Source organism: Mesocricetus auratus, unplaced genomic scaffold (assembly GCF_017639785.1).
Source record: "Mesocricetus auratus isolate SY011 unplaced genomic scaffold, BCM_Maur_2.0 Super-Scaffold_100003, whole genome shotgun sequence".
NCBI lineage: Eukaryota > Metazoa > Chordata > Mammalia > Rodentia > Cricetidae > Mesocricetus > Mesocricetus auratus.
In genome coordinates, this window is record NW_024429188.1 from 34,977,436 (window position 1) to 35,047,858 (window position 70,423).

The 70,423-nt window shown below is 43.5% G+C and overlaps 1 protein-coding gene and 1 pseudogene across 1 annotated transcript; one reads left to right on the top strand and one right to left on the bottom strand.

Annotated features, from left to right (window-relative positions):
- The first annotated feature begins 14,442 nt into the window (after positions 1-14,442).
- Positions 14,443-15,558, top strand: LOC101830803 (annotated as a pseudogene).
- A 2,565-nt stretch (positions 15,559-18,123) lies between these two features.
- LOC101831070 lies at positions 18,124-41,989 on the bottom strand. Its single transcript, XM_040743954.1, has 5 exons — positions 41,029-41,989; positions 22,932-23,059; positions 20,034-20,102; positions 19,834-19,894; positions 18,124-19,611 (listed from the first exon to the last, which is right to left on the bottom strand). The coding sequence occupies exons 1-5, from the start codon at positions 41,987-41,989 to the stop codon at positions 18,572-18,574; spliced, it is 2,259 nt and encodes a 752-aa protein (XP_040599888.1). The 3' UTR covers positions 18,124-18,571.
- Between the last annotated feature and the right edge of the window lie 28,434 nt (positions 41,990-70,423).

Consider the following 70,423-nt stretch of genomic DNA (forward strand, 5'->3'; position numbering starts at 1 on the left):
TCCTCTGTCCAATTTATGGAAGCAAAGGGGTGCTCATAGTCAGATGGAGTGAGCTTGCAGACAGGCAACTGTCCTGCCTCCTTTAGAAGCTGCATCAGCCATTAGGAAGTGTCTCCCCAAGGGAGGTACCAGAAGGGACTTGTTGGAACCATGGACTCTCCTACCCCATCACTGGTAGGGTGTTTTCCTCTGTGCTGGGGGTGGCCTCTCAGTAGTCCTGAAACTTGTCACCCTGTCCCCGGATGAGTGCGCAAAGCTTGTAGGACTGAAGAGTTGGCTGACCTCTGAATGGATACTTGCCTGTCCCATCCCTTACTGTCCTGGCTGTCCCACAGGTCCCCAGCCCCTCTGTGTCCAGCATCAGAAGAGGACAACTTAGGAGAGCCTGTCTTTGAATTGAGTTCCTAAATTATAATCCCATCTCACCAGAGTGCAATTTTAATTTTAAAAATTCAAAAGTTTTCTAACTTAAAAAGAAAAAAAATGGTCCAGGTAAAGTGCTTGCCTAGCATGCAGGAAGCCCCAAGTTTAACCCCCAACTGCGTAAAAACTGGGGGCAGTGGTGAGGCCTACCTCCCAGGACTAGGGAGTTAGAAGCAGGAAAAATGGAAGGTCAAGAACAGTTCCAGGACGGCCTGGAATATCAGGAAACACTGTCTCAAAAAAGGGAAAGAAAGAGATGCCATTCCATTGTTTATTTCTTCAAATCAAAACTGACTTCTAAATGCTGTATTATAAGGATAGTGATATCTTTAAGATAAACCATTCTTCACTCATCTCCTCTACCAACTGGGGCCTGAATGTCTTTATCTAAAAGTGACTTACGAGAGCACAGTTAGGATCATGAAGCTCCTCTTCACTCCACCTTTACTATGCTTGAAATAGAAATCTCTGGCAAGACTGGAAACTGCATATCTCCAGTTCAGCTTTTCCTAACTGCTTTCCAAATCCCTGGGAAACTTCTGCCAAATAATGTGTTGTTTCTTGTCTATAACTCTACAGCGCTCTGTTTTCCTTATAATTTCAGCTTCTGTGAGCCCTATCTTTTTTCCACTCTGCTGTAGGCTACCCAGCACTGCCTCTTTAACGCAGTGAACTGTTTCTAAACTGAGACAAAATAATAAGGTAGGCTCCTTACAGTCTTGGAAAATATAAATTCAAGAAGAAATTCTTGATTGAGCTCTCCTTATCAAAATCTCCTGATTAAGTGAAGTCCTACATCCCCTCTATTAGGTACTTGGACTGATTCCCAGCATAAATTGAACATGCCTGTCTAGAAGGCATATCTGGAATGCTCTGCCTTTCTTGGTACAAATTATTTGAGTTATATGTTTACCAACAATCTACTGCACTGAATAGCAAATCTATTTCACTCTATTTTTGCTATTGTAACTTTAAATATTGTGTGTTTGAAATAATTATTAATAGAAAGTGTTGTTTCTGTTAACATTAAATATTTTGAAAATGAGCCAATGAGTTGCTAAAATATAAACTGCTGTTAAAATATGTGAGAATTGTGAACATTCAAAACATCATTAATTTAGAGAGACGTAAGACACCCAGTTAATGTCTTATTTACTTCATGTTGGTCAGTCTTTAATACTTGTGCTGAAACTGAAAATCCAAGTAAAGACAATTTTAATGTAAAAACAATCATAAAATGTAGATATTCTTTAATTGCTCTCCAGATAATTGTAATTTATCACTCCTTCATGCATACAATACTAAATATTGTAAATTAAGCATGACAAATGTGAATTTTTTGTTTGGATTTTTGTATGTGTAGCCTTAGCTGTCCTGGAACTCACTCTGTAAACCAGGCTGGCCTTGAACTCACAGAGATCTGCCTGCCTCTGCCTCCTGATTGCTGGGATTAAATGTTTGCACCACCACAGCCTGGTGCAAATGTGAGTTTTTACCAGAAAAAAAAATAATAGAGAAATTCAGACAGTATACCTGAACCAGGAAAACTTTACTAGACAATGATTTGGGACCGAATCAAGACATGTCATACCCTAGAAGGATTTAACTATTGCTATAGATCAGTGATTGCTATGTGTTTTCCATTCTCCTCTGTTGCAAATAAATGCTTTTAAAGCATCCATCTTGTCCCTGAGTTATTTATGCAAATCCTACCAATACCTTACTCTATAGAGAAGAGTACAAATCAACTAATGACTGTGGATGTTCAGCTGGATGCAGTGACATAGTGGATTTAAGTCGTTTTGCCTAAGTAAAGAGTGAAGGTGACATAGTGGATTTAAGTCATTTTGCCTAAGTAAAGAGGGAAGGTGTTTCCTTTGTGGAGAAAAGCACAAAACTAACATTTAGTGGCAAAAGGGCTAACTCTAGAAGAGTTAGGTTATCTACTCACATATTAAGGTCTTAGGCAAATAAGTCTGATATATGGATCATAACTTATTGGTTTGTAGTTGGGTGGACAAAAATGAAGTTCTAAACATGGAGATGAACACAAGTGATGTATTTTTTCTCACTTTGATACATAAAATGTTGTATGGAAGCCAATTTTTAAAGATTTAATTTTATTTATTTTTATACATTGTGTGTCTTTGTTTGTGCCATCTGTGTGCAAGCTCCCTCAGAGGCCAGAAGAGAACACTGGATTCATTGTGTCTAGAGTTACAGAAAGCTGTGAAATGTTTGACTTGGATTCTTGGAAATGAGGTTGGGTCCTCTAGAAGAGCAGCATGTCTCTTAACCATCTTTCCAGATTAAATTTATTCAATTCTTCATGCAGTTTTGTTGTGAGCTTCAGTTTCACTGCTTCCCAGTCATTTGTGACACATAAAATGAGCATGGCATCTCTTGTCCATTTGATCCGGAACGTCAGAGACACTCAAAAAACATTTTCCTGAGTATTATTACCTCCGTGGATGGGAACCACTAAATTGGTCCTTGCTTACAACGGGATCTTTAACTTCTAGATTTTTAAACAACCTCAGTACCAAATCATTTGGTCTTTGTGATACTTGCTCTCTAACGAGAGTGGCAGTTTGGGAGACAGTAGAAACAGACTTACATGACGAAGATAAATGATCTTACAACTCACTATGGCATTTTTTTCTCAGTGAGTCCCTAGATCAGATCTCAGCCTGGAAAATGTTCCTAGTACTCAGAAGAATATATACTACTGTTTTATTAATAGTTTTTAAAGCATCCTGTGATGATGCATGTTGAGGGAGAGTATCCAGGCTTTTACATGTCTAAATTATCAGGATACATATTATACTTATCTTTTTCATGTGATGATCATAAAATTAAACAATTATATGCATTGTTTATTTAAGGAACCTGTTATTTTGTATTAGCATTTTTATTAATTAATGAGTAACTATTTAACAACTGTAGACTGTAGAAACTAAAAAAAATCTACCTAATAGTGGAGTAGAATATCCACCCTGTATTAGACCTAATAGAGATGGTTTAATTGACGAAGTACACCTTTATAGAGAACTTAAAAGTTCTGTAGTATATAGGAGGAAAGGATAAAATAACAGAATATCTGCAATCACTTTGAATATGACTTTACTTTGAAATTCTACATGTGATATTTGTAAATTTGAAATTTCAGTCACTAAAAGGAGGACTTTCTGAAGCATGCAGAAGATATCTCTAATCCTTATACATTTAATAACAGTATTTCAGGCTTTTAAAACTTGTAGGAAGAAATGTTTCAAATTTATTCTGCCATTATGCATTCAAGTTTATCAAACACCAGTTACCTTCATCATGCTGCCTAAATTTGACGCCCCACAGTAAAATTGACCAGTGAGGATAAACAGGTCCAAACTAAGGCAGCATCTTTGTTTCTGCCTTGATCATCAAGACCCTCAAAGAATCTCTATTAGAGAGAAATAATGTAGAGAAAACAACCCTTTAAACTCTAGAAAAACCATAGTTTATGACATTATTAAAATTACCGAACAGATGCAGCACGAATCTTATGCCAGAGAACTTGCTAGAAATGTTAAATTTTTAACACAGTCCAGAGTGTAGGTTTCAAGGACAATGGTATCACAGATGTAAACAACAGTAGTGCATTGTGATGCCTCGATAGTCATGAAATAATAAAAAAAATGAAAAACTGGGCATGGTTGCATAAGACTAGTACTTGGGAGTTGGATGCAGGAGGATCAGTAGTTCAAGACCAGCTTAGCTGCATAGCACATGTGAGGCTGCCAGCCTGGTTACTTCAATAAAGGATCACTTGAAATTAAAATCCTTGTTGCTAAAGACACAGGTCCAGGAAGTTCGTGAGCAGGAGGACCTGACCTGATGCTTCCTCCCTAAGGAATAGTACCTTCTGCTACCATGAAAGGGAGGGAAGCGACCAATAATCCTTCTGAGTTCTGATCATTATGTACCATAACACTGACAAACACGGCACAGGAATCTCTAAAGGCGCATTAGTGGCACTCATACCTTGTCAGTAATAAACAGCTCTCTAATTCGACTTAAGACCTGACCAACAAGATGGAAACCATCCCTGGTACTGTAAATCTAGCCAACAACCACCCCAGGATATTTAAGTCATGGTTCTTAGAGGAGAACCTACCACCACCATTTTACTAAACCAACATAGGCTCTGAATGCATTGTAAATATTTATCTTTATACCAAAAGATAAAGATAAGAGCCAAAAGATCTGGCAGAGGCATGACTCAACCAAGTGCCACCCAGTGCCTATGGTGTTGGGCAGTCAGACACCATAAGAGTGAGTGAATACAGGGTGGTGTGATGGAAGACGGAGAGTGGTGGAGATGTTCATGGGCTGGGGAGAGAGGCAGGTCTGAAGAGGTGAGGGTGATAAGAAACATGCTAAGGTGATTGCCCTGCTTGCTACTTGAATCCAAGGTGATGTCCAGGCTTGGGCTATTGCCAAGGGCCAATCTTGGTCTGAGACACTGAGTGGGATCAAGATGCATGATGTGAAATCCCCAAAAAATCAACAAAAGTAGAAGAAATAAAAAGAAAGAAATTAGATCATTCTAATTTTCATGATGTTTCTATTTCTGTGAAAATTATGAATTGGTCTATTTGCATAGAACAGTTTGTCCTCTCCCATGGACTACATACATTGTTTCTGTCCTCTTCATCACCTATCAAAACAGAAAATAATATTCCCAAGAAAAGACCTCTAGCATTTCAAGACATGGCTTGGAATGCCAGTGCTATTCTGGACAGAAAATCTTCAACTGGGTAATTATAATGTTGTATTCTGTGTAGTTTCATGATTTGTCAGAGTATAATAATATTTGTTCTGTGACTTGGAACATGACATAATTCAGATTTGAATAACACATTCTGTATTATAATAATAAATAATTACAAGAGTGAAAAAGAGACAAGCACATGTATGTCTTTAAATATCCCACTATATAGTATATAATCATCATTGCTATGCTATACATCAAAACACCAAATGTCTTCTCTGTATTCTGTATTCAAATGTAATTCAGGACCCATTAACCAAACTCTCCCTGGCCTTTTCTACCTTATTAAAATAAGCTGTTTTGAAGTATAATGAGTCACACTTAAGAAAATACTCTAGTGACACTGTTTTCCTACTAATGACAAGCTCAGGTAAGGTGCTATGCGACAAAGCCCCAGAATAAAACATTATGCATCCTTCACCTTGTATGACAGATATAGATTGAAACTGGAAAGAGTTTCCTAAAATATTCCCCTCTCTAACCTTCAGCCTTTCGTCTATGGGGGCATGAAGCACAACTGGTTCAGAGAGATACAACATTTCCAGATTTAAAGATCTCTTGTCTACGAGACACAGCATCTGTCTAAATAATGGATCTCAGTACAATCTCAGCAGCAAACAGTACGTTATAGTTGGCTCCACTTCATTAGCCAGTTATTTTGTACCTTCCCAGACTGTTAGTGAAATTGCCCTGCTGGTAGCATGTTTCTGATTAATCTGGATTTCACTAATTACCCTGCACTCACATGGATTAGATGAAATTGCTTTTTGTATTCTTCTGCAATAGGTTTCAAATTGGTTTCCAAGGATTCTCTTGCAAAGGCACTGCCATTGTTTCCCAGATCGGTAGTCTTTCTACTGGAAAGAAAACAAGGACCTATGCTTTAATTCTTGCTTATATGACCTTTCTTTGGGGCACTTCTTTTTCCTCCAGGGTATGAGAAGTGTGCTTTAAAAAGAAATAAAACCTTAATTTTAAAAGTAAGGGATCAGGTCTTTGTTGTCTTCTTTTGTGTTGTTGTTCCAGCGACATGACTAGAGAAATCTCCGTAGAATAAAACTAACATGAAAGGTCAAGCCCTATCCCTAACTGTAGGCCCACAAATCTCTGATGACTATTTTTCAAGAAGCAATACTGCCACCTGGCTGTGTAAGACAGAGAAAACGACCATCGCCTTCAATTTCTAACCAAATCCTTCTGATAGTCCACCTACCCCTTGATTTCCATCTATCTACACAGAAGCCTAGAATTCTGGAAGATTCCTTTTGGATCCCAGGAATACAAAATACGAGGGACACAAAATCAGAACAAGAGAATTGGAGAAGACTTCAAGGGCTGTACAGAGCATTGTTTGGAGTTCATCAAGATGAAACCCAAAATGGAATTGCAATGGTAAAACTATAACACAAGCCGGGCGTTGGTGGGGCATGCCTTTCATCCCAACACTTGGGAGGCAGAGGCAGGCAGGTCTCTGTAAGTTCGAAACCAGCATGCTCTACAAGAGTTAGTTCCGGGACAGCCTCCAAAGCCGCAGAAAAGCCCTGCATCGAACCCCCTCCCCCAAAAGACTATAATACAATGCAGATCTGATATCTCAATTCATTTCATTCACAGTGCCCTGAGAATTGCTAGCAGAATCCAAATCTGCATTTGTGATTACAAGTCAAATAGTGTATAAACTTTGAGGAAAAGACAAATGGGAATATGAGTGCACTGATAAATTTTTGAGCTATCAGAACTTGTCATATTCAGAATTGCTGTTAGTTGCTACTGCCTGGATATGCTAAAACCTCCAAAATGCCATTACTCATAAAAATAAACCTGACATTTCCGCACTGGGAATTTTCCTAAGTATCTCTTTATAGTCTAAAATGTTCTGCAGGTCTTTTCTGAGAGGTTTTTATGGTTCCCAACAGAAAAATCTGTAGTGAAAGCAACGGACATTTAAAAACATAGTCCCAGACCCTTTATGGTATTTGGCCAAAGTCTACTGTAGTGTCTTTTTAAGGCACAGCCTACTTGGCAAAGCTGAATTACATTAATGTAAAATTCTAGTCCTTAAATCTTTCAGTCAACATTGGTTACAAAAGTGATTTAATAAATAATTCCTATAATGCCAACTTAAACTACATGTGGATTGTTCAACCCAGTATCTGCCAGTATTTTGGTTGCCATGCAGAAGAGACCTGAAAACTATTAAATGAATACATGTGGTAAAGTCAGTGTACAAATCCCAGGCTATCAAAGCTCATGTTCTTCCACTGTGACACATCACACACATATATGTGCAGTCCTGGCTTGTTAACATTCCTAAAATATGCCCTAAAGTATACTTAGCTCACAGGAAAAGCTTTTCGAGAGATAACACTTTCTTCCAAAAGGTAGTTATGTTCTTTATTATGCAACACAAAAGGCATTCATTTTCCTTTTCTTTGACAGTCTCAATTTAACAGGCCATCTAAAAAGGGATTTTCCAAGACAACAGCTTTTATCTAAGTTATGCAAAGTTTTTATTGACATAAAAATACATAAAATAGCTACACTGTACAACAAAATTATATATGGAAAATAATATTTTCTCAGAGTTTCAGAGTGCAGAGGCTATGTTCTCTAGTTTCTTGCTTTAATTATTTAAACTATTGAAGTATAATAAACTAGCAACTAAATTTCTCATTTTAAAGTCATTATTTTACCAAATGCATATTTGTAAAATTAACTATCTAACATTTTTAGATGGTAGTGACATCTTTATCATGATCAGATGAGATATAAGTTAAGAACTGTAGGGAAAACAAGTGAAGGACCTACGGATGTTGTTTTTCAGAATGGTCATGTCACATCGCTTTCTCTGTAACATGGGTATCTATTGAGCTGTGCTGCCTGAAACCCTGGTTAGAGAACGTTCTTACTGCAGCACATAGTAATTAATGTGGAGCTTTGTAACTGCTCAAAGTGCTGAGAATAAGTGACTAAGCACACAGGTGCCCCCCACAAAGGCTTAGGGAGTATCACAGAAGATGGAGCAGAAATATTGTGAGAGCCCAGAGGATGGGGAGAAGTACTGTGAAATACTGCATTCTGACCACGGCATGCCTGTTACACGCCTCAACTTTCTGTATTTGTGGTTACTTTCAGCAGACCGAAATTAGATCAAGCCAGTTAAAACTTCTAGCACGCATGTGAGAAGGGCTACTGATGTTCCCCCATAACTGAGAAGCTATTGGCAGTTGATGGCTTCCAGTGGAAAGTGGAGGGAGAGTCACTCATTTAGGAGTGGTGGCTACTGGCAGGTTGCACATGCCCCATTGGATGCCCCACAATAATGTGCATGTTGGTGCCATTTATTTAGATAAAGTGGTTTTTAAAAGATAAATAAAGAATGTTAAAGGAGGACATGAAATTGTGGGGAAGATATGCTGGGGCTCCTCATCATCCTCTAAGAGACAACTAAGCAAAGAAGTTAAGTTCCCAAAGCCTCAATGTGAATGGATTTTCATTTATAGAGTAGCTTCTTAAACTGTAGGTCATGACCCCACATGAGGTGGCATAATTGAATGTAGGTGTCTCGAAAAAAATTTACCAAGAGCCAAAGGCTCTTCAACATGCAACAAGCAAAATTAACTAAAACTGGGGCTCTTAATTATTTAAAATCCTAAGTATTTCTGGCAATACTGTTCTATGTCACATTATGCGACTTTACTACTTCCTTGGTTCTGACCACATAAAATGTGTACTTTGCACTGTGTATGACATCATGCTATGCAATGCCAGCTAACACTACTGGAAATACTTCAGTCCAGATTTGAACTTTATGTCCTGAATTGCAATGATTTTTCTGGACATACAAAAATTTCTGCTGCTATAGAAATATAATTTCTTGATTATGGAAAACAAAAGCATTTAATACATTCCTACTATCATTCTTAAGCATGTAAGTATCAAATTATTACATCCAGTGCTGGAGAGATTATTCAGGGGTAAGTGCCAGCAACACAAGCATGAGGACATGAGTTCACACACACACACACACACACACACACAGAGAGAGAGAGAGAGAGAGAGAGAGAGAGAGAGATTTCATTTTTGTATCTTTAGGTTGTCATGTATGAGAATGTTCATTATTAAAATTTTCTATTTGAGTTGCTGAATTTTATATAAGATCATTAACTAGCAGGGTATGATGATACACGACTTTATCTTAGCACTCAGGAAACAGAGAATGGGTGGTTGTTGCAGGTCCAAGTCCAGACCACTCTACATAAGGAGTTCCAGGCCAGCCAGGGCTACACAATGAGACTGTCTCAAGGAACGAACAAAACCCACCAAAAATCATTAAGTGTGTGTGTGTGTGTGTGTGTGTGTGTGTGTATGTGTGTGTGTGTGTGTAATATTTAAGATCCTCTATGTACTGCAGTGTCAAATACTCAGCTAAGGATTAATAAAAATAAGATTTCTTTAATTTTTGCGCATCTTATAGATTCATATTATGTGAGTTCACACCAAGGCACATTTGCGGAGATCAGAGAACAACTTGAGAAATTTAGTTCTCTCTTCTTAACATGTGGTTCTTTTCACCATATGGTTCCTGAGGATCAAACTTGGGTCATCGTGTTTGGTGGAAGATGCCCACCCAAGATGCCCACTGAGCCTTCTTGCAGAACCCATGATTTAGTTCTTTATATAGAAATAAACAAGTATTATATTATTTATTATACTAATTTGCTTTAACCTTTAATACTAAAATATTTTATAACAAAATTATTAAAATAAACTTCCTTTTGCTAAATTATCAGTAAATTTTTGATTTGTACACCTACAATGTATATTATATTCCTGGGGTCATATAGAAATTTCGCATGCAAAAAGAGTCACATGTAGAGAATAAGTAAAGAGCCCTGATTTATACGCTGGTTCTTACAGTACTAGGTGTACTTCTGTGGGAATGTTGAAATTCTTTTAGAAATGCTGAAGCGGGAGATACTAGAATATAGAGAGAAGTCCCAGGTGAGTTTCTTAGTTTTTGTTAGCAAGAATGTGATGATGCATGTGTGGAAATCAGAGAACAGTTTGAGGGAGTTAGTTCTCTCTTTCTACCATGTGGGTCTATGGGGTCAAATTCCACTCACCAGGTTCAGCAACAGGTGTCTCTACCTGCTGAGCCACCTCCTGCCCCTGGAAGATTCATTTATCCTGCCCAAAACAGGGAGTAGGGGATTAATGCTACCACTTTCCATAGCCAGGACTGAACAATTTTATCACTGACCGTTCTTATTGATTTTTCAAATGATGACTAGAAATCTTCATATAGTGTTTTAGGACTGTGCACTGACATAAGGTTATTATCATTTCCAGAACTTAGTTTCTTAATCATCAAAATTCTGTCAGGATCAATATTCTTTCTATACTAAAGTTCAACTAATTACTCTACAAAGATAAAATAGCAAAATGTTTTTATGACTTTTAACCGTTTACTTCATTTGTATGAGTGTTTGCCTGTCTGTGTGTCTGGTACACACAGAGGACAGAAGAGGGTATTGGATTCCCTGCTACTGAATTTATAGTGAGTTGTCATGTGGGTATTGGGAACCAAACTTAGGCCTCTGCAAGAACTGGAAACACTCTTAGCTGTGGATCCATATCTCTAGTCCACAAATGTTTCTAATAAGAGAAAATTAATGTATGCATGATAAAGTATTCATGAAACCTGTTCTGAGGGCCTTCGAGACATTGAGAAGCTAAATAATTTATTTGAGATCCATAACTAATAATAGTAGAGCCTAAATTCAAGCAACAGGTGTCTGGTTCTTTGATCATACGGTTTAAATCCAGCACTTTCTTTTTAAGATGCTGTGAGGTAAGTATTCTCCATGAATTGTATTTTTAACTCATTTTTATTGATCTTTGGGAATTTCACATCATGTCCCCCCACCAATTTCTCTCATTTCCCAGTCCATCCATATCTGGCTCTCACCCCTGTAACATCACCCCCCAAATAAAAAAAAATGCAATAACAAAGCCAGAAAACAAACAAATAAAACCACTTTGCACCTTTCTTTCCTGCCTCTCCAATACCTCTTAGTTCAACATAGTGGCTGTTGGAGTTGTGGTGTGTAGCTCAATATACCCTTTGTCCACTCAGCTTTGTAAATGGTCCTTGTCAGATTCAAGGCCTCTGCCTCCTGGACCCTCACCAAGACTCCTTTCAGATATCCTGCTGTTTTCTCAAATCATGGAGATCCTGCGGCTATGCTACCACAGTGTCAGTCCCTTCATGTACTCCCGCGGGTCATGCCCGTGCTCTGGGGTGCTGTGAAATAACCCTTATGTATACTGTGAAAATGTATTACTCTCATTGGTTAATAAAGAACTGACTGGCCTATAGCTGGGCAGGAAGAGATTGGGTGGGAGAGCCAAACTAGGAGGATTCTAGGAAGAAGGTGGGCAGAGTCTGTACTAGCCAGCAGATTCAGAGAGAAGCAAGATGGGAATGCTGTACTGAGAAAAGGTACCAAGCCACGTAGCAAAGCAGAGATTAAAAAATGGCTGAATTTAAAATGTAAAGGTTAGCTAATAATAAACCTGAGCTATTGGCCGAGCATTTATAATTAATATTAAGCCTCTGTGTATGTACTTGGGAGTGGCTAGCAGGACAGAAATTTCTGCCTACAATAGGAGCCTGCTCTCCCATGCTCACAGTGAGTGGTGGGACCATCTTTCCTGAGTGTGGGACAGCTCTCCTGCTGCAGTGCCCAGTGGGGAACAGGGCCCGCTCTCTCAGGGCCAGCAAAGGAACAGTACCAGCTCAGTGTGGTCCTCAGATCTCAACACATATGGTGCCTGTGGCTCCTTGAGGTAACACAGGTCATGGAGATCAACAGAGATTCCAGTTGCAGCAGGACCACAGACCCATGCATTGCCCTTGGCTGCAGTTCAGGCCCGGACATCATCATGTCCCTGGTTCCAATGGCAGCCACCCAGATCAGTATGGTCCCAGTGGCAGCATGAGGTTCATGGTCCAATCCAGCAGGGGTTCTGCATTGATGTCTGTGCTCCATGTTGACACCAAAGTCCACGCAGATGCCCATGGCATCTGTGGCCATGTTGGTGTCTGAGTGGCCTGCACTGCCATGGTCTCTGGTGGCTGACCAGTCTCCAGGTATCTGCATGTCCCTCAATGGTAACAGGAACTAAGGACATCAACTCAGACCCTGGCTGGTATAGGGCCACGAACCCAGACATGGTCCTCAGGAGCAACCCGGGCCTAATTTCAATTGTTGGCAGTGCAGGCCATACAGATATGCATGTCCTCAGCGTGGACCATAGATACCAACATGGCATTAAGTGATGGCCCAGACCCCCAGCATATGTGCAACCTTTGGTGTAACCAAAGCCATGAACATCAACACACACCCTAGCCTTTGGTTGCAGCTTGTGCCTGGACATCACCACAACCTTGAGTAGCAGCACAGACTTCCCAGAGCAGTACATCCCTAGTAGCAGCATGGCTTTTGGACATCAACATGGTCTCAGGTGGCTGACCAGACCCTTGCATCCACATGACCCTCAGTAGTAATGGGAACCACAACACCAAGTCATACCCTGGATGCTATAGGGTCATAGACCCAGACATGGCCTTGGAAGCAGCCCTGACCAGCTAACACCATGGTCCCTGGTAGCAGCACAAGTCGCTCAGATCAGCATGGCCCCTACAGCAATACAGTTCCCCGATATCAACATGGCCAAAGGTGGGGCCCAAACCCCAGGGATCATGTGACCTTTGGTGGCAACACGGACCCTGGCTGAGGTAGCACCATGGACCCAGACACGTCCCTTGGCAGCTGCCTGGGCCTGGAAGACACTGTGGCCCCAGGGGCAAGCAGGCCTCTCCTATCAGCCCACGCCTCACTGCCTTTGCTTCTTTTGTTCTGCTTCTTTCCACAGCACATGAACTGGACCACTTGTCTTTTTTCCCATTTCTCCACCATATGTCTGCTCATCGTAATGACACCTGCCTATGGGATGCCTTCAGCCAGCCCCGGCCGTGAGTACTCTGGCGGAACTGCGTGTTTATTCCCCCGCCTGGATCTTGAGTACTCAGGTTGGACTGCGGATGCCTTCAGTCAGCTGAACTGCATGCTTTTAAAACTATGAAATATAATGGATTTAGCCTCTACATTTTTTCCTTCTTAATAAGCATCTTGGCCTATTTTCTATTTTCTATTGCTAAGGTATAGTACTACAGACTTTGTTTTGGATTAGGGTTTTGGTTGACAACATAGGGGCTATATGGAGTGTGTGTGTGTGTGTGTGTGTGTGTGTGTGTGTGTGTGTGTGTGTCCTTAAGTCTTTTTCTTTTCTCACAAAGTCGCTAGTAGTCAATCATAGCGTCTTTCCCCTGATGATCTTACCTAATCACAATGTTCCAGAGGCCTCATCTTTAAAATACCATAGTTGGGTCATTGTTCTAGCCTTTTAATACCTCCCAATTGGGTTAAAACTTCAAAGAGAGTTTTGGAAAAGACAAATCAGATCCATACCATACATAACATATGTCATCTTGATACAGAAATGTTGATGGTATATTGATCAACATTGATGAAATGGTTACATATAAATTATATATTATTTTTAAATCGCTGCCAGTTTTTCTCATTTTAATAACTCCCTTAACACCTATAATTGGAAACCTCCACTTCTTTTTCTTTGTTAGTTCATTCGTTTAAGATAGGTCTCATGTAGCCCAGTATGGAGCCTGAACCAGCTATCATCTTAGCCAAGCTAGGCTTCCAATGGTGGGACTGAGAAACCACCCCAGGCACAAAACCTTTGAACCCAAACCTGTCCTGTCTGCGAAACTTGGTGGGGCTACAGTGGTTCAGAGCTTGTGGGAATGGCAAACCAACGACTGGTCTAATTTGAGGCCCAAGCCATGAGTTGGAACCCATGCCCTAGCCTCCTCAGATGGCCAGCAACTGAAAGCTAGATTGCTAAGAGACCCAGAGAAGAACCAAACACAACTGACAATAAATAAGTAAATAAATAAACAAACAAACAAAATATTCAATGAAACTATTCCTAAAAATATTCTGCTGGGGGGAAGCGGCCCGGGAGCCAGCCCTGATGAGCTGCACTGTCTCCACGGTGTAGCAGGCCTTGACTGCTAGCCTCAGCAAGGCCACTACCCAGTCCGGCCCCATTCCCTGCGACCTATGTCCAAGCCACAGGGCCCTGTAGTCGGATGCGACGAGCGGCAGCCCTGGGCCCCAGCTCAGAGGCTCCCGGTGCAGAGGACATGGTTCACTCTCCGGCCCCCCTCCCCTGTGCATGCTCCAGATGGCATGGGGCCTAGGAGCTGCTTAGGCCACACCGAGTCATGCCCGACCGGACACCGGACAGAGACAGTGCAGGGCATTGTTCAAGCACTGACCAACCTCAGCACTACCCCACCCTGCTGCATGACCTCAGGAAACGGAAACTCTGCCTCCAGCATCTGTCCCCCAGAATAGTGGGATGCTCGTCCCTGCTGGTCGGGAATCTCAAGAAGTATGCACAGGAGTTCTTCCCTGAGAAGCTTCCCCAGCAGGATCATACCACCACCACTGACTCAGAGATGGAGGAGCCCTACCTGCAAGAATCCAAAGAGAAGGGTTCCCCCCCAAACTCAAGTGTGAGTTCTGTGGAAGGATGGACTTTGCCTACAAGTTCAAACTTTCCGAGTGCTTCTGTTCCATGACTTGTGTAAAGAGGTATAATGTGGGATGCCCCAAACGAGCGGGGCTCTTGCACTCAGACTGGAGCAAGCTGCAGAACGCAAGGACCCCAACCCACAACCTCCGCCGGGCCAGCTAGGCTAGCATGCCCACACTTGCCAGGAACTCCAAGAAGCAGCCCTCGGGCACTGTAGCCCTTTCAGTTACTGCTACCTTGCAGCTGAAACACAGCCGGGAAGACTCCAGCCCGTGCTCAGATAACTCAAGCTACAAGGAACCCTTGTCACCTATCTCAGACAGTTCATCCACCTCCTCCGGACAGCGACAAGGCCAGAGGAATCTGGAGCTCCCTGAAATGCACATGCGGGACTTGGTGGGCATGGGGCACCACTTCCTACCAAGTGAGGCCACAAAGTGGCATGTAGAAGATGTCTATGAATTCATCCGCTCTCTGCCAGGTTGCCAGGAGATCGCAGAGGCTATCTGTGCCCAGGAGTTTGATGGGCAAGCCCTGCTGCTGCTCAAGAGGACCACCTGATGAATGCTATGAGCTTCAAGCTGGGGCCTGCCCTGAAGATCTATGCCCGCATCAGCATGTTCGAGGACTCCTACTAGAGTCTCTGCTGCCTGCTGCCCCACCAGGCAGCCAGGGTTCCAGCCCCAGGTGGGTGCCGCCTCCTGATGGAGCAGAGCCACACAGACATTCCTGAAGAGCCCTGGATAGGGCCAGTTGGAGGGAAGGGGCTCTCCCTAGGGGTGCAACTGTGAGGAGGTCTCTGTGCCTCTTCAGTGGCTCTCAGGGGCCATTTCTGTGGCAGGGTGGAGGTAGGTGGCGCTTGTAAACACTGACAGACTGCCTTCCTCCAAAGTCCCAATTTTCTAGCCCCCCAATCCTTTCTCTGTCCCCCATTTTCCAGGGGACTTATGGTCAGGGCTTCCCAACATGAGTTGGGTCACTTCCAAGAGCAGCCAGCAGGCCTGGACAGAGGTCTTGAAAGCCCTTGCCTTCTCTCCCCTTCCCCCTTTTCTCCAGGCCCGGCTAACCTTCCGTTATCAGCTTCTCCCCCTTCAGCCTGTTCCCACAGCATCCAGGGGCTCTACCCCTGTACCCTTTGCAGGTGGAGAGGGAGAAGCTGTGCCCGGTTTAGCCGTGCCTGCTGGCACAGACGCCTTAACGCTGTGTGTATGACTGTGTGACTGGGAGCCTGGACTGACAGGCCGTGAGCTGCCCTCTGGCATCTCCGGGTGGTTTGTAGTAAACAGCCTCTTAGTGCTTTGTCCTGGACTCCACTCAGCCTGAGGCTGGGGAATAGAATAAAGGGCAGACCCTGAGAGTTGGAGATTAGAGGTTCCCTCCAGATAGCAAGAGGTTTCTGGGAAGGTCTCCTCAACACCAAACTGCCGATGTGTTTCCTGCTAGCTGGCAGACAACACAAGGAAGCTCCAGGGGCTAGACCATGTGGCCCAAAGCCCGAGCCTCCCATGACTTATCTGCCTGCCCATTCTCACACTGGCTGGAGGCACTGTGGACGCAGCCTTTGGCCTGCCACTCGCACACTTGCTTGTAAAACTTACATAGCAGTAACAGCTACCCAAGGAAGGGCAGGCCACCTCTGACTTGCTGTCCTTACCAACTCTGGGAAGTCACTCTTCCCGGGAGGGGTGGGCACTTTCTCAGCTTACTCTGCCCCCTTTTCCACACCCCCAGACATGGTTGGAAATGAAGAACGTTTTTAACCTTTTGTTTTTAAAAAATAAATCTGTAAAATCTGAAGAAAAAAATATATTCTGCTGTACTTGTAGATCGGTGTTTAATCCAGTTCCTCCAGCAACTGATGAGAGCAGATGCAGAGACCCAGCCAAACCTTAGGAGGAGCTTGGGGAACCCTGCAGAGGGGGAATAGGATTGTAGGCACCAGAAGGGCTGAGAATACCACAACATGGCCCACAGAATCAACTAAGTAGGGCTCATATGGACTTACAGACACTGAAGCAGCAATCGCGAAGCCTGCATTGGCCTGTGCTAGGTCCTCTGCATATATGTTGTGGTTAACTTGGGGTTCGTATGGGACTCCTAACAGTGGGACTGGGGTTGCTTCTGACTCTTTTGCCTGCTCTTGGGACCCTTTCCTCCCAGCCAGTTAGCTTGTCTAGTCACAGTATGGTAGACTCTGCTTAGTCCTACTGCGTCTTGTTATGCTGTGTTAGGCTGATATCCCTGGGAGACCTACTCTTTTTTGAAGGGAAGTGGATCAGGAGTGGATCTGGGAGAGAGGTGAAGTGGGGGTGGGTGGGAGGAGACATGGGAGAATAAACAGAGAAAGTCAGAAAATTAAAACAAAATAACTTGTAAACAAATAACGTGTAATGTTCCAAACCCCAAAGTACCTAGGCTTGGGAATTTCTACTTTAACAGCTCTCATTCAAACCTTCTTTGCCAGCATCCTGACTCTTTTTTATTTGTTCTGTTAGTATACCACATGATTTTATATATCTCCTCTTAGACTCTAATTTCTATGGATAGGCAAAAAGGCCTCTTTTCTTAAAATTGTCACTACTAGTGAAGGGAGCAGGCAAAAGTGCCTTGGTCTGAGTACTGCCGTTTTTACTTCAGACTCCATTTTACCTGCAGAGTGAAATTAAATTCAGTTTCCCAAGCCCTAATGCAGTTGAGAACTTTCCAATTGCTGACCAACGTCCTCCTTAAACCATAGAAATAATCATTATGCATCTGTATTTCTCTAGTAACATTATGGTTGTTCCTAACAATGGAAGGAACAAATGAATCTGATTGATTGGACTAAAAGGCTTGCGTTGTATGCCAGTTAACAATAATGGAATATTCATCAAGGTAGTGCCTAATCACTGAATCCTGATTGGTGAAAATTATGACTATAACCTGGCAACAAATGTTTGCGAATTTTATGCTTATAAACTCCACTTCTGCCCCTGCTCAGGAAAAGAGAAATAAAGGTTCCCAAGTCCTTGTCCTGTAGCCCTGATCAATCAGTTATCTGCCTATGTGGTGAATAAATAAAAATCTTTGGAACACATAAGCATTGTCTCTCTTCTTCCTCGTGGCACATAAATGGTCCAGGTGTAAAACTAGCAGTCTTCCAAAGAGAGGGTAACCAGAACAAATTATCTATTGGGCAAAGAATCAATTTTCTCTTTCTTACATCTTTATTCAGTTAACAACAAATAAGAGCATTTCTTCAAACTACCAAAAAGTGGAATAGAAACAAAAGTGAGTAAGGGAAAATGGTAGTTTTTACATTTTGACTTGTTTTCCTATTCTAAGAAACAGATTTCACACATTTCAAAAAGATCTCCATTACAAAGTCACGGTTGCTTGCTCTTCAACTTGACATTCAAGGGTGTCTAGAATGTAATACAGAATATCAAAATTCTTATGCTTAAATCTTCTAGCAACTAATAGTATGATCTATGTCATTTATAACTATTGATTCTAAATCGAAAAGAGGTCTTCAAGAAAAGGAAAACACTTGAAAAATACTACTGTATAACCAAAGCACAAGAAGATACACATTATGAACCACCAGCCTCTTACTACTTTTAAATTGGGAAACCCTGCTCCAAAGCTAAGGCTACTCTGCCTCTAATTTCCCTAGGAGCAAGAGTCGTCACCAGGTGTGGCTTCAGACTCTGCCTTGTCTTCAGCAGCAGTGTCATGCCCCCCTACAGCTTCAGCTTGGGCTCTCTCTTCCTGATCTCTCAAAGCCTCTTCATAATGAGATGGGAAAGCCTGGGGAACGGTCTCATTGACCTTGGCTAAAAACTCCAGGACTTTCATCTTGGTGGTTTCAGCATTGGCTCGGGGACCCCACAGAAACTCATAGGATGGAGGATCACTACCAACCACCTTACGGTATTCCAGGTATTTTTCCTTAACCAAATCGTTGGTGATAAGCTTTCTGGGCTCCCCAAAGATTATGTGTGCCTTCCCATCATAAATTCCCAAAATATTCAGGAATTCCCAGATATCTGTCTCAGAGGCACGGTTGCCATTCAAGAAGATCACACCCAGCAGAGGCATCAGCAGCCCATTCTGGGGAAAAGGCAAGCTAGTGGTCAGAGTCCCCTCAACACTGGGGTCTAACTTGCTGACAAGGGTGTAGTAGCTACCGTTGGGCTTAATTTGCTTTACTTCAAGACCAAAAACCAGCTGTATGCGCTCAGAGGCTTTCTTGAGGATATCAGGAAACTGCTCCTTGAATCTTTTGTTGATAACTTTCAGCATTTCTCCCTTATACATGGGCTGTTTCAGTTTGTACTTGCAGAGCAGATACTGCATCAGCATCCCCGTCTTCCTTGATAGAAGATTACTCTGGGGGCTCTCAGTGGAGTGTGGGGCCATAGAGAAACTAAGACTTTGCTCCCTTCGGCCTTTGGCACCTTTACCAGATCTGCGGGACACACGTTTCCCAGCAGTGATTGTAGATGCCTTGCCCTGAGGTTTAGACATCAGAGACAGGCTAGCAGCAGAGGTGCTTGCAACAGCATCTCCAGAATCATGAGCAGAGGAGGGTGACTCTTCTTTCTCTGCTGCCTTTGCTTGAGCATCCTGGAGCCCCTGGACCTCATCTTGGATCTGGCGGCGCTTCTCACGAGCACGGGCCTTACTCTTATGTCCCCTGGGCATGGTGGCTGTGGTTAGAAGCAAAGGGAGTGATAATGAGACCCTGTAAGTACTTTCAGGGTGATCAGTAGCAACCTGCCTATACAGGTTTCTGTACAAACATAAAACACTAATCTAGGAACCCTTCTTAGTTAGCCTGAGTGTGTCCAGGCTGCAACCAGCCAGGCTCCCCTGAGGCAGCCTTGGTGCCAGTGAAGTCTAGTGGAGTCTTCTCAGTTCACACACAGTACTTTTGGCAGGTCCTACAGCCTCTTTCCTGTGCTCGCTCAGCAGTGGAAAGCTCAGGTCTCCCTAGTCGTCATGAAATCCTAGTAGTCATGAAAAGAAAATGCAAGAGGATTTTCCTCCCACTGCTCCTAAAAGAAGAATTGCTAACAGCTCTGTGGGAATATCTCATTCATGTCTCTGGGTCCCTTCATTTAAGAATTACCATTTTGCCTCCATACAGGGTCAAGAACACTCCTTTCTCCTGTAACTTCAGCCAGAGGATCTCATCTCTCTTAAACACAATACAAAGAAATGAGAAGTCTCAACTGTGTTCTGAGGCTCCAAAAGGTGAGAGCCAAGACTGCCACAGACTATTGTTTCCATAAACTGGGGCTGAGGGAAATGTACCTTCTGTTCTCACCTATTTAATACACTGAAGCTTGAAGTGAGCTACCCTCTACACTTAAACCTCACTGACACTTAGCAGAGGGTGTGAGAGTGTCTCTATGTAGCTGTATTGACTGTAGTTTCCAGAGGGCCAAAGTCGTGGCAGGGAGGTTAAGGTCCTATCACCCGTTGTCTCACTTCTGGTCCTCACTCAGTCTTTAACTAGAGTCTCAAGAAGGCCTAAATTCCACCCCTTGGTGATTCATCAGACTAAGACCCTCATTTTTCTGCTAGTCTTGCACAGAAACTAAGGGAATTTCTGTAACTGAGGCCTTGTGGGATAACATCAAGAGGGACTCTGTGGGACCACCCCCAATATGGGGTGTCAGTTCCCTAAATTCTTTATGATCACCTGGAAATCTCCTCCACTGACTTGATGCCTTTCAAATAAGAGTAAGAAACCTGGGACGAAAGAAAGCATGAGCTACAACCAGCAATGTGTACCCTCTATGGGACCCTACTGTTTGGAGGTCACGGCTTTCTGTAGTTCTCACTCAGCAAAGGTGGAAGCTCAATACTCAGCCCATGTGATTCCTCCAGCCTTAGAGCAAGGTCTCCATTTTTCTGACTCTCCAGAGCTAGATGAGGAAGGAGAGTATATCCAGTGAGTTCTGCTTGGAGTTTCCCAAAGGGAAGGACTTTGTGGATTGTACTTTCTCATTAAGTATTCCTTTCTCGTAGTCCTCCCCCAGTCTCCTCACTGTCTTAGTGTTTATCGACTCATACTAAGGCCTTCACACGCCTGAGGGACTCTAAGCAAATTCTTAGCTAGCCTGGAATCTCACCAGCTTGCTGTCGTCTCCAAACACTGCCTGCTTAGTCAGGGGAAAACTGTGTACTGTCTTGTTATGTGGTGAGTGCATCCTAAAGTTGTCAGAATACTTTCCTTGACTTCTGGAACTGGGAGTTCTCTACCTGTTAAACTGAGGCTGTCCATTTACCTTCCGTAGATGCTTCAGAGAGAAGATAATGAGACTTGTGCTGCCATATCCATGACTTGTAGGTAGGTACAACGATTTATGTGGGTTACTATATTGGCAGACAGGCCTCTTTATACTTAAATCAAATTAATTCCTGTTAGGAATCAGGTCTCCTACTAATGCCTAATGGATGTTCTCCAAATAAATCGAAGGATTAGTGTCCCTGAGACCCTACATGAATAAAATTAGGCGGGATCTAATCCTGAGAGCTCTAACTCTGGATTCTCAAGGCTGAAACTGTAAACCGCAACACCCTCTGGCTGTCAGCTGAGTCACTATAACTCTCTCCATTAAATACTGGGAAGGGGAGAGGCCGCCCTGTGCGACGGCTCAGTGGGTAAAGGCAAGCCTAATAACTTAAGTTTGATCCCTGAAACCCACATGATGGGAGGAGAAAGGGGACTCCTAAAAGCTGTCCTCTGCTATCACATTCCACACACACATTTTAATACAGACACGTGTCCACACACACTAAATGTAAAATAAACTAATTAACATTGAATATGGGTCAGTGAGCAGCTCATCCTGATAACTTAAGTTTCATTCCCGGAATGTAATTCCAAGTCAAAGTGAGAGTCAGCCTCAAAAAAAAAGCAAAAAAAAAAAAAAAAGCAAGGCAGGGGTGGTGGAGCAGGATGTTAATCCAGCCCTCAGGAGGCAGAGGCAGGCGAATCTCTGGGAGTTCGAGTCCAGCCTGGTCTACAGTGCTAGCTCCAGGACAGCCTCCAAAGACACAGAGAAACCCTTTCTCGGGGGGGGGTAGGGTGGACAACCCCAAGTAAACAGAACAAAGGCCTCCTCAGAGTCAGTCATTAGCCATCCCCGCTTCCCCCCACGCAACCCCGCCCCCTGCGTCCTCCCTCCAAACCCCTCCCCCCAAACCCCGAGACCTGCCTCTCCCGTTTCCCCCGCCCCCTGCTTCCCCTCACACAACCCCGCCCCCTGCGTCCTCACCCCCAATCCTGCCCCCCAACCCCGTGCCCTGCCTCCCCTGCAATCCCGCCCCTGCCTCCCCCCAACATTGCCCCCTGCCCCCCCTCTCCACGCCGCTCTCTGCTAACAGGGTTTTTCTTCTTTAAAAACATTTTTGGTTGTTGTTTTTTCGAGGCAGGGTTTCTCTGTATTGTTTTGGAGGCTGTCCTGGAACTAGCTCTGTAGACCAGGCTGCCCTCGAACTCACAGAGATCCGCCTGCCTCTTAAAATGTATCCTCGTGCGACAGCCTCCAAAACAATACAGAGAAACCCTATCTCGTAAAACCAAAAAAAAAAAAAATGTGTCCCCGTGTACCCTGGCCCACGCATGTGTCGGTCGGAGAACAAACGGTCTACTTGCTACATCTACCGTGCGCGTTCAAGGGATCGAACTCGGACCCTCGGGCCTGCACGGAAAAGAGTGTTCAGCCGCGGAACTAGTCTGCCATTCCCCGTGTTTCTTTTTCTAAGGGAAAAAAATAAACCCAAAACGTCTTTCTCGGAGAGTCTGAGTGGAAATAAGGCTCCACTTCAGTCATAAAAGCCTCCCGAGGGCGATTGCTGTGAGGATGGCTACTGGGTAGATGACCATGATGATGACTCGACGGAACGAGGGACAAAGGAGGCCAGACGAACCCCGGCACGAGGAAACAACATTTGTGGGGTCTGCTCTATCAGGGGTGAGGGGTTTGTCCCCTCAGAACACATTCAGGGACCTTACCTTGATTCCACAGGAGTCAGAGAAATTTGCCCTCAGCAGATCCACGCAGTGGACGGCCCTCAGCAGATCCACGCAGTGGACGGCAGTGGCAGCGAGAGCAGCTTCTCCGTGTGGACGCCACTGAGATTCTGGCTTTTACAGCGGAAGTGAGAAAGAACTATATCCGGTTATGTTTGCGTGGGGTCTCCTGGAGCTAACGGCAGGGGTACGGGGTATGTTTCTCTAACGTCAGGGGTTACTAACGGACGCTGCTATTTCACAATCGGGGTTCTAGAGTGTTACGTAATAAACGAAAGAGCTTGAAATTCTTCACTGGACTGACTTAAGACCCTCTACCTCCAAATCAAGCCCTGATCTTCCATGGGGTCCCCACAAAAGCAATGGAGCCAAACCTCAAATAGCCTCTTCTGTGGTAACCCCTGGGAATAGCAGCAAGGGAAAGACTCCAAACTCCTTTGTTTTGCAAACAGACACTGAGAATGACCTATACAGGTCTCATGTAGTCAGATCTTCTCCAATAAATTTCTTCCTTTGTTGAACTAGGGTCCCCACCTACTAGAAATTACTACTTTGTTTTTGGAGACATTTAGGACAGACAGGATTGCCTGTCTGGTGGTTCCGTATGGAAACTCAGATTTGTATTTGTTAAGTGATCACACACACAAACACACACACACACACACACACACACACACACCACCTTGTTTTTTAGTATAATCTAACACTTAAAGTTATCATAACACATTCTTGGAAGATCCTAGGATTTTCCTTCTAGCAAAAAATTGACGCTGTTCCCGTCAAACGAAAACCCTCACTTCACTGAAATTTTCTAAGAAGAAATCTGTTTGATATATCATGTTACCTTGAACCTCCTAGGGAATAGAGAATTGAGCATTTTGTGGTATCTATCTGTGGAAGCCATTCTGGAGTACACACTACGTGTAACTCCCAGTCAGATGCTGACCTGGACAAATGGCCTGTTTACAGATTTCTCTGACTTTTGCACCCACATCTTTCCTCCACAAGAATTCTAATTTGAAAGTGAGGGTGATTCCCAGTTCTTTTGGTCACTGTAATAATGTATAGCAAGAACACAGCATTGCAGGATTCCACAGTTCTGCATGGGTATTTCTATTTTTGCTCATTTATGCTCATCACATTTATATCCACCCTAGCCTAGTACTGGTTGCCTTCATTAAGGTTCTAAATGATTCCTATATTGTGGTGTGACTGTTTCCCAATACGCATTCATCTTGATTGCTATCTCTCGTTTAAATTCAGGGGAATTAGATAGCCCTGAAAAAAAAGTTGACCATTTTTCTGATTGCAGACCATTAAAAGAAGTCCTTTTCCTAGGACTGTAATGTCAAGAAATTGCAACACAAGGAAGGACTTACAGTGGCTTAATTGTTCCCAAGTAAATTCTTGTTCCTAAGGGATAGCACCAAATGATATTAAAAACACCTTTGGGGGCTAGAGAGATGGTTCGGTGGTTCTAGAGGATCTGAGCTTGATTCTCAGCACCTACATGAAATCTGATGCCCTCCTTTGTCCTTCAGAATCACCAGGCATGCATTTATACATAGAGTAAAACTCTTTAAGAAAAACAAAAACAATTTAGGAAACACCTTTTAAAGCTGATATGATAATCTTAAATATGACAAAGTTGAATTGAAATGGAAGGAAACTAATGCTAAAATGTATTTTTTTTTTTGGTTTTACGAGACAGGGTTTCTCTGTATTGTTTTGGAGGCTGTCAGTCCAGCCTAACCTCGAACGCTCAGAGATCTGCCTGCTTCTGCCTCCCGAATGCTGGGATTAAAGGTGTGTGCCACCACCACCCGGCTGCTAAAATGTATTAATATTATGCTCTCAACTAACTACCAATTAATCTTTGTAATAATACGATAAAATCTTTTAAGAGTATATTCTATTGGTTTTATATTTATTTTGATATTCACTGTTCAGTTTTGCTTCATTTTTTCTTTTTAATTTTTTATTTAAATTAGAAACAAGCTTGCTTCACATATCAATCCCAGCTCCCTTTCCCTCCCCTAACCCCCCCCCACCAGGTCCCCCAGTCTCCCACCCAATGCCTACTCCGTTCCCCAGGGAGTGTGAGGCCCTCCGTGGGGGATCTCTAGAGTCTGTCATTTCATTCAGGGCAGGGCCTAGGCCCTCCTCCAAGAGTCCAGAATGAGAGAGCATCCCTCATTGGGGGATGGGCACCCAAAGTCCATTTGTATGCCAGGGATAAATACTGATCTACTACCCAAGGCCCCATAGATTGCCTAGGCCTCCTCACTGACACCCACATTCAAGGGGTCTGTATCAGTCCCATGCTGGATTCCCAGGCATCACTCTGGGGTCCAAGAGCTCCCCCTTGTTCAGGTCAGCTGTTTCTGTGGATTAAGCCAGCCCAGTCTTGACCCCTTTGCTCATCAGTCCTCCTTCTCTGTCACTGGGTTCCAGGAGTTCAGTTCAGTGTTTTTGCTTCATATTTTTATGTGTACTTGTGCTCTCAATGAAACTTAAAATTTTTTGTTCTAGTTAAAAAATGACAGGGCTATCAAGATAAATCTTGTGTTATCAGAGAACACACTGATCTGTTAGTTTTCTTTGCCAAATATAAAGGCTCTTCTAAAATACTTGCTTTCTTCACAGAAGGATAAAGCCAGATGATTTTCTGAGGCTCAGGTCTTTTGAGTCTATCCAATTTTGCATATGTCACTGTTCATATTGTATTATCCCTCTTTTATCCACCCTTCTCAGTTCTTTTTATATTCTTATTGATGTTATATTCTAATTCAGCATTTTGGTTAGAGTTAATCACCTGAAGTATATTTGGAAATAGTAAATGAAAGCAAATGAAGCAGTTCGTGGTCAGTTCAATCTTGAATAAGTAGAATAGAGTGGGTTTTTGCGACCAAGAATTTAGGCTCAGCTTAGTCATTTACCAGCTGGATGAGCTTTGGTACATTACCAAACTCTATGACCCTCAGGCAGTGCATCTGTGAAATTAATTCATATGATCTGTCTTATAAGATTGCTAATGTGTGGTTAGTGTATGCAAATATCTGGCACCATACCTGGAGTGCACTGACACTTTGAGAGATGTCTACCATTACTACCATTGCTACAGTTGTTTTAACTACAAAGGATAGTATTTCACCCTGAAGCATTTTTTCAACATAGTATTTTTTGATTCATTTGGAATCTCACATCATGCACTCTGATCACACTCACTTCCCAATCCTTCCATGTCTGACACCCCGCTCTTGTGACTTCTCCCCCCCCAAAAATTAAAAATAAATGGAAAAAAATAAGTCAAAATTGTGTCATCTGTATACTCACTGGAGCATGGTCAAACTCTCAATGACTTGCCCCTTAAATAGAACTGAATCCTTCCCCTACCACACCCACAAGCCTTCAAGTGTGGAGAGCTACACTTAATCGTCCTAATCACACTTTTTAAGAGCTCTCTTAGATGGGTTCCTGTTTTAGGTTGCTACTTTGGGGGAAGTGGAGGGTAGGGATTGTCACAGAAGCCTTCATGTTCCTCTTTCTCACATGTTCATTTGAAAGTCATCAATAATCGTTACAAAAGTAACTTCCTTGCTCTTTTCTACAGTAACATGGGGCATTGACATCTCAGGTGCACTAGGACCACAGATGGAACATTGCCCTCTAAGGCAGCACAGACCCATACATTACCATGACCTCAGGTTGCAGCATAGACCACTCACATAAATACGATCTTCAAAAACCGGACCTTCGACATGAGCATGAATTCAGGCAGCAGTACTGACCACGAACAACTTCATAGCCCTTGGTGATAACACACAGCTACAGATATCAACAAAGACCCTAGTTGCTGTAGGACCACAGACCCGATGAGAGACAGGTGGCCTGGCTGACTTCCACAAAAAGTTTGACACCATGGATGTGGAACAACAAATCAGCTCAAAATCACACTTCCAAAAAACTTTAAGAACAAGTTCCCTCATTAAATTATATTTTCAGCAAAGGTGTCTTTCCCAGCTAAATATTCTAGGATTCTATTTAAAGACTAAATTTGACTTTCTGCCCCAGTGGTGTCCAACCTTTTGACATTGCAATACGGTGTTGTGATCTGTAAACATTTGGGGGCATATTCATAGATATTCTTGGATACCATCACCCAAAAATCCATATCTGCTTTGACTGTACACACACAAACACACACACACACACACACACACACACATGCCTGAAATTTAAATATCTTTTTCGTGGAATAGGATTCCCAGTTCACTGTAAAAAAGCACCATCCTGATGACTTCCAAGTTTTTAACCTCAAAGAGCACAGGACATATTCTTTGCATGCCCTAGATGGAGACTCTGTCCAGTGTATTCATGGTCCCATGATATCTGTCTCCAGAGATTTTCTGTTCTGTGCCTAGAATCTCAGCTCTGAGCATCTACAGTCTCATCTAGTCTCCATGCAGTCAATGTATATTTACCTGCCACTGAAGAATATGAAGATGCCCAATGTCTAATATTAGCTTATCTAGGAAAATTTATACTAAGAGTACTCATTGGAATGCCTCATATTTGATCCTCTTCTGTGGCTTCTCTTAGGAAGCATCTGGCCACCTTTGTATTATAGATTCTCCCTGTGTCTGTGTCTGTGACTGTGTCTGTGACTCTCTCTCTCTCTCTCTCTCTCTCTCTCTCTCTCTCTCTCTCTCTCTCTCTCTCTCTCTCTCTCTCTCTCTCTCTCTCTCTCTCTCTCTCTCTCTCTCTCTCTCTCTCTCTCTCTCTCTCTCTCTCTCTCTGTGTGTGTGTGTGTTCAGATGTAAGTCTGTACAAATATATGTAGATGCCAGTGATCAGCTTCAAGTGTCAATATTCATGCACTGTCAACCTGGATTATTTTTTGAGACAGAATCTTTCATTGGTCTGGAGTTCACCCATTAGGTTAATATGACCAGCCAGAATTAGTCTGCAAATGTAGAAGCCTGTTGTTAACCTCAGGCATCATTCCTTAGGAGCGATTCACCTCATTTTTTGTGATAAAAGATTTATTATTAAAACCTGATTGTTTATATAACATGATTGTTAATGATTTGGGGAGAATTTCACATCATGCACCCTAATCCTGCTCACCCCCTCCCAGTTCCTCCATATCAACTCCTCACTGCTACAGTGTCTCCCCCAAAAGATAATCCCCCAAAATTAATTCAAAAGAAAGCAAAACAGTAAAAAAAACCTCACACTTCTTCATTTTCCATCTTTCTATTTTTCCAACACCTCTTCCTTCGTCCTTGTGACATGGGAGCTGCAGTGTGTCACACAGTGTTCCCTTTTGCCCCATCAGCCATTCCCATATATGTACATTGTGTGATGTGCTATTGGTTTTGTTCAAGGCCTCTGGCCTCTGGCACACCATCATCATTGGACCCTTACCAAAAACTCCTCTCAGATATCCTGCTAAAGCCCCAATTAAAAAATATGTAAGAGTATAAAAATACATGAACCCCCTAAAATAATAGGTGATGTTTTGTGTATATATATATATATGTTTGAAATATATATATATATGTTTGAAATCAAGTCCAATATTTTCAGTAAATGCTAGTCTAGTATTTGCAGTTAATATTGTACATACACACATGATGGTCTTTTGACATGTTGTAGGAGTGAACCCCACAAAGCTATCCACCCATGAGTGCGGGGACATGTAAACTGACACACGTAGATATAAAAGGAAGTGAAAGGAAAAGGAACCCCCTTTTTTCTCTTGGAAGCCAGCCACGCTTCTAACTCCTAGCTGGTGCGACTCTCTCTCTGGTAAATAAATATATTGTTTTCCTTATAGCATTGAATATCTATTTAACATGTAATCATTTCTTCTTATTATGTGGTGGCTAATTGACTCAGTCACATACTAGCAAGTGGTCAAACTAAAGGTGGAATCTTGACCCTGTGTATACTAAGTTTTATATATTTTTCTACCCTAGATTAACAATTAATGCATTGTTAATGGAGAGATTATCTGTCTGATATAAATCAAGCATCCCATTAAAAGGGGACAGGGGATGCCAAGTAACCTGAACAATAGACCCCAGGGAAGGAACCTCTTGTCTCTGCATCCTCAATGCTGATATTAGAAGTACATGCCACAATACTAATTTTTAACATGGGTTCTGGAACTCAAACACAGGTCCTCATGCTTGTGTGGCAAGCACTTGACTTACGCTGCAACCCCTCCTCGCGCACACACACGAATCCCATTCTTTTGTTTGTTTGTTTGTTTGTTTGTTTGTTTTTTCCGAGACAGGGTTTCTCTGTATTGTTTTGGAGCCTGTCCTGGAACTCGCTCGGTAGACCAGGCTTGGTCTAGAACTCACAGAGATCCACCTGCCTCTGCCTCCAGAGTGCTGGGATTAAAGGCGTGTGCCACCACCGCCCAGCTAGAATCCCATTCTTAAGAAAGCCCAAGGAGGGGGTAAAGAGGAAGGGAGTTGGTCATGGGGGAACAGGAAGTTGAGGGGGTGGGGGTAAAATAGGGGGAAGAGGGAATCATAGGATCGAAGACAGATCAGGCACCAGAGTGACCTCGAGTGATCTAAAGGTATAACATCAATTGGCAAGCTAAGCAATAGTGGAAGGACCACCTCGAATGCCCATTCCTGATAATGAACTTGATGTCTATAACTATCCGGGAGCCTTCATCCTGGGACTGATGGAAGCAGAGGCAAACACACAACTAAGCACTGAACTGAACCCAAGGAACCCAGTGACAGAGAGAGAGGAGTGATGAGCAAATTGGCAAGGAATGGGCTGGCAAAACCAGCAGAGACGGCTGATCTGAACAGGGGAGTGCTCTTGGACCCCAGACCGACAGTGGGGAGGCCAGAATGGGACTGATCTGGACCCCCCAAATGTGAGTGTCAGTGAGAAGGCCTGGGCAACCTATGGGGCTCTGAGCTGTGGATCAGTGTCTATCCCTGGTATACAATCTGTCTTCATGTGCCTATGGCACAAAGAGAGATGCTCTCTCAGCCTGGACTCTTAGGGGAGTGCCTTGACCCTACCAAGAGTGAAATGATAGACTCTAGACATCCCCTATGTGGAGGGATTTGGCAATAGGGTGGGAGGGAGGGTGGAAGGGGAGTGCGGGAGGAGGGGAGGGAGAGGGAACTGGGATTGACATGTGAAACAAGCTATTTAAAATTAAAATAAAAAATGATTAAAAAAAAAAAAAAAAAAAAAAAAAAAAAAGAAAGCCCAAGCCACTGATCAGACTCTCAACTGGAAAGTCTACCTTAGTCAACAGGTATATAGGAAGGGGTTGATGCCCTTCAATGCAAGGTCCAAGAGTAGTTCCATGTTATCAAATGTTCTTCTATGGATGTCAGAGTAGTTTTCACTCTGAATTGGATGTGTTTGAAAATTATCCACCAAAGGTTCATCTACTGACAACTTGTCCTGAGTATGGCATCATTAAAGTGGTGGATTAAGAAATTGGACCTAGCACAAAATAATTCATTCATGAGTAAATTACCTTCAAAATGGATAAATGCTACTCCTGGCTTGATTTAGCTTTTGTGAAAGTAGATTATATAATGAGGTGTTTCCCCCACCCACACTCTTAGCTTTCTTGTTTTTTACTTTGATGGTTCCTTTTCCATTTCTCATATTGTAATTTAGCCATGGTACCCTTTCCATGATGCTGGCAATATGCTATTTTTACCAACCATCTTTTCTATGTACAATACTTAAATTCAGGTAATTTTTATAATAGAAAAATTCTAACATGGTGCTCTTTGTACCATTTGCTGAAAATCACCATTATTAATGCTTTTATAATCAGCTTTTTCATTTTATATTTGTATGGCAGAAATTGCATGAATACTCTTGCTTTTATTACAAAAAATACCTTTGAGCTCTCAGTGACGGCTGGGGCCTTAGAGGAACTCACACTTTCAGCATGATGGCTTTTGGTACATTCATAATCCTGTATGTTAAACACCTGCAGCAATAATGGTAGTGAGCGGAGTTTTAAGAAGACCCTTGAAGTGCCATCACTAGTTATTTTCAGGAACATCACCGAAAGGGGACAGTGAAGGAAGTGCTACGTGGCAGCTGTGAGTTCTCCAGTGTCTATGTCAGGACCAATCTGTCTATGGTGCAACCTGCATCAACTGGCCGGAAAGTAGAGTGTTTGGGGATTGACATCACCTGGATAAGGTTTAACAGTGAAGGTCATCTCTGAGTCATCAACTCTGAGAATGGCTTATTCAGGGTGGCCCCTGGCACCTCTGCCACCAGCAATTCCAATATTATGACCACAATTCAGAGTAACACTCTTTCACCAGTGTGGCTGAGACCAGTGATGGTGGTGCATACTGGGTGAGCATTGACCAGCCTCTTTCACCTGGTATCACCAAACCTTCTTGGCTAGGAAAGCTCTGGAAACCTGGTGACAAGACCTGTGAATGTGGATCCTGGTCCCCATCATGTATCCTGCCTGGAAAGCCCCTGAGGGTGCCTCCACTGATGCCATCAATTTTGGAGGCTGTACACCCAAAGGGGTGCCCCTTGTCTATGAGGCCTTCAACTAGCATCATGGAGTATCTGTGGATAGCTCCATGTCCTCAGAATCCACTGCAGTCACTGAACGCAAATAAGAAATCAATTTACTATGTGGTCTTTTTCTGGTTAAACTTTGGACACTACCTGGAACACTGACAGAGCATAGAGAGACCCCAAAGAACCTGGCTGCTCCATTGTCACATGAAAAATAAAAGACACAGAGACAGATATTGGGGCTCAAACTTCAAGCTAAAGATCAGAGAAGCATAGAAACCAAGCCAATAGATCTCACCTCTTCCTGAGGCTGAAAGAGCAATCCTGTCTCCACAAATCCTCAAAGGCAAAAGCTCTTAGTTCCTGTCTTCCCCTCCTTATATTCCTTTCTCTGCCCAGCCATATCACTCCTGTCTCCAGCTCTCTAGTGTTGAAATTAAAGGTATGTGACTCCAAATGCTGGGATCAAAAGCATGAACTCCATTACTCTTCATTCTTGTGTAGGCCAGAGTGGCCTTGAACTCAGAGAGATTCATCTGCAAGTCTCCTGAGTCCTGGAACTAGAGATATGTGCTGCCAGTGCCTGACCTCTATAGATTGTGGCTGGCTTTGCTTTCTGAATCCTCAGGCAAGCTTTAATAAATCATAAATAATATATCAGCATACTCCATATCTTTAAAGTCAACTGGTTACTGCAAGATGAAGCAGGTAGATTCCCATAACTAGGCTTCGGGGCAAATGTTCTCAAGCTAGACTTCATCTGTGAACTTTAGAGGGAGAAGACAGTGCCCAAGAGACCAAAAGGAGTCCTGGATCTCAGTGCCCTCAGAGTCATTGAAACCATTCAGATATTCTTCATCCCCAAAGACTTCTAGGGAAAGGAGGTTTTTAATAGTCAAAGCTGCCTGACAGAGCAGGCCAGCCAGGATCTTGCCAAGGAGGTATTGACTGAGCTCAGAAGGATGTGTGCATAGAAAGTGACCTGAGACGCTAGACTAGCAAGAGCACAGCACCTGCATCTGACATTAGGGGACTTCCATGCTCATAGAAAATATGAGGAATTTGACTTGAACTAATATGTGAGTGACAGAAGGCCAGGCCACATATGTCTGATAAGAGATGAATGTTTATTTTATACATCCGTGCTCTTTTCATTTCCTGTTTCTCTTCATAGGCTTCCTTCTAACTTCCTTCTCAACACTTGCTCACATAGTAGGAACTTGTGCAAGAAGACATTAATCTTCTGTGTCTTTAAAAACATAACCTGGTGTGGTAACACATGCCTTTAACCCCAGCACTCTGAGGCAGAGACAGGCAATCTGTTTGAGACCAGCCTGTCTGGTTTACATAGCAACTGTCAGGCCATCGGGGTCATATAGTGAGACCCTATTTTTAAAAGGGGCAGTGCACAGCAAGATGCTCAGTACAGTGTCTATGGTTAGGGCTGTTTATCCCACACAGACATTCAGAATCCCCATTCTCCAGGGAAGACAACTCCAGTGCTGATTCTCATGCTTGTGCTGTTTCCCATCTACCTGACTGGAACCAGAAGTCCGTAAAACATTTGTGAAAGCAAATTAAGTTTTAAGACAGCTGAAATCTCCTTCTTCATCTTCTTCTCCTCTTCCCCTCCTCCTTTTTCTTCTTCTTGGTCTCATGTAACACAGGCCAGCTTCAAACTCACTATGTGGCCAAAAATGTACTTCCGATCCTCATGTCATTACCTCCAGACAAATGTGCCACCAAAGCCAGCTAGACAACTAACACTTGTATAGCATCATCTGTGTTCTAGACACTGTTCTAGGCACATTATGAAAAACGTTTTCAGAAAAGCACCATGTTACAGATCAAGAAATGAAGTTGGATTGGGCACAATGGCACATGTCTTGAAATCCTGGCACTAGGAAGATCAAGGCAAGAAAACTGCATACATAGTGACACACTGTCTCTAAAGAAAGAAAGTCACAAACCAGAGAATTATCCAGTGAATAACTCCACGTCTATCTCTCTCTCTCTCTCTCTATCTCTCTCTCTCTCTCTCTCTCTCTCTCTCTCTCTCTCGTGTGTGAGTGTGTGTGTGTGTGTGTGTGTGTAATAATAATTAAACTCCAGGAGGTAAAGGCGCATGGCTCTTTGTGAGTTTGAGGACATCCTGGTCTACAATGGAATGGAAGTTCTAAGACAGCCACAGCTTCATAAAGAAATGCTGTCTCAAAAAACAGAGAAAAAGAAAAAGAGAGAGGAAAAAAGGAAGGAAGGGAGGAGTTTGGAGTTATGGCCAGGTGGTGGTGGTGCACGGTGTCCCAGCACTCTGGAGGCAGAGGCAGGTGAATCTCTGTGAGTTCAAGGCCAGCCTGGTCTACAAAGTGAGTTCCAGGACAGTGAAGGCTGTTTATACAGAGAAACTCTGTCTCAAAAAACCCAAAATAATAAAATAACAACAACAGCAATGGCACTAATAATAATAATATACTTAATGGGTTATTTAAAAGAAAAACAAAGACTTTTCAGAAGGTAATGTGTTGGGAAGGGTCTGGGGTAAACTTTCGGGGAAAGTAGATTTGATCAAAAGATATTATATGCCCATTTGAAATTCTCAAAGAATAAATAAAAATATGATATATTTAAGGTAGAAAAAAACAAAGAGCAGGTGATGCAGCTACCTTGGTAGAAAACAATAAGGTCACGTGAGCACTTGCATCTGGAAAGTTATAATTTTGTCTTCTCGGAAGCTGCTTCTTTATTTTTCGGGGTAAGCATTGTTCTATGTGTCCAACTGACCTGTTTGTCTTATTCAGTTTGTACACTGATAATGCAGTAGGTCAAGTTATCTTTATGTAATGTACATCCCACTACTGTGTCTATTTTTAACTGGAGAGACAGCAGAACATAGCCTCTGTTCAAGAATGCAGATGTTTCTTTAAGTTTGACTCCAGTATTTTCATGTTAATTCCTGTCAGAACCTGGCTCTCCTTCCATTGCAGCTCTGAGACAGATGTATTATTTTTGTGGGTTGTTTATTTGGTTAAGATGAATTTCATTATGTAGCTTAATTTGACCTCAAATTTGCAAATCTCCCACTTCATCTTACCAAGTGCTGGGATTACAGGTTTCTGCTACTATCCCTGGCTCTGAAGTTCATAATTTAAAGTTCCCTGGAGTGCTGGAAATACAGCTCAGTGGTATATTGTTTTCCTAGCATATGGGGCTCTAGGGTGATTTCTCACTATTGCAAAAAACAAAAAATCCCTATAAGGCTCTCTGACATCAAAATCTTAAAAGATATGTCAGACTCAGAAAGACAAACACCAAATGTTTTCTTTCATAAAAATCTACACTACAAAGAAGACAGGAAAGTAGAAAGGGGAATACTGAGAAGAGGAGAGACCATTAGGATGGTGACTAAGACAAGAACAGGTGAATGTAGGACATATTTGACTGATGCACATTTTACACATGATTGACATACATTTTATGTATGCATAAACTGTTATGATGAACCATTATTATGTACAAAAATATGTGCTAATAATGAGAAGGAAACAAAAGGAATATCGTTCTCACTGTCTCCCTCCCAAAGAAAAGAAGTTCTCTGGGCCCCATACAGGGAAGTGGAAAGGTGAATCATTCAACCATCCTTGCCAAGGAACATGCAGTGATGATAGCTCAGAAGAGCCTGCCTGTCCTGAGCTCCTCAGGCCCTGCGTCCTTACTCGATGTCCTCTCATCTGAACACCTTCACTTGTTCACTGATGACTGCGCATTAAGACTAATGACCTCATTTCCTCTAGACCTGAGGCAAAACATGGTGGGTATCCATAAACCAAGTGATACATTTGCCTTCACAGAATTAAAATATATTCTGTTTCTAGCAAAAGTATCATGAAGAAAATGAGAAAACAACTTATAAACTTGGAGAAATCATTTTCTTAAGACATAGCTAATAAAAGGCTGTTTCAAAATATTCAAGATTATCCAAAGTTCAATGACAAAAATTCATTGTAAAAAGTAGGGGAAAGATCTGAAAAGATGTCCATTCAAAAGATACAGACTATACAAAAGTATGTATGTTTTGATATCACATTCCACTAGGCAACCACAACCTAAAACAAACATGCAATACCACTAAACATCTATTAGAAGGACCCAAATCCAAAACACTGAAAACAGACACCCTTGGTGGTAAGCAGAAGTTTCTGAGGCTACTAGAAAATGCCAATAAGAACTCTGCTCTGGGACTGGAGAGATGGCTCAGCGGTTAAGAGCACTGCCTGCTCTTCCAGACTCAGGTTCAATTCCCAGCACACACATGGCAGCTCACAACCCTAACTCCAGTTGCAGAGGCGCTGATACCCTCACACAGACATATATGCAGGCAAAATACCAATGTACATAGATAAATAAATATTTTTTAAAACTCTGCTCTGGGAATATACCCCAAAACAGGAAAAGTAGGAAGAGGAGGAATTGAGGGTAACTTAGAGACACTGGAATTCAGCTTGGACCTAGTGACGTTTCTGACACGCATGTACATGAATGACCCTTTTTAGTGTGAGACATGATGCCTGGTCAGAGAGATGACAGAAATGTGGGCTGAAGTGCAAGTGATGTAGGCATCAACACTGTACAACATGAACACACGTTTATCACTGGCAAAGATGTAAAATAGTTTAATCACTTTGGAAGACAATTTGGAAGTTTCCTACAAAGCCATTCAGACTTTTATTATAGAGTACAACCATTATACTACTTGATGTTTACCCAAACAAGTTAAAAACTTAACATCCCCAGGTATTGGTGGCACATGCCTTTAATCCCAGCACTCAGGAGTCAGAGGGAGGTGGATCTCTGTGAGTTCAAGACCAGCCTAGTCTACAAGAGCTAGTTCCAGGACAGCCTCTAAAGCCACAAAGAAACCCTGTCTCAAAAGAACAAAAAAACTTAACATCTATGCAATAATCTGCACATAATGATTTATAGAAGTTTTATCTGTAGTTACCCAAATTTGTAGTGGTCAAGATGTTTGTCGGCTTGTAATCAAGAGATAAACTTTGGTGCATTCAGACTATGCTACTAAAACTAAAGTCCTGTCCTGTAGCTGTGACCTTACTACTTCAAATTGGTGTAGCTTGAATTTTGTATGGTAAAGGGTCCATAAACTGAGATTTAAACCATAAAAAGATACAGAACAAACATATAACATACATATATATGCATAGTGAATACTTTATATGACATTCTAAAGCAAGGAAAAAGTGTCAGATAGTAAAATGTTGGCAGTAACTAGCACTCAGAAGGCAGTATGACATGAACATAAGGAGCAAGAGGTATTTTTCAGTGAAATGGTATGATTATTGAATTTTGAATATATATTAAGAATTTGTCAAAAACCACATAATATGCAACACCAAGTGTGAGCTATAACATTAACTATGTACTTTAGGGTGTGATATAATGACATGTAAAGGCATATTTACTAAGTATCACAAATCTATCATTATGGTGTGGGATGTTGATATCAGGGAGGTTGTGAATGTCTAAGAACAGAAGTTATATAGGAACACAGTACATTTTGCTCACTTTTTTATAAACTTAAAACTGCTCTAAAATAAAGTCAGTTTCTAAAAAATCATATGAAAGACTCTGCTCATTCTTTTCTCTTGAATTTAAGGACTGGATGCAAGGGGCCAAGAAACCAGGACATTTGTTTAATTACATTTTTATTTGGGAGTTGTCATCTCAGTTCTCCCTCACTGTATTTTAATGTCTAGCAGGGTCTGGGACTTCCTATTTCTTGACCTAAAGTCTTTTCCCTTGTACGTGTGCGTGCGTGTGTGAGTGCATGTAAAACTCTGCACCTTTCATGTAGCCCTCATTCATGAAAACGAAGGTGACTTGCCTTATCAGTCCACAAACATCCTTGTTTTCTAAGATGTGTTAGACAAGGGCTGAAGAGACATCATATTCAGCAAAGCATTTTCCTTGAAAAGCTGTGAACCTGAAATTTGAGTTTCAGAAGCTGAATGCAGTGGTGTGTCCTCGTAATCCTAGTGCTGGGCTGACAGACACGCAGATCTTAGGCGCTTGTTAGCCAGCCAGCCTAGTGTCCTTTGCAAATTCTAGGCCAGTAAGAGACCCTGAGGACTCGAAAAAACAGAAGTGGCTAGTGCCTGACAACATACAACAACCACTGCTATGATCTCCCCCCACCCTTATCCCCACGCCCCCACACAGACAAACATCAAACATATTTATGTTTTTTGTTGGATTTCTCAATGGGACTCCTAAGTCGGGATCCTAACAGTAGGGCCATTGCTTTGCTAAGCAGGGTGTGTGGGTGGTTTTGTCTCTAACATCGGAGAGAGAATTCTATGGGGTCTCACTGATAGAGGCTTGGGAGTTTTAGCACTATTCACAACTTTATACCTGCCATACCTTAAAAAAAATCCTTTACCTTAAGATCTGAGCCACCCAAGTCTGAGGCTAAGGTCTTCATCTTCCAGAGACCTCCAAAGGAGAAACTAGCCTGAATCAGTTGAGGCTGTCTGGGAACTCTGAGCTGACCACAGGGTCAGGATGCTATAAACTACATTGGTCTGGGTGAGTTCTTCTCTACTTCCTCATAGGGTCTTCACTTTCTCCTAGATTTCAGAGTCTACCCCTACTGATGCAACGCAATTCTACTTTGGATAAGACAGACCCTGAGAACCTTTATTATTGAGGTCACTGATCCTCTGGCTGGCAGCCCTGCCTGGCATGTTCTTTATCTTGTATTATTATAGGGATCTCATAAAATTTATTCGTGTTCCTAGATCACAGAGTCACTGGAAAACATCAAATTCCCAAAACTGATCCATTTCTCTGTACTGTAGGAAAATCATAATGTTTCTTTAGAAAAATACAGGCTCGTTCTTTTTTCTTTTCATTACAAGCTATATTTAGCCTCATATGTATACATTAAAAATGTTGCATTTTTTAAAAAAAAGATATTGTGCAACACAATGGAATATGAGTACATATCTTTTGAATGTATCTGATTTGCATATGTAACCAAGCTTTTACCAATATTTTCTCTTTTTCCTTCATTTCTTTCCTCTGCATTCAGATTATTTTTATTGCTTTAGTTATGTATTTAAATCTAGTGGATTAGACACAAAATCTTTCTTTAGAAAAAATATCAGGATCCTTCACCAGGGTCTATCCTGGTGTAACCACCTTATTCTATCCTCTATGCACCATCCCCAATGCCCAAGTTCTAGCCTGGGTCCTTCTTAGCCTAGTATGGTCACCCCTGCCTAAGCTGTCCCCAAAGTCTACATTTCTGCCAAGAACTGCCTGAAACCTCATCTGACCTCTTGGCCAAACCAGATCTTGAACAGTTTTTTCCAGGATCCAGGACATGTCCTACCTTCTCCCAATCTAGAGGCCCCTTTCGAGCCATGTCAAACCTGTTAACTCAGCCATATCCTGCACGTCCTTCACCAACTGAGTCTGACTCATCCCACATGCCCTCTCCAATCTCCTACATCTATCACCAAACTCCAGACTTGGACCAGGACATATATCTTGCATGGCAGTCCAGCCCATGTGCACCTGATTCTATTCTACCTAAACCATATCCAATGTTTAGGCCCGATCTTCTCAGTACATCTTGTGTCCAGGAGCCAAGTAGATGTTGCTTTCCTAATATCTCCTTTTACTTCAGACCAAAGGCCTTAGTCCAAGCCCTGTCTGTAGCTTACCAGCTATGTGAAATTGAACATTATCAAAATCTGTGAAATTCAGACTTTTCATATGTGAAGTGATTATGATAATCCCTGTCTTGTAGGAATGCTTAAGTGTGTATAAGATATGTAACATCATGTAAATATTCTGTAAAATACCAATTCTTGTTATTATTCATTTTCTTTTGATGTTAAAGTGACCATACTCCTTTTAAAACCAGAAGCCATAGCAGAAATTATATCATATTCCAGGACAAAGAAAACACTATCAGATAAAGTACTACTTAGCAAGGAAAACTAAGTACTATGTTTTCCTATGGGAAAAAAAATCAATTTTAGTGTGACTCTCTTCAGTTGAGACAGCACAATGTTTTTATAATGTAATCCAAAGACTCTAAAACTTCCCTTCCTTTGAGCTTCCATTCCAATTAATCCACTTTAAATTTTATTCCTTTAACCCCTACTAAAAATGTTTGAAAGTTGCCAAATTGCACCCAGTGTAACCCGATTAATGCCCTTTTAAGAACCATGCTCTGGATTCCCCAGCCCTCGGCAGAACACAGCATCATGTCTTCTAGGTGTCCATCCTACCTTCCTTGAGATTATCAGTCATTTCTAAGACTCTGTGTATAGAAAACTCAAGTCGTTCAGCGTTCTTTAACTCCTGGCACAGGGTTACAGGATACTTCCTATCCCTGCCAGCTTTCTTACAACTCCCCCCAATAAAGAATAAAGTCTTTTCCCTTTCCCAGCTCTATTTCTCAATTCTGAGGGTCACTCCTCCATCCTAAACTAGCCCATCTGGTAGTCTCATATAAATTATTTCCCATGGGACGGTCTGAAGTTTCCTAAGACCCAACTTGGCATTAATCAAATAATTCTCATTTCATTACTTTCTTGTAAAAATCCCTTCCTAGTTGGGTAGTGGTGGCACATGCCTTTAATCCAAGCACTTGGGAGGCAAAGTCAGGAGGATCTCTGAATTCAAGGTCAGCAAGTTCCATGACAGCAAAGGCTACAGAGGGAAACCCTGTTTCAAAACAATAAATAAACAAATCCACTAACAACAACAAAAAACACTTTTTTCTTCCACTAATTGTATTGGTAACTTACTACATCTTCTTTATCTTAGCCCTCCAGTACTAGCATGGAGCCTTCTAAGAGTATATGGTCAAATGATGTTTATGGAACAAGTAAGCATATGAGTATTTGGGCCTAACTGTATATTACTTATGTCCACATTTTTAATTAAAAATTTTCCATACAATACATCTTTATTGTATTGCTTCCCCTAATCAACCTCCTCCCAGGTAAATGAAGCAAAGATATTTATTTAACACTTTTATTTTTATCAAATACAGAGAAAAAATTTTAATGCAAATATTAACCACTTTACCATCTTTTCTATTTCTCTATTCATATATTTTACTGTTGAATTATTTTCAAGTAATTAAAAACACTTATCACTATCTTATCTTGGAATAGATTCGCTAATAAAGTTTCTCCAACTTCTTTTATAATGAAACTCTAACTTTTAACATGTGATGAACATGTTTGTTGAGTTAATCATATTGAAAGATACAAAGAACGCTTGAAAAATTAAACAAAATAAAGATAACTTTCCAAATTGGTCACACAGAGCAAGAACACAAAGCTATTCACCATGTTCCCTCTAGTTACAAACAGTCCTTCACCGGCGCCTTCACTCACTGTCCTCTTGAAGTACAAAGTAAAATCAAAATACACTAACTCCACTAGGTGTGGGAGGACCTGTTTGACATGTCTGTGGGACATTCAACCACTGTGGGTTAATGTGTCACTGTGTGTAACTTCGGTTCCAGTTTTTTCTTCCTCGTCTTTCAAAGCTTCATCATACCAGGACTGGAAGGCATTGGGAACTGTATGGTTGATCTTAGCCCAAAACTCCAAGATTTTCATCTTGCTTGTCTCAGCATGAGCTCTTGGGCCCCACAGAAACTCATAGCTTGCAGGATGGCTGTTAGGTACTTGCCGGTACTCCAGGTATTTAAGTTTCACTAAATCTTTAGTGATAAGCTTCCTGGGTTCCCCAAAAATGAAATGCTTCTTTCCATCATATACTTTCATCTTATTCAGGAATTCCCAGATCTTTTCCTCGGCTGCACAGTTTCCTCTCAGGAATATCACACCTAGAAGGTTCATTAGCAGTCCAGTCTTGGGGAATCCCCTGCCTCTACTCACAGTGCCATTGTTAGGGAGATTCATCTTGCTGACAAGGGTGTAAGAGTGCTTTAGAGAATCTACTTCCTTTAAGTCTACACCAAATACCACCTCTATGTTGAAAGAAGCTTTTTGGAGGATCTCAAAGAAGCGTTTTCTATGCTCTTTGGAGATAATCTTCAACAGATCTGCTTTCAGAATGGGCCTTTGCATTTTATACATGTGCATCATATATTTCACTACCATCTGGATTGTACCAACAAGAGAGCTTCTAGGGCGCTTCACCGTAGAGGATGAGGCCTGGGAAGAATGTGGTTTGCTTTTAATTACACTGTTAGCTCCTTCACATGATCTTCTAGTAGAAACACCCTTAGACTCAGTGGTAGAAAAGGCTCTCTGGGGCACCTTTGAAGAGCTTTGTAGCCTATAAGCTAATTTTGTATGGGGGGATCTTTCCTCCTCTCTTGCAGGGGCCTGAACACTCTGGAGATCCTGGGTCTCACCTTCAGTCTGGTGGCATTTTCCTTGGGCTTGGAGCTTACTCTTCTGACCCCGAGGCATGATGATCTTGTTCAGGAACAGCAAGCCGGAGTATAGACTAGCAAGGCAGCGATGCAGTCACCTGGAGAGAGAATGGCATTGCATAAGCACTTCCAGCACAGAAACAGACACAACTCTTTGCTTTAAGGAGCCTACCTTTGCAGAAGTTAGAAGTACTGTCCTAAGAACTCAGTGGGCCCTTGTTCTCATCAGCCTGTCCTCTGACAGCCCTACGGGACTACTTAAAGTGTGCTTTCGACTGCAGCCTGCCACCCATCTGGTGTGCACTGGGAATGGAAGTGGTGGTGACAGGCTTAATTCTGGTGGACCCCTTTCCTCTAGAGATAGAAGATCTCTCAGCTTCAACGGCAGCGCTATTATCATATCAAATTAGTAGCAGTGCCTGGGCCTCTTCCCGTGGTGCAGTAATTTTTGATAACTCCATCTAAGGCCCTCCTCCACTTCTTTGGGCTCCTAAAATGAAATTAAAGAACACCTGAGCCCTCAACACTTTCTGTGGGTCACTCAGTTCTAAGAGCTGACACAAGCTTACTGAGGTTCCTCAGTTCTCATTCAAGGTCCTCGCTGTGTCTTTAGATAGGACCCGATGCTCCGCCCCTCATATTAGAGACTCAGTAGGCTAAGATCATAAAAAAGAAAGTATACACATAACTGATCTCCAAGCCTTGTTTCCTCAGAGCTGTAACCCAGGTATGGGAGAAGGGATTCTGTCGTGGTCTCTTTCTAGTAGGGGAGTTAAGGAGCACAAGTCCTCTTTTAGGATTTTGACCTACAGTCAGGTAATGTTTTGGTTCTCCTATGGAGAACGGGTGTGTACAATAAATTTAACTTACCCTCTCTTGGAGTAAAGAAACTGGTATATACTGACCTTTTTCTGGAGATGACTGTGACTGAGAGGAAGAGTAGAATATCTGAAAATGCATTTTTGTACAATTGTTTCCCTCAGTCATCATTTAAGTTTCTGACCTTGACCACCCAGACATCGTGCCTCAGAACAAGGTCTTGGTCAGGGGAGTCAGAATCCCAAAATAAAAATACCCTTAGCCTGAATCCTCAGAGAAATGAGTGCAGGAATACTGCTCTGCATTTCTGACTTAACTGGATAAAGATCCTCCAGTCAGGATGGAAAACCTCCAACTTGACTGCACTTAATGCCTAGAGGTATTCTGCTCACTGAGTCCACTGGTTGCTCTGTTAGATAACACTTTCCTTTCTGAGGCTCTCTGTGCAAAACTTAGTGTGCCAAGTTTACTGGGGCCACACAAGGCTAAGATGACCCCATAGGGGACAGTTTTAGTGGGATACTATAGATTATGAGACTTGAATTGATCTACTAAATCCAAAAAGTCAGGGTCTTAAATCCAGACGACTCCTAGAAATTCATCTCTAATTGATTAGAAAGATGCTGAGTCTTATTTTCAAGGCCTGGCATCGCAGGGGAAATTAGGATGACCTATATACTGCCACTGTTGCTCAGGGTTTCTCCATACTGACAATAGGGATATATTGCTAAGGAACCTCACTATTATAGAATAAATGCTTTTTAGATCCTCAACATATCAAATGGAGCCAGGGATGCTATACTGTTCTGACCTCAGTAATGTAAACTTGAAATGACCTGGACCTTCCTCGGTCACCATTAAAAGTAATAAGTTTAATAAGTTCAGGCCTCAATGGGCTAACCACTGTAAAGATTCTCGGACGTGACAGGAAATAGAGGACTCTCTGAGACTTCCTACTTTGGCGATGTGTCCTTTGATCATCACTCAGAGCTTCTCTACTGATTTTCCCCAAGACCCCTCCCTTGCAGAACCAGTAGCCTCCCCATTACATCCCATTATGTTGTTTTCTGTGACTATCCAGGCACAGATAAGGGACACTTCAACCATGGAATTCTGTCTACTGAATGATATCTCTGCATTCTAGGATCCTTCCTTCTATCTACACAAGTTCTTTACCCACAAATATATTCCTCTCCTTCCTTCGTCCTTGGAGTGAAAATCTAGACACACTATGAAAAGAGAACAGCTTTCTCTGGGTCCTCACAGGACTGGAAATGGAGTTGGCTCTTTTGACATCTGTCTCCTCTTTTAAGGAGTGTACTGATAGACCCAAAGGATACCTCAGCCTCCAAAGGAAGCCACATACTTCCCAAGAGGAAGCAAAGTAGGCAAAATTCATATGGGGCTCATAGTTGAAGCCTCTCAGGCCAGCTGGGGGCAGAGATTTGTGAGAATTCTTGTTTAGGGAACAATTCCTGTACTCGCATCCTCACAAGGGCCTCTCTGCTTTATTTTGGTTTTCAACAAGAACTCCCTGTACTGGAAATCTGATCCCTACCCATTATATTCTATTAGGTCATTTGTTGCAACCTTCCACGCAGAAAAGAGGAGCACTCCATGGGCTTAATAGAGTGGATTCAGTAGGGCAAGAACCCTCCCTGTAAGGACTCAAGGATTCCACCTGCAAATAAAGCATTCACCTTGCTTAGTTCTCACACCAGAAATCTAGATGTGTATAAACTAATTCGATAACACCTAGACCAATAAGAAACAAAGTAGATTCTTTTGATAGTACCCCACCTTGCACCTCCACTTTTAGTGAAGAGGTCTAGCAGAACTGGAAATTCCTCGTAGTACTGACCTGAATCACAGACCTCCTAGATGTTTTCAACTCCCTCAGTCAGCAGACAAAACCTGCACAAGTGCAGACCTCGCTCTGTCCGCTGACAGGATCTAAGCAAAATCGCGCCTCCCTCAGTCAGCTGACAGGACCTGCGCAAGCGCACATCTCCCTATATCAGTTAACAGGGTCTAGGCAAAATCGCGCCTCTTCAGTCACCTGACAGGACCTGCACGAGTCACTTAACAGGGCCTACGAAAAGCCACGCCTCCCTCAGTCAGCTGACAGGACCTGCGCAAGCGCACACCTCCCTATGTCAGTTGAGAGGCCTAAGCAAAATAGCGCCAACCTCAGTCAGCTGACCGGACCTGCACAAGCGCACACCTCCCTATGTCAGGTAACAGGTCCTAGACAAAATCATGCTTCCCTCAATCAGCTAATGGGATCTGGGAAAGTGCATATCTCCCTTAGCCCCTTGGGAAAATCTCACCTGGCGCCCACTGTTGGTGCTTCTTAGGTCTGACAGCAGAAGCTGAATGGCACTGCCATAGTTTGCTGAAAATTTTCTCTCATCAACACTCAGAGTGTCCCGGAATTACTGTTTTTTCATGGGGAGGGGTTGAGACAGGGTTTCTCTGTATTACTTTGGAGGCTGTCCTGTAGCTCCTGTAGACCAGGCTAGACTCGAACTCACAGAGATCTACCTGCCTCTGCCTCCCAAGTGCTGGGATTAAGGTGTGAGCTAACACGTTGCCTGGCACGATTAACTGGTTTTTTTGAGAGGCTAGATGTTTTTGTTTTTTGTTTATTGGTTTTGGTTTTTTGAGACAGGGTTTCTCTCTATTGCTTAGGATCCTGTCCTGGAACTCACTCTGTAGACCAGGCAGGCCTTGAATTCACAGAGATCCACCTGCCTCTGCCTCCCCAGTGCTGGGATTAAGGTGTGAGCCACCCAATCGCCTGGCATGATTTACTGTTTCATTGGGGTGAGGGAGGTGTTTTTGGTGTTTGGTTTTTCGAGACAGGGTTTCTCTGTAATGCTTTGGAGCCTGGCCTGAAAATCATTCTCTAGACAAGACTGGCCTTGACCTTGCAGAGATCTGCCTGCCTCTGCATCCTGTGTGCTGGGATTAAGGTGTGAGACACCACATCACCTGGAACAATGTACTGTTTTATTGGGGTGGAGGAGGTGTATTTGGTTTTTGAGTTTTTGATTTTCAAGACAGGGTTTCTCTGTATTGTTTTGATGCCTGGCATGGAACTTCCTCTGCACACCATGCTGGTTTATAAGTCACAGAAATCTAACTGCCTCTTCCTCCCAGGTGCTGGGCTTAAGGTGTGAGCCACCAAGTTGCCTGGCAGGATTTACTGTTTTATTGGAGTTGGGGAGGTGTTTTTGTGTTTTGGATTTTTGTTTTTCACGACAGGGTTTCTCTGTATGGCTTTAAACCTAGCCTGGAACTCCATCTGTAGACCATGCAGGCCTCTAAGTCACAGAGATCTGCCTGCCTCTGCCTCGTGTGTTCCAGGATTAAGGTATGATCCACCTGTCAGGCTGGCAGGATTTACTGTTTCTTTTTGGGTGGAGGAGGTGTTTTTGGTTTTTGGTTTTTCGAGACAGGGTTTCTCTGTGTTGCTTTGGAATCTGGCCTGGAATTCTCTCTGTATACCAGGCTGGCCTCAAACTCATATAGATTCCCCTGCCTCTGTCTCCTGAGTACTGGTCTTAAAGTGTGAGCCACCAAGTCACCTGGCACGATTTTCTGGTTTTTGGGGGGGGTGCTGGAGGTTATTTTGGTTTTTGGTTTTTGATTTTTGATTTTTGGTTTGTCGAGACAGGGTTTCTGTGTATTTCTTTGGAGTCTGGCCTGGAACTCCTCTTGACCAGGCTGGCCTGAACTCACAGAAATCTGCCTGCCTCTGCCTCCTCGTGCAAGGATTAAGGTGTGAGCCTCATTGTCGCCTGGCATGATTTACAGTTTTATTGGGGTGGGAGAGGTGTTTTAGTTTTTTGGTGTTTGGTTTGTAGAGACAGGATTTCTCTGTAATGCTTTGGAGCCTATTCTGTAGTTCATATAGACCAGACTGACCTCGAACTCTCAAAGGTCGGCCTGATGCTGCTTCCCAAATGGCGGGCTTAAGCTGTGAGCCACCTCATTGCCTGGCAAAATTTGCTGTTTTTTTTCAGGGGGGGGGGCAGAGTTGTTTTGGGTATTTTTTTTCTTTTCTTTTCTTTTCTTTTTTTTTTTTTGTTTTGTTTTTTCGAGACAGCATTTCTCTGTAATGCTTAAGAGCCTGGCCTGGAACTTGCTCTGTAGATCAGGTTGGCCTGGAACTCACAGAGAACAGCTGTCTCTGCCTCCTGAGAGCTAGGATTAAGGCATGAAACACCCTGTCAACTGGCACATTTTACTGTTTTATTGAGGTTGGGCTGTTTTTGATTTTTGGTTTTTGGAATTTCTACACAGTGTTTCTCTGTATTGCTTTGGAACCTGGCCTGGAATTCGCTGTGTAGACCAGGCTAACCTTGAACACATAGAGATTTGGCTGCCTCTGCCTCTCAAGTACTGGTATTAGGGTGAGAGCCACCAAGTCACTTGGCAGGATTTACTATTTTACTTGGGTGAGGCAGGTGTTTTTGGTTTTTGATTTTTGTTTTTTTTGAGACAGGGTTTCTCTTTATTGCTTTGGAGGCTGTCCTGGAACTCACTCTATAGACCATGCTGGCCTCGACTCACAGAGATCCGCCTTCCTCTACATCTCCTGTACTGGCATTAAGGTGTTAGCCACCCTATCGCCTTGCATGATTTACTGTTTTATTGTTGTGAGGAGGTGTTTTTTTTCTGGGTCTTGGTTTTTCGAGACAGGGTTTTTCTGTATTGCTTTGGAGTCTGTCTTGTAGCTCCTGTAGACCAGGCTGGCCTCCAACTCACAGAGATCTTCCTGACTCTGCCTCTAGAGTGCTGGCATTAAGGTGTAAGCTACCCAATCCCCTGGCACAATTTACTGGGTTTTTGGTGGAGGGGGGTCGGAGGTGTTTTGTGTTTTTTTTATGGTTTTTCGAGACAGGGTTTCTATGTTTTATTCTAGAGGCTGTCGTGGAACTTGATATGTAGACCAAGCCGGCCTCAAAATCATAGTGATCCGCCTGCCTCTGCCTGGAGAGTGCTGGAATTAAGGTGTGAGCCACCCCATTGCCTTGCACAATTTACTGGTTTTATTTTTTGGGGGGAGGTGATTTTCTTTTATCTTTTCTGTTTTTCATGGGGTTTTTTTTGTCTTGTTTTGTTTTTTTGATACAGGGTTTCTCTGCACTGCTTTTGAGCCTGTCTTGGGGCTCCTGTAGCCCAGGCTGGCCTGGATGTCTCACAGATCTGCCTGACTCTGCCTCCCGGGTAGTGGGATTAAGGTGTGAGTCACACCATCGCCTGGCTCACTTTACTGGTTTTGAGGGGGGTGGGAGGTGTTTGGGGTTTTTTTTTTCATGGTTTTTTGAGACAGGGTTTCTCCATTATCTTCTGGAGTCTGACCTGGAACTTGCTCTGCAGACCAGACTGGCCTCGAAAGCAAGAGTCCCGCCTGTCACTGCCTCTCGAGTGCTGGGATCATGGTGTGAGCCACAACTTCGCCTGCCACGATTTACAGTTTAATTGGTGTGGGAGAGCTGTTTCGGGTTTTGGTTTTTGATTTTTCGAGACAGGGTTCTCTGTATTGATTAGGAGCCTGGCCTGAAGCTCCTGTAGACCAGGCTGGCCTCGAAGTCACCGAGATCTGCCTGCCTCTGGTTCCCCAGTGCTGGGATTAAGGTGTGATCCACCGAGTCGCCTGACATGATTTACTGTTTTAATGGGCTGAGGGAGGTGTTTTGGGGTTTTTGGTTTTTGGTTCTTTTCAAGACAGGTTTTCCCTGTATTTTTTGGAGCCTGGCCTATAGCTCCTGGAGACCAAGCTGACCTGGAACTGACCCAGGTCTTCCTTCGTCTGCTTCCTGGGTGCTCAAATCAAGGTGTGATCCAACAGTTTGCCTGGCAACGTTTTCATTTGTTTTGTGGGGGGAGTGTTTTTGGTTTTTGGTTTTTGGTTATCAAGACTGCGTTTCTCTGTATTGCTTTAGACTCTGGCCTGGAATTTGATCCTTAGACCAGTATTGCCTCAAATTCACAGAGATTCCCCTGACTCTGCCTCCCGAGTACTAATATTTAAGTGTGAGCCACTAAGTTGCCTGGGACGATTTACTCTTTTATTGGTGTGGGCAGGTGTTTTAGTGTTTTGGTGTTTGTTTTTTCCAGACAGGGTTTCTCAGTATTCTTTGGAACCTGGCCTGGAATCTGCTCTGTAGACCTTGCTGGCCTTGAATTCGTAGAGATTCTCCTGCCTCTGCCTCCATAGTACTGGTATCAAGCTGTGAGCCACCAAGTCGCCAGCATGATTTACTGTTTTATTGGGGTGAGGGTGGTGCTTTTGGTTTTTTGGTTTTGATTTTTAGTTTTTCGAAACAGGGTTTCTCTGTATTGCTTTGGAGGATGGCCTGCAACTCACTATACCAGGCTGGCCTCGAACTCACAAAGATTCACCTGCCTCTGCCTTCCGAGTACTATTATTAACCTGTGAGCCACTAAGTTGCCTGGGACGATTTACTGTTTTATTGGTGTGGAGAAGTGTTTTAGTTTTTGGTGTTTGGTTTTTTGAGACAGGGTTTCCCTGTAATGCTTTGGAGCCTATTCTGTAGTTCATATAGACCAGACTGACCTCGAACTCTCAAAGGTTCGCCTGACTCTGAATCCTGAGTGCTGGGCTGAAGCTTTGATCCACCTCATTGCCTGGTACAATTTAATGGGTTTTTTGGGGGACGGAGGCTTTTGTTTTTGTCTTTGTTTTTTCGAGACAGGGTTTCTCTGTATTGCTTTGGAGCCTGGCCTGGAACTTTCTCTGTAGACAAGCTTGACCTCGAACTCGGAGAGAACAGCCTGTCTCTGCCTCCAGAGTGCTAGGATTAAGGTGTGAGCCACCTTGCCACCTGGCACAATTTACTGGTTTTTGGGGAGGTGGTGGAGGTATTTTGTTTTGTTTTGTTTTTTCTTTTGGATTTTCGAGACAGGGTTTCTCTGTATTGCTTAGGAGCCTGGCCTGGAATTCAGTGTGTAGACCAGGCTAACCTCGAACACATAGAGATTTGGCTGCCTCTGCCTCTTAAGTACTGGTATTAGGGTGAGAGCCACCAAGTCGCTTGGCAGGATTTACCGTTTTATTGGGGTCGGGGAGGTGTTTTTGGTTTTTGTGTTATGTTTTTTCAAGACAGGGTTTCTCTGTATTGTTGTGAAACCTGGCCTGGAACTCGCTCTGTAGACCATGCTGCCCTCTAAGTCACAGGAATCTGCTTGCCTCTGCCTCCTTCGTGCTGGGATAAAGGTGTGAACTTCCTCATCACCTGGCACGATTTACTGTTTTATTGGGGTGGGGGAGGTGTTTTTGGTTTCTGGGTTTTGGGTTTTCAAGACAGGGTTTCTCTGTATTGTTTTGGAGCCTGGCCTGGAACTCCAGGTTGGCCTCAAACTCACAGAGATCTGCCTGTCTCTGCCTCCTGATGCTAGGATTAAGGTTCGAGTCACCTTGTCAGCTGGCACAATTTACTGTTTTACTGGGGTGAGGGAGGTGTTTTTGGTTTTTGGTTTTTGGATTTTTGAAACAGTGTTTCTATGATTTGCTTTGGAGCCGGGCCTGGAATTTGCTGTGTAGACCAGGCTAACCTTGAACACATAGAGATTTGCCTGCCTCTGCCTCTGGAGTACTGGTATTAGGGTGAGAGCTACCAAGTCGATTGGCAGGATTTCCTGCCTTACTGGGGTGAGGGAGGTGTTTTTCTTTTTGTTTTTTTGGTTTTGGAGACAGGGTTTCTCTGTATTGCTTTGGAGCCTGGCCTGGAACTTTCTCTGTAGACAAGCTTGACCTCGAACTCGGAGAGAACAGCTTGTCTCTGCCTCCAGAGTGCTAGGATTAAGGTGTGTGCCACCTTGCCAACTGGCACAATTTACTGGTTTTTTGGGGAGGTGGTGGAGGTATTTTGTTTTGTTTTGTTTTTTCTTTTGGATTTTCGAGACAGGGTTTCTCTCTATTGCTTAGGAGCCTGGCCTGGAACTCACTCTATAGACCATGCTGGCGTCGACTCACAGAGATCCGCCTTCCTCTACCTCTCCGGTACTGGCATTAAGGTGTTAGCCACCCTATCGCCTTGCATGATTTACTGTTTTATTGTTGTGAGGAGGTGTTTTTTTTCTGGGTCTTGGTTTTTCGAGACAGGGTTTTTCTGTATTGCTTTGGAGTCTGTCTTGTAGCTCCTGTAGACCAGGCTGGCCTCCAACTCACAGAGATCTTCCTGACTCTGCCTCTAGAGTGCTGGCATTAAGGTGTAAGCTACACAATCCCCTGGCACAATTTACTGGGTTTTTGGTGGAGGGGGGTCGGAGGTGTTTTGTGTTTTTTTTATGGTTTTTCGAGACAGGGTTTCTATGTTTTATTCTAGAGGCTGTCGTGGAACTTGATATGTAGACCAAGCCGGCCTCAAAATCATAGTGATCCGCCTGCCTCTGCCTGGAGAGTGCTGGAATTAAGGTGTGAGCCACCCCATTGCCTTGCACAATTTACTGGTTTTATTTTTTGGGGGGAGGTGATTTTCTTTTATCTTTTCTGTTTTTCATGGGGTTTTTTTTGTCTTGTTTTGTTTTTTTGATACAGGGTTTCTCTGCACTGCTTTTGAGCCTGTCTTGGGGCTCCTGTAGCCCAGGCTGGCCTGGATGTCTCACAGATCTGCCTGACTCTGCCTCCCGGGTAGTGGGATTAAGGTGTGAGTCACACCATCGCCTGGCTCACTTTACTGGTTTTGAGGGGGGTGGGAGGTGTTTGGGGTTTTTTTTTCATGGTTTTTTGAGACAGGGTTTCTCCATTATCTTCTGGAGTCTGACCTGGAACTTGCTCTGCAGACCAGACTGGCCTCGAAAGCAAGAGTCCCGCCTGTCACTGCCTCTCGAGTGCTGGGATCATGGTGTGAGCCACAACTTCGCCTGCCACGATTTACAGTTTAATTGGTGTGGGAGAGCTGTTTCGGGTTTTGGTTTTTGATTTTTCGAGACAGGGTTCTCTGTATTGATTAGGAGCCTGGCCTGAAGCTCCTGTAGACCAGGCTGGCCTCGAAGTCACCGAGATCTGCCTGCCTCTGGTTCCCCAGTGCTGGGATTAAGGTGTGATCCACCGAGTCGCCTGACATGATTTACTGTTTTAATGGGCTGAGGGAGGTGTTTTGGGGTTTTTGGTTTTTGGTTCTTTTCAAGACAGGTTTTCCCTGTATTTTTGGAGCCTGGCCTATAGCTCCTGGAGACCAAGCTGACCTGGAACTGACCCAGGTCTTCCTTCGTCTGCTTCCTGGGTGCTCAAATCAAGGTGTGATCCAACAGTTTGCCTGACAACGTTTTCATTTGTTTTGTGGGGGGAGTGTTTTTGGTTTTTGGTTTTTGGTTATCAAGACTGCGTTTCTCTGTATTGCTTTAGACTCTGGCCTGGAATTTGATCCTTAGACCAGTATTGCCTCAAATTCACAGAGATTCCCCTGACTCTGCCTCCCGAGTACTAATATTTAAGTGTGAGCCACTAAGTTGCCTGGGACGATTTACTCTTTTATTGGTGTGGGCAGGTGTTTTAGTGTTTTGGTGTTTGTTTTTTCCAGACAGGGTTTCTCAGTATTCTTTGGAACCTGGCCTGGAATCTGCTCTGTAGACCTTGCTGGCCTTGAATTCGTAGAGATTCTCCTGCCTCTGCCTCCATAGTACTGGTATCAAGCTGTGAGCCACCAAGTCGCCAGCATGATTTACTGTTTTATTGGGGTGAGGGTGGTGCTTTTGGTTTTTTGGTTTTGATTTTTAGTTTTTCGAAACAGGGTTTCTCTGTATTGCTTTGGAGGATGGCCTGCAACTCACTATACCAGGCTGGCCTCGAACTCACAAAGATTCACCTGCCTCTGCCTTCCGAGTACTATTATTAACCTGTGAGCCACTAAGTTGCCTGGGACGATTTACTGTTTTATTGGTGTGGAGAAGTGTTTTAGTTTTTGGTGTTTGGTTTTTTGAGACAGGGTTTCCCTGTAATGCTTTGGAGCCTATTCTGTAGTTCATATAGACCAGACTGACCTCGAACTCTCAAAGGTTCGCCTGACTCTGAATCCTGAGTGCTGGGCTGAAGCTTTGATCCACCTCATTGCCTGGTACAATTTAATGGGTTTTTTGGGGGACGGAGGCTTTTGTTTTTGTCTTTGTTTTTTCGAGACAGGGTTTCTCTGTATTGCTTTGGAGCCTGGCCTGGAACTTTCTCTGTAGACAAGCTTGACCTCGAACTCGGAGAGAACAGCCTGTCTCTGCCTCCAGAGTGCTAGGATTAAGGTGTGAGCCACCTTGCCACCTGGCACAATTTACTGGTTTTTTGGGGAGGTGGTGGAGGTATTTTGTTTTGTTTTGTTTTTTCTTTTGGATTTTCGAGACAGGGTTTCTCTGTATTGCTTAGGAGCCTGGCCTGGAATTCAGTGTGTAGACCAGGCTAACCTCGAACACATAGAGATTTGGCTGCCTCTGCCTCTTAAGTACTGGTATTAGGGTGAGAGCCACCAAGTCGCTTGGCAGGATTTACCGTTTTATTGGGGTCGGGGAGGTGTTTTTGGTTTTTGTGTTATGTTTTTTCAAGACAGGGTTTCTCTGTATTGTTGTGAAACCTGGCCTGGAACTCGCTCTGTAGACCATGCTGCCCTCTAAGTCACAGGAATCTGCTTGCCTCTGCCTCCTTCGTGCTGGGATAAAGGTGTGAACTTCCTCATCACCTGGCACGATTTACTGTTTTATTGGGGTGGGGGAGGTGTTTTTGGTTTCTGGGTTTTGGGTTTTCAAGACAGGGTTTCTCTGTATTGTTTTGGAGCCTGGCCTAGAATTTTCTCTGTAGACAAGGCTGGCCTTGAACTCACAGAGATCAGCCTGCCTCTGCCTGCGGAGTGTTTGGATTTAAAGTGTGAGCCACCAACTTGCCTGGCATGATTTACTATTTATTAGGGTAGGGGGGTATTTTTTATTTTTTGATTTTTGGTTTGGAATTTGTTTTTTTGAGACATGGTTTCTCTGTTTTGCTTTGGATCCTGGCCTGGAATTCGCTGTGTAGACCAGGCTGGGCTCAAACACATTGAGATTTGTCTGACTATGCCTCTTGAGTACTGGTATTAAGGTATGAGCTACCAAGTCGCTTGGCACGATTTACTGTTTTACTGGAGTGAGGGAGATGTTTTTGGGTTTTGTTTTGTTTTGTTTTTGTTTTTTGAAACAGGGCTTATCTGTATTTCTTTGGAGCATGGCCTTGAATAAGCTCTGTTGATCAGGCTGGCTTTGCAATCATAGAGAGTCCCCTGTCTCTGCCTCCTGAGTGCTGGTATTAAGGTGTAAGCTACCAAGTCGCCTGGCACGATTTACTGCTTTATTGGGGTGGGGGAGGTGTTTTTGGTTTTTTGTTTTTTGATTTGTGGTTTTTTCAGACAGCATTTCTCTGTATTGCTTCGGATCCTGGCCTGGATATTTGATCTTTAGACCAGGCTGGCCTCGAACTCACAGAGTCCCCTGCCTCTGCCTCCAGAGTACTAGTATCATTGTGTGAGCCACATCTTCCCTGGCATGATATACTGTTTTATTGGGGTGGGAGTGGTATTTTTTGGGGGGTTGATATTTCAAGACAGGGTTTTTCTGTATTGCTTTGGATCCTGGCCTATAACTTTCTGTCTAGACCAGGTTGGCATTGAAATCAAAGTTATCTGCCTGCCTCTGCCTCCCGGGTGCTGGGATTAAGGTATGAGCCACCAATTTGCCTGGCAGGATTTTCTGTTTTATTTGGGTGGGGGAGGTGTTTTGGATTTTTGGCCTTTTGTTTTTCAAGACAGGGTTTCTCTGTATTGTTTTGGAGCCTGGCCGGGAACTCCCACTGTAGACCATTTTGGCCTCTAAGTCACAGAGATCTGCCTGCCTCTGCCACATGTGTTCTAGGATTAAGGTATGATCCACCTTGTTAGCTGGCGCGATTTACTATTTTATTTGGGTGGGGGAGGTGTTTTGGGTTTTTGGTTTTTCGAGACAGGGTTTCCCTGTGTTGCTTTGGAATCTGGCCTGGAATTTGCTCTGTAGACCAGGCTGGCCTCAAACTCATACAGATTTCCCCGCCTTTGTCTCCAGAGTACTGGTATTAAGATGTGAGCCACCAAGTTCCCTGGCACGATTTACAGGTTTTTTGGGGGTTGGAGGTGTTTTAGGGTTTTGGTTTTTGAATTTTGGTTTTTCCAGACAGGGTTTCTCTGTATTGCTTTGAAGCCTGGCTTGGAATTTGCTCTGTAGAGCCGGTTGGCCACAAACTCACAGAGATCTGCCTTCCTGTACCTCTGAGTCCTGGGAATCAGGTGTGAGAGAGCAAGGTTGCCTGGCATGGTTTATTGTTTTATTAGGGTAGTGGAGATGTTTTTGGTTTTTGTATTATGGTTTTTTTTTTGTTTTTTGAGACAGTGTTACTCTGTAGTGCTTTGGAGCCTGTTCTATAGCGCCTATAGACAAGGCTGGCCTTGAACAAACAAAGGTCCACCTGACTCTGTGTTCTGAGTGCCAGCATTAAGGTGTGAGCCACCTCATTGCCTGGCACAATTTACTGGTATTTTGGGGGGGGATGGGGCAGTGTTTTTGGTTTTGTTGTTGTTGTTGTTGTTTTACTGGGGTGAGGGAGGTGTTTTTGGTTTTGGGTTTTGAGACAGGGTTTCTCTGTATTGCTTTGGAGCCTGGCCTGGAACTCACTCTCTAGACCGGGCTGGCCTTGAACACACAGATACTGCCTGCCTCTGCTTCCTGAGTGCTCAAATTAATGTGATCCAACAGGTCGACTGGCAGGATTCACAATTTTTTTTGTGGGTGGGGATTGTTGTTTGGTTTTTGGTTTTCTAGACTGGGTTTCTCTGTATTGCTTTGGAGCCTGGCCTACAATTTGATCCTTTGACCAGGCTAGCCTCGAACTCACAGAGAAGCGCCTGCCTCTGTCTCCCAAGTGCCAACCATTGCCAGGCACAATTTATTGAGTATTTTTTGGGGGGAAGGGAGGTTTTTTTTAATGTTTTTTTGAGAAATGGTTTCTCTGTATTGTTTTAGAGGCTGTCCTAGAACAGCTCTGTAGACCAGGCTGGCCTTGAACTCACATAGATTGGCCTGTCTCTGCCTCCCGAGTGCTGGGATTAAGGTGTGAGCCACTAAGTTGCCTTACACGATTTACTGTTTTATTGGTATGGGGAGTTGTTTTAGTGTTTGGTGTTTGGTTTTTCTAGACAGGATTTCTCTGTAATGCTTTGGAGCTTGTTCTGAAGTTCATGTAGACCAGACTGACCTCTAACTCTCAAAGGTTCACCTGAATCTGCCTCCTGTGTGCTGGGCTTAAGGTTTCTTCCACTTCGTTGCCTGGCACAATTTACTGGGTTTTTTTTTTGGGGGGTGGAGGTATTTTTTTGTTTTGTTTTTGGTTTTGGGTTTTTTTTTTTTTTTTGGTTTTTCGAGACTGCGTTTCTCTGTATTGCTTTGGAGCCTGTCTTGTAGCTCCTGTAGACCAGGCTGGCCTCCAACTCACAGAGATCTTCCTGACTCTGCCTCTAGAGTGCTGGCATTAAGGTGTGAGCCACCCAATTCCCTGGTAGAATTACTGTTTTTTTTTTTTTGGGTGGTGGGAGGTGCTTTTGTTTTTGTTTTTATGGTTTTTCTAGACAGGGTTTCTGTGTATTATTTTTCAGGCTCTCCTGGAACTCGTTCTGTAGACCAGGTTGGCCTTAAAAGTAATAGAGATCCTCCTGACATTCCCCCACATCATTGCTGGCACAATTTACTGTTTTTTTGTGGGGGGCTATTTTTGTTTTGTTTTGTTTTGTTTCAAAAAGGTTTTCTCTGTAATGCTTTGAGCCTGGCCTGGAAATCCCTCTGTGTAGACCATGCTGGCCTCAAAGTCACAGAGATTTGCCTGCTTCTGCCTCCTGAGTACTGGCATTAACATGTGAGCCCCCATCCCCTTTCACAATTTACTTGGTTTTTTTGTGGGGAGGGGTTTTTGGTTTTTTATGGTTTTTCAACACAGGGTTTCGCTGTATTGTTTTGGAGCCTGGCCTTGAACTACTCTGTATGCCAGGCTGGCCACAACTCACAGAGAACCTCCTGCCTCTGCTTCTGCAGTGCTGGGATTAAGGTGTGACCCACCATATTGCCTGGTACAAGATACTGGGGGTTTTTTTGGGTGGGGGAGGTGTTTTTGATTTTCTTGTTTATTTGTTTTTTGGTTTTTTGAGACAGCATTTCTCTGTATTGTTTTGTAGACTGTCCTGAAATTCACTGTGTATACCAGGCTTGGATTGAACTCAGAGATTTTTAATTTTTGGTTTTTTAGACAGGGTTTCTCTGTATTGCTTTGGAGCCTGGCCTGGAACTTGCTCTCTAGACCATGCTGGCCTGGAAGTCACAGAGATCTTCCTGCCTCTGCCTATCAAGAGCTAGGATTAAGAGCCACATCATTGCCTGGCACAATTTGCTGGGTTTTTTTTGGGGGGGGTAGGAGTTTTTGTTTTGTTTTGTTTTCCAGACAAGGTTTCTCTGTATTCATTTGGATGCTGTACTGGAATTCAGTATGTAGACCAGGCTGACCTCGAAATCACAGAGATCCACCTGACACTACCTCCCGAGTGCTAGGATTCAGGTTTGAGCCACCTCATTGCCTGGCACAATTTACTGTTTTTTGGGTGGAGGATATTTTTGGGTGTTTTTTGTTAGTTTGTTTTTTGAGACAGGGTTTCTCTGCAATGCTTTGGAGCCTGGCCTGGAACTCCAGGTTGGCCTCAAACTCACAGAGATCTGCCTGTCTCTGCCTCCTGATGCTAGGATTAAGGTTCGAGTCACCTTGTCAGCTGGCACAATTTACTGTTTTACTGGGGTGAGGGAGGTGTTTTTGGTTTTTGGTTTTTGGATTTTTGAAACAGTGTTTCTCTGTATTGCTTTGGAACCTGGCCTGGAATTCGCTGTGTAGACCAGGCTAACCTTGAACACATAGAGATTTGGCTGCCTCTGTCTCTCAAGTACTGGTATTAGGGTGAGAGCCACCAAGTCACTTGGCAGGATTTACTGTTTTACTTGGGTGAGGGAGGTGTTTTTGGTTTTTGATTTTTGTTTTTTTTGAGACAGGGTTTCTCTTTATTGCTTTGGAGGCTGTCCTGGAACTCACTCTATAGACCATGCTGGCCTCGACTCACAGAGATCTGCCTTCCTCTACCTCTCCGGTACTGGCATTAAGGTGTTAGCCACCCTATCGCCTTGCATGATTTACTGTTTTATTGTTGTGAGGAGGTGTTTTTTTTTTCTGGGTCTTGGTTTTTCGAGACAGGGTTTTTCTGTATTGCTTTGGTGTCTGTCTTGTAGCTCCTGTAGACCAGGCTGGCCTCCAACTCACAGAGATCTTCCTGACTCTGCCTCTAGAGTGCTGGCATTAAGGTGTGAGCCACCCAATTCCCTGGTAGAATTACTGTTTTTTTTTTTTTTTTGGGTGGTGGGAGGTGCTTTTGTTTTTGTTTTTATGGTTTTTCTAGACAGGGTTTCTGTGTATTATTTTTCAGGCTCTCCTGGAACTCGTTCTGTAGACCAGGTTGGCCTTAAAAGTAATAGAGATCCTCCTGACATTCCCCCACATCATTGCTGGCACAATTTACTGTTTTTTTGTGGGGGGGCTATTTTTGTTTTGTTTTGTTTTGTTTCAAAAAAGGTTTTCTCTGTAATGCTTTGAGCCTGGCCTGGAAATCCCTCTGTGTAGACCATGCTGGCCTCAAAGTCACAGAGATTTGCCTGCTTCTGCCTCCTGAGTACTGGCATTAACATGTGAGCCCCCATCCCCTTTCACAATTTACTTGGTTTTTTTGTGGGGAGGGGTTTTTGGTTTTTTATGGTTTTTCAACACAGGGTTTCGCTGTATTGTTTTGGAGCCTGGCCTTGAACTACTCTGTATGCCAGGCTGGCCACAACTCACAGAGAACCTCCTGCCTCTGCTTCTGCAGTGCTGGGATTAAGGTGTGACCCACCATATTGCCTGGTACAAGATACTGGGGGTTTTTTTGGGTGGGGGAGGTGTTTTTGATTTTCTTGTTTGTTTGTTTTTTGGTTTTTTGAGACAGCATTTCTCTGTATTGTTTTGTAGACTGTCCTGAAATTCACTGTGTATACCAGGCTTGGATTGAACTCAGAGATTTTTAATTTTTGGTTTTTTAGACAGGGTTTCTCTGTATTGCTTTGGAGCCTGGCCTGGAACTTGCTCTCTAGACCATGCTGGCCTGGAAGTCACAGAGATCTTCCTGCCTCTGCCTATCAAGAGCTAGGATTAAGAGCCACATCATTGCCTGGCACAATTTGCTGGGTTTTTTTGGGGGGGGGTAGGAGTTTTTGTTTTGTTTTGTTTTCCAGACAAGGTTTCTCTGTATTCATTTGGATGCTGTACTGGAATTCAGTATGTAGACCAGGCTGACCTCGAAATCACAGAGATCCACCTGACACTACCTCCCGAGTGCTAGGATTCAGGTTTGAGCCACCTCATTGCCTGGCACAATTTACTGTTTTTTGGGTGGAGGATATTTTTGGGTGTTTTTTGTTAGTTTGTTTTTTGAGACAGGGTTTCTCTGCAATGCTTTGGAGCCTGGCCTGGAACTCCAGGTTGGCCTCAAACTCACAGAGATCTGCCTGTCTCTGCCTCCTGATGCTAGGATTAAGGTTCGAGTCACCTTGTCAGCTGGCACAATTTACTGTTTTACTGGGGTGAGGGAGGTGTTTTTGGTTTTTGGTTTTTGGATTTTTGAAACAGTGTTTCTCTGTATTGCTTTGGAACCTGGCCTGGAATTCGCTGTGTAGACCAGGCTAACCTTGAACACATAGAGATTTGGCTGCCTCTGTCTCTCAAGTACTGGTATTAGGGTGAGAGCCACCAAGTCACTTGGCAGGATTTACTGTTTTACTTGGGTGAGGGAGGTGTTTTTGGTTTTTGATTTTTGTTTTTTTTGAGACAGGGTTTCTCTTTATTGCTTTGGAGGCTGTCCTGGAACTCACTCTATAGACCATGCTGGCCTCGACTCACAGAGATCTGCCTTCCTCTACCTCTCCGGTACTGGCATTAAGGTGTTAGCCACCCTATCGCCTTGCATGATTTACTGTTTTATTGTTGTGAGGAGGTGTTTTTTTTTTCTGGGTCTTGGTTTTTCGAGACAGGGTTTTTCTGTATTGCTTTGGTGTCTGTCTTGTAGCTCCTGTAGACCAGGCTGGCCTCCAACTCACAGAGATCTTCCTGACTCTGCCTCTAGAGTGCTGGCATTAAGGTGTGAGCCACCCAATTCCCTGGTAGAATTACTGTTTTTTTTTTTTTTTTGGGTGGTGGGAGGTGCTTTTGTTTTTGTTTTTATGGTTTTTCTAGACAGGGTTTCTGTGTATTATTTTTCAGGCTCTCCTGGAACTCGTTCTGTAGACCAGGTTGGCCTTAAAAGTAATAGAGATCCTCCTGACATTCCCCCACATCATTGCTGGCACAATTTACTGTTTTTTTGTGGGGGGCTATTTTTGTTTTGTTTTGTTTTGTTTCAAAAAGGTTTTCTCTGTAATGCTTTGAGCCTGGCCTGGAAATCCCTCTGTGTAGACCATGCTGGCCTCAAAGTCACAGAGATTTGCCTGCTTCTGCCTCCTGAGTACTGGCATTAACATGTGAGCCCCCATCCCCTTTCACAATTTACTTGGTTTTTTTGTGGGGAGGGGTTTTTGGTTTTTTATGGTTTTTCAACACAGGGTTTCGCTGTATTGTTTTGGAGCCTGGCCTTGAACTACTCTGTATGCCAGGCTGGCCACAACTCACAGAGAACCTCCTGCCTCTGCTTCTGCAGTGCTGGGATTAAGGTGTGACCCACCATATTGCCTGGTACAAGATACTGGGGGTTTTTTGGGTGGGGGAGGTGTTTTTGATTTTCTTGTTTGTTTGTTTTTTGGTTTTTTGAGACAGCATTTCTCTGTATTGTTTTGTAGACTGTCCTGAAATTCACTGTGTATACCAGGCTTGGATTGAACTCAGAGATTTTTAATTTTTGGTTTTTTAGACAGGGTTTCTCTGTATTGCTTTGGAGCCTGGCCTGGAACTTGCTCTCTAGACCATGCTGGCCTGGAAGTCACAGAGATCTTCCTGCCTCTGCCTATCAAGAGCTAGGATTAAGAGCCACATCATTGCCTGGCACAATTTGCTGGGTTTTTTGGGGGGGGTAGGAGTTTTTGTTTTGTTTTGTTTTCCAGACAAGGTTTCTCTGTATTCATTTGGATGCTGTACTGGAATTCAGTATGTAGACCAGGCTGACCTCGAAATCACAGAGATCCACCTGACACTACCTCCCGAGTGCTAGGATTCAGGTTTGAGCCACCTCATTGCCTGGCACAATTTACTGTTTTTTGGGTGGAGGATATTTTTGGGTGTTTTTTGTTAGTTTGTTTTTTGAGACAGGGTTTCTCTGCAATGCTTTGGAGCCTGGCCTGGAACTCCAGGTTGGCCTCAAACTCACAGAGATCTGCCTGTCTCTGCCTCCTGATGCTAGGATTAAGGTTCGAGTCACCTTGTCAGCTGGCACAATTTACTGTTTTACTGGGGTGAGGGAGGTGTTTTTGGTTTTTGGTTTTTGGATTTTTGAAACAGTGTTTCTCTGTATTGCTTTGGAACCTGGCCTGGAATTCGCTGTGTAGACCAGGCTAACCTTGAACACATAGAGATTTGGCTGCCTCTGTCTCTCAAGTACTGGTATTAGGGTGAGAGCCACCAAGTCACTTGGCAGGATTTACTGTTTTACTTGGGTGAGGGAGGTGTTTTTGGTTTTTGATTTTTGTTTTTTTTGAGACAGGGTTTCTCTTTATTGCTTTGGAGGCTGTCCTGGAACTCACTCTATAGACCATGCTGGCCTCGACTCACAGAGATCTGCCTTCCTCTACCTCTCCGGTACTGGCATTAAGGTGTTAGCCACCCTATCGCCTTGCATGATTTACTGTTTTATTGTTGTGAGGAGGTGTTTTTTTTCTGGGTCTTGGTTTTTCGAGACAGGGTTTTTCTGTATTGCTTTGGAGTCTGTCTTGTAGCTCCTGTAGACCAGGCTGGCCTCCAACTCACAGAGATCTTCCTGACTCTGCCTCTAGAGTGCTGGCATTAAGGTGTAAGCTACCCAACCCCCTGGCACAATTTACTGGGTTTTTGGTGGAGGGGGGTCGGAGGTGTTTTGTGTTTTTTTTATGGTTTTTCGAGACAGGGTTTCTATGTTTTATTCAAGAGGCTGTCGTGGAACTTGATATGTAGACCAAGCCGGCCTCAAAATCATAGTGATCCGCCTGCCTCTGCCTGGAGAGTGCTGGAATTAAGGTGTGAGCCACCCCATTGCCTTGCACAATTTACTGGTTTTATTTTTTGGGGGGAGGTGATTTTCTTTTATCTTTTCTGTTTTTCATTGGTTTTTTTTTTTCTTGTTTTGTTTTTTTGATACAGGGTTTCTCTGCACTGCTTTTGAGCCTGTCTTGGAGCTCCTGTAGCCCAGGCTGGCCTGGATGTCTCACAGATCTGCCTGACTCTGCCTCCTGGGTAGTGGGATTAAGGTGTGAGTCACACCATCGCCTGGCTCACTTTACTGGTTTTGAGGGGGGTGGGAGGTGTTTGGGGTTTTTTTTTTCATGGTTTTTTGAGACAGGGTTTCTCCATTATCTTCTGGAGTCTGACCTGGAACTTGCTCTGCAGACCAGACTGGCCTCGAAAGCAAGAGTCCCGCCTGTCACTGCCAATCGAGTTCTGGGATCATGGTGTGAGCCACAACTTCGCCTGCCACGATTTACAGTTTAATTGGTGTGGGAGAGCTGTTTCGGGTTTTGGTTTTTGATTTTTCGAGACAGGGTTCTCTGTATTGATTAGGAGCCTGGCCTGAAGCTCCTGTAGACCAGGCTGGCCTCGAAGTCACCGAGATCTGCCTGCCTCTGGTTCCCCAGTGCTGGGATTAAGGTGTGATCCACCGAGTCGCCTGACATGATTTACTGTTTTAATGGGCTGAGGGAGGTGTTTTGGGGTTTTTGGTTTTTGGTTCTTTTCAAGACAGGTTTTCCCTGTATTTTTTGGAGCCTGGCCTATAGCTCCTGGAGACCAAGCTGACCTGGAACTGACCCAGGTCTTCCTTCGTCTGCTTCCTGGGTGCTCAAATCAAGGTGTGATCCAACAGTTTGCCTGGCAACGTTTTCATTTGTTTTGTGGGGGGAGTGTTTTTGGTTTTTGGTTTTTGGTTATCAAGACTGCGTTTCTCTGTATTGCTTTAGACTCTGGCCTGGAATTTGATCCTTAGACCAGTATTGCCTCAAATTCACAGAGATTCCCCTGACTCTGCCTCCCGAGTACTAATATTTAAGTGTGAGCCACTAAGTTGCCTGGGACGATTTACTCTTTTATTGGTGTGGGCAGGTGTTTTAGTGTTTTGGTGTTTGTTTTTTCCAGACAGGGTTTCTCAGTATTCTTTGGAACCTGGCCTGGAATCTGCTCTGTAGACCTTGCTGGCCTTGAATTCGTAGAGATTCTCCTGCCTCTGCCTCCATAGTACTGGTATCAAGCTGTGAGCCACCAAGTCGCCAGCATGATTTACTGTTTTATTGGGGTGAGGGTGGTGCTTTTGGTTTTTTGGTTTTGATTTTTAGTTTTTCGAAACAGGGTTTCTCTGTATTGCTTTGGAGGATGGCCTGCAACTCACTATACCAGGCTGGCCTCGAACTCACAAAGATTCACCTGCCTCTGCCTTCCGAGTACTATTATTAACCTGTGAGCCACTAAGTTGCCTGGGACGATTTACTGTTTTATTGGTGTGGAGAAGTGTTTTAGTTTTTGGTGTTTGGTTTTTTGAGACAGGGTTTCCCTGTAATGCTTTGGAGCCTATTCTGTAGTTCATATAGACCAGACTGACCTCGAACTCTCAAAGGTTCGCCTGACTCTGAATCCTGAGTGCTGGGCTGAAGCTTTGATCCACCTCATTGCCTGGTACAATTTAATGGGTTTTTTTGGGGGACGGAGGCTTTTGTTTTTGTCTTTGTTTTTTCGAGACAGGGTTTCTCTGTATTGCTTTGGAGCCTGGCCTGGAACTTTCTCTGTAGACAAGCTTGACCTCGAACTCGGAGAGAACAGCCTGTCTCTGCCTCCAGAGTGCTAGGATTAAGGTGTGAGCCACCTTGCCACCTGGCACAATTTACTGGTTTTTTGGGGAGGTGGTGGAGGTATTTTGTTTTGTTTTGTTTTTTCTTTTGGATTTTCGAGACAGGGTTTCTCTGTATTGCTTAGGAGCCTGGCCTGGAATTCAGTGTGTAGACCAGGCTAACCTCGAACACATAGAGATTTGGCTGCCTCTGCCTCTTAAGTACTGGTATTAGGGTGAGAGCCACCAAGTCGCTTGGCAGGATTTACCGTTTTATTGGGGTCGGGGAGGTGTTTTTGGTTTTTGTGTTATGTTTTTTCAAGACAGGGTTTCTCTGTATTGTTGTGAAACCTGGCCTGGAACTCGCTCTGTAGACCATGCTGCCCTCTAAGTCACAGGAATCTGCTTGCCTCTGCCTCCTTCGTGCTGGGATAAAGGTGTGAACTTCCTCATCACCTGGCACGATTTACTGTTTTATTGGGGTGGGGGAGGTGTTTTTGGTTTCTGGGTTTTGGGTTTTCAAGACAGGGTTTCTCTGTATTGTTTTGGAGCCTGGCCTGGAACTCCAGGTTGGCCTCAAACTCACAGAGATCTGCCTGTCTCTGCCTCCTGATGCTAGGATTAAGGTTCGAGTCACCTTGTCAGCTGGCACAATTTACTGTTTTACTGGGGTGAGGGAGGTGTTTTTGGTTTTTGGTTTTTGGATTTTTGAAACAGTGTTTCTATGAATTGCTTTGGAGCCGGGCCTGGAATTTGCTGTGTAGACCAGGCTAACCTTGAACACATAGAGATTTGCCTGCCTCTGCCTCTGGAGTACTGGTATTAGGGTGAGAGCTACCAAGTCGATTGGCAGGATTTCCTGCCTTACTGGGGTGAGGGAGGTGTTTTTCTTTTTGTTTTTTTGGTTTTGGAGACAGGGTTTCTCTGTATTGCTTTGGAGCCTGGCCTGGATTTTGCTCTGTAGACCAGACTGGCCTCAAACTCATAGAGAGTCCCCTGCCTCTTCCTCCTGAGTACTGGTATTAAGGTGTGAGTCACCTTAATGATTTACTGTTTTATTTACTGGCATGATTTACTGTTTTATTGGAGTATGGGAGGAGTTTTTGATTTTTTGTTTTTTCAGACACGGTTTCTCTGTTTTTTTGTTTTTGTTTTTTTTTGTTTTTTTGTTTTTTTTGGAGCCTGGCCTGGAACTCGCTCTGTAGACCAGGTTTTCCTAGCACTCACAGAGATCCACCTGCCTTTTCCTCATTAGTGTTGGGATTAAGATGCGAGCCACCACAACACCTGGCACGATTTACTGTTTTATTGCCAGTGGGGTGGTGTTTTTGGTTTTCAGTTTTTTCAAGACAGGGTTTCTCTGTATTGCTTTTGGAATCTGACATGGAACTTACTCTCTAGACCAGGCTGGCCTCAAACTCACAGAGATCTGCCTGCTTCTGCCTCAGGAGTGCTGAGATTAAGGTGTGAGTCACCTCATTTCTAGTACAATTTACTGTTTTTTTGGGGGGGGGTGTTTTTCTTTTTGTTTTTTGTTTTTCCAGACAGGGTTTCTCTGTATTGTTTTGGAAGCTGTCCTGGAACTCCCTCTGTAAACCATGTTGGCCTCGACTCACAGAGATCCGCCTGCCTCTGCCTCCCCAGTACTGGCCTTAAGGCCTGAGCCACCACATTGCCTGGCACGATTCAATGTTTTATTCTAATGGGGGAGATGTTTTGCACTTTGTTTTTTGGTTGTTTGTTTTTTGAGACAGGATTTCTCTGTAATGCTTTGGAGCCTGTTCTGTAGCTCCTGTAGACCAGACTGGCCTCGAACTCTCAAAGGTCTGCCTGACTCTGCCTCCCGTGTGCTGGGCTTAAGCTGTGAGCCACCTCATTGCCTTGTGAAATTTACTGTTTTTGGGGAGGGGGTGTGTTTTGTTTTTTATGTTTTGTTTTTTCTTTTGGTTTTTCGAGAGAGGGTTTCTCGGTATTGCTTTGGAGCCTTGCCTGGAACTAACTCATTAGACCGTGCTGGCCTCGAAATCCTGGAGAGGCCTGACACTGCCTCTGGAGTGCTGGGATTAATGTTTGATCCACCTCCATTGCCTAGCACAATTTACTGGTTTTTTGGGGGGACAGAGGTATTTTTGTTTTTTTTTCTGTGTTTTTTGTTTGTTTGTTTGTTTTGTTTTGTTTTTCAAGACAGCATTTCTCTGTATTGTTTTGGAGGCTGTCCTGGAACTTGCTCTGTATACCAGGCTGGACCCGAACTCACAGAGATCCAACTGCCTCTGCCTCCCGAGTTCTGGGATTAAGGTTTTAGCCACCCCATTGCCTGGCACAATTTAATGTTTTTCTGGAGTGTGGTAGGTGTTTTTGTTTTTTATGTTTTTTTTGAGACAGGGTTTCTCCTTATTGTTTTGGAGGCTGTCCTAGAACTCGCTCTGTAGACCAGGATGGCCTGGAAATCACAGAGATCTGCCTGCCTCTGCCTCCCAATGCTGGTATCATGGTGAGAGCCATGTAGTTGGCTGGCAGGATTTTCTGTTTTTATTGGTGGGGAGGTGTTTTTGGGTTTTGGTTTTTGTTATTTTTGAGACAGGCTTTCTCTACATTGTTTTGGAGCCTGGCCTGTAGCTCCTGTACACCAGGCTGGCCTGGAACTCACAGAGATCTGCCTGCCTCTGCTTCCTGAGTACTCAAATTAAGGTGTGATCCAACAGTTTGCCTTTCACCATTTTCAGGTTTTTTTTGGGGGGGGTGGTTTTGGTTTTTAGTTTTCGAGACTGGGTTTCTCAGTATTGCTTTGGAGCCTGGCCTGGAATTTGATCCTTAGACCAGGCTGGCCTCGAACTCACAGAGATTTATTTGCCTGCCTCTGCCTCTGAGTACTTGTATTAAGGTGTGAGCCACCAAGTTGCCTGACAGGATTTACTGTTATATTGGTGTGGGGGAAGTGTTATTGTTTTTTGTATTTTGGTTTTTCGAGATAGGGTTTTCTGAATTGCTTTGGAACCTGGACTGTAGCTCCTCTAGACCGGGCTGGCCTCGTACTCATAGAGATCTGCCTGCCTCTGCCTCCCAAGTGCTGGGATTAAGGTGTGAGCTTCATTGTTAGCTGGCAAATTTACTGTTTTATTGGGATGGGAGATGTGTTTTTGGTTTAGTTTCTTGGTTTTTGGTTTTTAAAGACAGGGCTTGTCTGTATTTCTTTGAAGCATGGACTGGAACTCCCACTCTAGACCAGGCTGGTCTCAAACTCACAAAGATCTACCTGCCACTGCCTCTCCAGTGCTAGGATTAAAGTGTGAGCCACCTCAATGCCTGGCACAATTTGATGGTTTTTTGGGCGGGGGAGCTGTTTTTGTTTTGTTTTTCGAGACAGGGTTTCTCGGTATTGTTTTGGAGGCTGTCCTAGATCTTGCTCTGTAGACCGTGCTGGCCTTGACTCACAAAGATCTGACTGCCTCTGCCTCCCCAGTACTGGAATTAAGGTGTGAGCCACCGCATAGCCTGGCACGATTTTGTTTCTTTTGGGTGGGGGAGGTGTTTTTGCTTTTTGGTTTTTTGAGACAGGATTTCTCTGTCATGCTTTGGAGCCTGTTCTATAGTTCCTGAAGACCAGGCTGGCCTTGAATCACACAGATCCACCTGACTCTGCCTCTGGCATTGCTGGGATTAAGGTGTGACCCACCTTATTGCCTGGGGAAAGATACTGGTTTTTTTGGGGGGGAGGTGCTTTTGTTGTAGTTGTTTTTCAGTTTTTCGAGACTGCATTTCTCTGTATTTGGGGCTGTCCTGGAACTCGGTCCGCATACCAGGCTGGATTCAAACTCACAGAGGTCTGCCTGACTCTGCCTCCTGAGTGCTGGGATTAAAGTGTGAGCCACCCTATTGCCTGGCACAATTTACAGGCTTTTGGGGGGGGATGGTAGGTGTTTTTGTTTTTGTTTTTTAAGGTTTTTCGAGACAAGGTTTCTCCTTATTGTTTAGGAGGCTGTCCTGGAAGACGCTCTGTAGACCAGGATGGCCTGAAAATCACAGAGATCTGCTGGCCTCTGCCTCTCAATGCTGATATTATGGTAAGAGCCATGTAGTCGCCTGGCATGGTTTACTGTTTTTATTAGGTTGGAGAGGTGTTTTTGGGTTTTGGATTTTGTTTTTTTTGAGACAGGCTTTCTCTGTATTGTGTTTGAGCCTGGCCTGAAGCTCCTGTACACCAGGCTGGCCTCGAACTCACCGAGATCTGCCTGCCTCTGCTCCCTGAGTGCTCGTATTTATGTGATCCAACAGGTCGACTGGAAGGATTTACAATTTTTTTTTGTGGGTGGGGGTTGGTTTTTGGTTTTTGGAGACTGGGTTTCTCTTTATTGCTTTGGAGCCTGGCCTGGAATTTGATCCTTTTACCAGGCTGGCCTCGAACTCACAGAGATTTGCCTGCCTCTGCCTCCTGAGTGCTAGGATTTAGAGCCACCTCATTGCCTGGCACAATTTGCTCCTTTTTGGGGGGGGGGGGTGTTTTTGCTTTTTGTTTTTGTTTTCCAGACAGGGTTTCTTCGTGTTCTTTTGGAGGCTGTACTGGAACTTGCTATGGAGACCAGGTTGACCTTGAAATCACAGAGATCTGCCTGCCTCTGCCTCCCGAGTACAGGTGTTATGCTGTGAGCCACATCGGCCCCTGGCATGATTTACTGTTTTATTGGGATGGGAGATGTTTTTTTGGGTTTTGGTTTTTGGTTTATCGAGACAGGGTTTCTCTGTAGTTTTGCAGCCTGGCCTGTAGCTCCTGTAGACCAGTCTGGCCTCAAACTCACAGAGCTTGCTATTGCCTCCTGAGTGCTGGAATTAAGGTGTGAGCAAACACGTAGCCTGGCACCATTCACTGTTTTTTTTGTTTTTGTTTTTGTTTTTTGTTTTTTGTGGATAGAGATGTTTTTGATTTTTGTTTTTGGAGACAGGGCTTCTCTGTATTTGTTTGGAGTCTGGCCTGCATCTTGCTCTGTAGACCAGGCTGGCCTCGAACTCACAGAGATGTGTCTGCCTCTGCCTCCTGAATGCTGGGCATTAAGGTGTGAGCTACCTCGTAGCCTGGCACAACTTACTGGTTTTTTTTTTGTGGGGGCAGGGTTTTTTTTTATTTTTATTTTTAGAGCCAGGGTTTTTCTGTATTGCTTTGGAGCCTGTCCTGAAACTCATTCTGTAGACCAGGCTGGCCTCGAACTCACAGAGATCTGCCTGCCTCTGCCTCCCAAGTGCTGGGATTAAGGTGTGAACCAACATGTTGCTTGGTATGCTTTACTGTTTTTTTTTCAGGGGGTGGGGGAGGGAGGCTTTTTTGTTTTTGTTTGTTTTTTTGTTTTTTGTTGTTTTTTTGAGACGGTTTCTTTCTGTTGCTTTGGAACCTGGGCTGGAACTCGCTCTGTAGACCAGGCTGGCCTCAAACTCAAAGAGATCCGCCTGCCTCTGCCTCCCGAGTGTTGGCATTAATCTGTGAGCCACCATGTTGCTTGGCAGGATTTACTGGGTTTTTTTGGGGGGGTGTTTTGGTTTTTTGTTTGTTTGTTTTTTTTGAGACAGGGTTTCACTGTATTGTTTTGGAGCTTGACCTGGAACTTGCTCTGTAGACCAGGCTGGCTGGCGTCGAACTCACAGAGCTCCACCTGCCCCTGCCTCCTGAATGCTGGGATTAAAGGCATGTGGTACCAATGCCTGGCCAAATTTACTGTTTTTAACCAAGACCCAGCTCTAGCAAATCTGGGCCTCATAGCATCCTATTTGGTCACTTGTTGTGACCTTCCAGATAGCTGGATAATTACTAGATAATTATCACGGTGACTCAACCAAGTGGATTCTATGACTTTTGTGTTCCCTCCCTCTAAAGTTTCTTCTTTTGAAAACAAAAGTTTCATTTTTTAGTATTTTTTAATTTCAACAATTATTCAATTTATTTCATGTGTATGAGTGTTTTGTCCGTAGGTATGTTCACCATGTGCATGCATGGTTGCCAATGGGATCACATGCAGGTGTAGGGTCCCCTAGAACTGGAATTACACAATCATGAACTTCCTTATGGATGCTGGGAAACAAACTTGGGTTCTCTCCAAGGGCATCAAATGCTCTTAACTCATATGTCTTCTATCTAGCCCTTTATGAAAGTGTTCTAATTGCTTTGTCTATGCATTGTATTTCAATTCCTTTAGGCAAAGACTTTTGTAATCCCTTAGGGATTTAGGCTTAAGACTAATAAGTAAATTGTGGCTTTTATTAGTACTGTTAATAATCCTGTATTTTATAGTGGAAATTCCCTGAGCCCTTTGGGCGTATTTGAAATAAAAGGGAATTAGTGGATATAAGGAAGGTCTCTCAGGCAGGTGGTGATTCAGTCTCTGTTTGGCTATTGTTTTAAAGACAGATTCTCATGGAGCCTTGAACTAGCCTTGAGCTCACTGACCCTAAATTCTTAGTCCTTCTTCCTCTTCCTATCCAGTGCTAGGATTGCAGGTGTGTTCCACCACACCTACCAGGCCTTATTTTTGCTTTATTCATTT

Bases quoted from the DNA above. Each gene is read 5' to 3' on its own strand.
- LOC101831070 (XM_040743954.1), bottom strand. From the start codon at position 41,989: ATGCCTCGGGGTCAGAAGAGTAAGCTCCAAGCCCAAGGAAAATGCCAC. The intron at 20,103-22,931 runs GTAAGGTCCCTG...ATTGTGTTTAAG, and splicing joins CTGACTCCTGTGGAATCAAG to AGAGATGAGATCCTCTGGCT. The intron at 19,895-20,033 runs GTAATTCTTAAA...CATGACGACTAG, and splicing joins CCCTGTATGGAGGCAAAATG to GGAGACCTGAGCTTTCCACT.